The following is a 57397-nucleotide window of genomic DNA, read 5'->3' on the forward strand; positions in this document are numbered from 1 at the left end:
AAGGATATACACAAATTTATGGATTTAACTGTTGTGATACTTTTTTCTAATGTGGCCAAGATCACCACAACTAGGCTTTTTTTGGGTACTATTCGCCCATTGGCCATTTCATTAGCTTCCCTGTTAAAATGTTTTCCTTCATGGTAATTTTGAGGAAGAAATTTAGATGAACCAACCTCTTGGATTTGTTGCTCAAGAGGAGTCCAGTATAGTGTGTAAGTCTCTCAATGGTCTTAAGCAATCACCTTGAGTATGATTTGGTAATTTTAGTCATACTGTGTAGGTTTCTGGGTTGAAATGAAGTGAGACAGATCATTTAGTTTTCTATTGTTGTACTTCTTTTGGAAAGTGTGTTTATCTAATAGTCTATCTATTTTGATGATATGGTTATCATAGGGATTGATACCACTAAGATCTCTAAACTAAAGGACCACTTACTCAACCATTTTCAAATTAAAGATCTTTGTTATTTGAAGTATATTCTTGGCATAGAAGTGGCTCAATCAGAGCAAGGTATTTTTATTTCACAAAGAAAATATACTCTTGACATAAAGGAGATGGGGGTGGAAAATTGCAAGCGTATTAATATTTCTATGAATCCAAATCGGAAGTTGAAGGTAGACCTAGGTGTCAAATCAAGATGGTTATATGAGGTTGGTGGAAAAACTCATTTATCTCAATATTATAAGACCTAATATTTCTTATGTAGTTGGAGTTGTTAGTCAATTCATCCAGAATCCTCACACTGATTACTGGAGTGATGTTGTTTGCATTCTGACTCAAGGTCAAAGATTGTTATGAGAACTATTGAATATAGTAAAATTAGGTATAAGATTAATCTCCCTTGTGTTTAAAACACACATGGTAATATATTTATAACGAAGAATGATACAAGTATATATGACAACCAAACATAAATATGGTAAATAGAATATATTGTTATATTGTTAAAAAGCCATATCAACAATATTTACCAATATCAAAAGTTTGCGTTTCCCCAATTAACATAAAACACAATATGTAGATTAGGTTGGTTGTCCTATTGATAGAAGATTCACCATAAGATATTGTATATTCATTGGAGGGAATATTGTCTCCTAGAAGAGCAAGAAACAAAATCGTGTTGCTTGATCAATTGTAGAAGCTAAATATTCTGAGTTTCAAATAAGGACCAAGCACATAGAGATCTATAGTCATTTTATCATGGGAGAAGTTGTTGTTCAAGGAACTTTAACTGGATTTATCAACTCCAAGACCAACTTACAAAAATTACTAAGTTCTTGAGAGAGTCTAGAATTCAGTTTACATGTTATAAACATGGTGCATATAATTTATGTGCTCGAGTTTGAGGGCATTGTTAACATTATGGTTGTTATTGTATTGTAAAACTTTCATAAAGCTGCTTTTTGGGTATGTGTGCGTAGTCTAAGGGTGAGTTTTATATGATATACTTTTTCTTTGTAATGCACTTTTCCTTTTTCTCATAATTAAAATTTACATCACTGAGATTTGTACTCATTGGTTTTTCGTCATATCTAGTTTCGAGTAACTCATTCCTTTGAATTTGTCTTTGTTAAAATAGTGAATATACATTAGACTGTATACCGTGTGTAGGAACATACAGCGTATATGACTTTATATAGACTTATTACATCAGTTATGCATGAAGAGAGAGGATATATTTTTCCCTCTAAAATAAATAAGACATAGCTTTAGCAAACAAAATATGCTGTTCTGATTCTCAACAGTCTCATTAAATGTGTTCTGAATAGTGAGTATACAAAAGTTCTTGAAACCGTGGTTGAATCAACTTGCAATTGAAATGCTCAAGACATCTAATCTGTAAAATACCAATAACACAATATCTTACCTTAATCCATTTTTATGAATAAAAAACCCGTTTTAGTTTTCAGGTTCTATAAATATATTTACATTTATTCACATTCTAAGCTGAACTTCGATAAATTTGGAGGGGCTGGGGCCAGTGTCTGTAGAAGAAATGTCTGTTAAGAAGTGATATCTTAGTGCTTAATTATTGTGAAATTATTGTTGCAGGGGTTCATGATTCATTTTGGACCCACCCTTGCGACGTTGAGAAAATGAATCAAATTCTGAGAGAAAAATTTGTGGAGCTTTATAACATGCCCATACTTGAAAATGTAAGTACTTTCTCTGGCTCAAGAATTGTATGCTTATTTTCTTGAAGTACTTGGAATAAAACTTATTGTGGGTGAAACGATGTTTTTTTTCTCTCACTATCAAGCATATACAAATTTCAGTTGACCTTAATTGTGGGTGAAACGATGTTTTTCTATATTTAAAATATAATTATGTAAAATGAAAGCAAAACTGCAAAGGAAAAGAAACTTGCTATGTGGTTAATTTTTCTGAAACATGCCAATAGACAGATGTAACATCCCAAAATACAGTAATCACTATAATTCAGAATTAATTACAATTAACAGTAATCACAAACAGTCTTTGCATTAAAACAGGATTAAAAGCCTAACGGCATCAGTACAGAGGACGCGTATAAACGCATACAATGAAACCAAGAGTGAACGCTCTTAAATACATAAACTAACGAGCACCAAAATACATCTGAGATGAATAAGGCGAACGGCCTTACAAAAATAGGTGGCCGAACGTTATAACTATGCTAACACATACAGCCTAAATCAAACGAGCACTCTAAGGCTCGGCCTTTACTTCAACTTCAACCAGATTGGAGTCGTCCAAATTTTCTTCTTCCAGCATTGCTTCAAGGGATGCTCCACCATCTGCTCACATCCACAACGGATGATCATTGCATTTGACAAGACGGACGTACATATACAAGAGACAACACAATGGAAATGCAAGGGTAAGCTTATAATATTTAATTTATACAATCAACACATACAGTTACAATTCTAAACACACATACAGCATGTGATTCATCAAATAATAATCATAGAAAGACATATAATAAGACAGACCGTCCGGACTGTATGAACCATGTAGTTACAGGCGTCCTTGCACCCGAGTGGTGTATTAACTGATCAATCCCCAGCTGCCACTCGAGGTTAACCCTATCTGTCCGGAGTACTCAATGGACTAGAGCCTCCTGCCATTCCCACGCATGACTACCCCCTTCTACTTGAAGAGGTGTATCACGGAAAATCAGGATGGACCAAGCCAGCATTAACTAACCACAGTCATACCTTACCAATTCAATATTCAATCATATAAGAGACGTTCCTCCCTGGAACGCTCGTAAAAATCCAATTCCAATAATTCGTTCAACATATCATTCGTCCATATTAAACATTTCTCATTTTCACATTTTCATTCTATGTTCCACTCTCTTAAATTCACGAATGTTCACCATTTAATCAATAGGGACCAACATGTTACAGTACTCCTACCTTCTCGTTTCTGAACAAAAGAAACGAACCATTTATCCACTTAATACGTTTCGACACTTAATAATTTGAAGGTACTGATCTTAGAAAATATGGATGATACTTAGAAAGATTTTAAGTATAAAGACTCCAGGTAGAATCCAAAGGATACAACCAGTAAGAAAATATTTAGATAAACAACCAAATATGATTAAATTCAGAAGACAATTCTGCCAGTCCAAGAACGAACGTTAAATAACAATTTGGACGAACGCCAGTTACGTTCGCATCAGAATTCAATAATAAGGACGAGCGTTCAGTTATAAAACCGAACCCTCTTTGGACGAACGCTGGGTCAATGACCGAGCACAAATCAGAACGAACGCTTGGTATAAACCGAGCGCTATCTAGGACGAACGCTCAATCTAAGACTGAGAGCTCCTTTGGACGAACGTTCAATATAATAACGAACGCTCTGTAAAACGAACGTTCGACACTAGGTCGAACGACATTAAGGACGAACGCTCGACTTAAGGCCGAACGTCACGTATTTGTAAAGTTTCAAGTATTTATCTATACTGAGCTGAACCGAACGCTCATTCACAAAATTGGGGACGCTCGTTCTCGAGCAGAATTCCTTCCAAATGAAGGAATTCCAAATCTAAGTTATTTTGCTGAATCCCGAACGGTCTATGACCGTACAGGGACGAGCGTCACTTATCAGAGGGGAGATTAAAATTCCAGATTTCTCAAGTTTAACAGAAGTTTCCAGATTTCAAATTTATAACTTTATAACTTTCATTCCAGATTTAATTCATCACTAACATCATTCTCATACAGATTTCAACATTTTAATCATTCCAACTCTACCATAATCATACTCCATTCATTCGTAATCAAATCATCATGCATTTAAAACCACCAACAATATATACAATCCACACAAACAGTGATCGTTCATGACAGATAAATCAAGATCAGAAAACCAGATTCCATAACAGTGGTCAATCATACAGCTCAAACATCATGCAGTTCATACATGCATAATAACAGTGATCATCCATACAACTCAAACCTTACATTTTTCATTCATACAACTCAGATTACACAACATGCAGTATAAATTAAACACATAAGCTTCCCTTACCCGGATTGAAATTCAAGCTTGTTCTAGATGTATAAAATGGCTTCGTCCAACTACGTTTTGCTTAGGATTCTTGACTCTTCCAGAACCAAATCTAACCACAGATTACAGAACTCTTAGAATACCAGTTTGCATGCAACTAAAACTCTATTTTTCCAGAACCTAAGGACGAACTACGAAAGGGACTCACCAGTGTCAGTCTTTGAAGCTGTTCGGTCCAATGGATAGCTCTTAGTGCAGTGGTTGTTCCTACGGTGCTGAAAACGCGATTGGAGAAGAAACGTAAGGATTACAGCAGAGAGAAGTTTAGGGTTTTTAGAGAGAAGTTGGAGAAGATGAAAGGGTGAGTTCAGAGGTTGAAGATGAGTTCGTGCAAGTGAGAGAGAGTTTTCGAAAAGTCTGGTTTTGGTTAAACCAACGTTCAATTGGAAGAACGTGTCACAGGTTGCCACATGCACACCAAACTCTGATTTAGAAGATTCCAACGTGACAAGTGGCGTGTGTGCATGCAGAGTTTAGTGCGTTTTAATGTTTCAGAGAATGATGAGCGTGGTGCTTCGTGCACGTCAGACAGAATTGTGATCAGATTAGGAAGTGGGTTTTAAATGGCTGGGAATGAGGTGGCAAGCATTAAGGGTGAGGTGCCAGGATTAATTTAAGCTAATTATTAAGGATCTCACAACAGACATCATATGCACACGTTCATTAACAGCCATTTAAATACATGATTGGTCGTGGATTTGGCCTTATGCTATAATGGTATTTGGTTGAGGACACAAGCGCTAGAACTGGAAGGTTTCTACTGCCTGAAAATTTAAATTAAATTTATATTATGGTGGAATTGATGTCAAGTCTTGGGCGACTGTAAGTTTGCTGCCTAGGGACAAGGTCATGAATTTAAATCTTGGAAATAGACTGTTCTTATGGTTGCAAGCCTACCTGCATCGACCCTCTCCAAACCCCTCTTGGTGCGAGTCTTGTGCCTTTTATCTATCTCTTGCATTATTGTTGAATTGACTATTTATTTATTCGCTTTGTATGTATAAATTACTCTCCGTGTGAACTAGGAGCACTTAAAGCTCAGCTGATCCCACTACAAACTATTACAGATGTTGATTGAGAGAATGCTATGTTTATTATGAAAGTATCGTTGGCCAATATTAAACTAGATAACATCTAAGTTGAAAGTAAAAACTCACTCTAAAATATATTGTTCGTGTAATTCAAAACTTCTTTTCATTTTATACCAAACAAAACTCAGGCTATTTTCATGATGAAACTTTGATTTGTTGGCAGTTGCTCGAGGGCTTCGAGTCTACATATCCAGGATTGGCTTTCCCCTCATTGCCAAAGAGAGGTGAGTTTGACTTAGAGAAGGTTCTTGATTCTCCGTACTTCTTCAACTGAACAATTCTCCAGTCAACAATTATAAGTTGCAGTCAAAGTATTCGTACTTCCAATGCAAAATACGGATGAACGCATGGGTTGCAATTCATCCTTTCTGGAAATGGGAATAATGATCCAACATTTCTTCTAGAGAAGACCAGGAGGGAAAGAAAACAGGTTCTGAAAATATTTTGAAAAATTTCTTGTTCTAGAATGGCTATAGCTGGTGTCGAGATGTGTGAGACCCTTAATAATTAGCCCCATTTAATCCTGACACATCACTCTTAATGCTTTCCACCTCATTCCCAGCCATTTAAAAACCACTCCCTAGACTGATCCCATTCCCTCTGACGTGCACAAAACACCACGCCCATCATTCTCTGATTTCATTAAAACGCACTAAAGTCTGCATGCAAGCATGCCACTTGTCATGTTGGAAGTTTCTGAAATCAGAGTTGGTGTGCATGTGGCTACATGTGAGTAGTTCTCAAATTTTAACGTTGGTTTAACAAAATCAGACTTTTCGAAAACACACTTTCACTTACACGAACTCATCTTCAACCTCTGAAACTCACCCTTTCATATTCTCCAACTTCTCTCTTGAAACAGTGAACTTCCTTTTTACTGTAAAAACTTATATCTCTTCTCCAATCACGATTTCAGCACCATAGGAGAGTTCGTCCAGCCTTGATCTTCATTTTGGACCGAACAGAAATTAAATCCAACCTGGTAAGTCTCTTCGCGGTAGTTCATCCTTTAGGTTTCTGGAAAATAGGATTTTTAGTTGCATGCAAACTGGTATACTGAGTGTTCTGTAAAATTTGGTTAGATTTTAGTTCGGAAGAGTCAAGATCATAAGAAAAAAAGTGTTGGACAAAGCCATTTCTACACCTAGGACAAGTTTGAATTTCAATCCGGGTAAGGGAAGTTTATATGTTTAATTTATACTGTTTGATTTATGATCTGAGATGCATATATGGAAAGCATGATGTGTGAGTATTTAGAAACGTTTACTGATATGGAATATGATTTCTGGTTTGTTTTGCATGTGTGAAAAATATGAAGTTGAGTTGTTAGAAATGATCACTGATATCTGATATGCATTCTGGTTTGGATGAATCTGTCATAAACTGATACGGCTTGTATGAATTATATTTGATGTTGAATTTGATTTAAATGCATGTTGAGTTGATTATGGATGAATGGAGAATGGCTATTGTGTGGTTGGAATGATTTTAAATGTTGAAATCTGCATGATGATGATGTTTGAAGGGAATTAAACCTGAAATGGAAGTATAAAGTTGGAAAATGGAAATCTGGAAAAATTCTGCTAAGTGTGAAAAATCTAAATTTTCTGATCATTCTCTGTTGCTAAAAGGTCGTTCGTCACTGTACGGTCTTAGACCGTTCGGTTTTTGGTTAACATGACTTAGATTGGAATTCATTCATTTGGAATGAATTCTGCTCGAGAACGAGCGTCCCCCAATTGAGTGAATGAGCGTTCGTTCTGCTCAGTATAGATCAATATTTAAAACTTTATAAATAAGTGACGTTCGGTCTTAAGTCGAGCGTTCGTCCTCAATGACGTTCGGCCTCATGTCGAGCGTTCGTCCTTATTGTTGTTCGACCTTATGTCGAACGTTAGTTCTAGAGAGCGTTCGTCCTTATACTGAACGTTCGTCCAAAGTTGGCGTTCGGTCCTATACCGAAACGCTCGTCCTATAAAGCGCTTGGGTTATAACCAGCGTTAGTGCTGATTCGTGCTTGGTCATTGACCTAGCGTTCGTCCACAGCAGGGTTCGGGTTCTAACTGAACGCTCGTCCTTATTATTGAGTTCTGAGCGAACGTAATTGATGTTCGTCCAAATTGAAATTCTGAACGTTCGTTCTTTGACTGGCAGTGCTGTTTATCTGAAATTCAATTATATTGGTTGTTTATCTAAACATTTTCTTACTGGTTTTATCCTTTGGATTCTACCTGAACTCTGTACACTCAAAATCTTTCTAAGTATCATCCACCTCTTTTAAAGATCAGTATTTTCAAATTATTAAGTATTGAAACGTATTAAGTGAGTACACGGTTCGTTTCTTTTATTCAGAAACGCGTGGTCAAAAGTACTGTAATACTTTCGTTTTATTTGATCAAAGGATGAATGTTGTAAAATGTTAAGGGAATGAAACACAGAATGAGAAAGGGAATAAAGAGAACTGGTTATTATGAACGAATGATATATTTTGAAGAAATTATTGGAAGTGGATATTAAAGAGCGTTCCAAGGAGGAACGTCTCTGATGTGTTGAATGTGAAATATTGAATGGTAAAGTATGAACCTGGATAAGTTAGGACTCGCTGTCCGTCCTGATATTCCGTGATACTCATCTTCACGTAGAAGGGGGTAGTCATGCGTGGGAATGGCAGGAGGTTCTTCGTTCATCGCTTAGATATGGGCGAGGGGCTAACCTCGAGTGGTAGCTGATTAGGTATATCCCGGCTTGTACACCACTCGGGTGCATGGACGCTTGTAACTACATGGTTCATACAGTCCGGACAGTCTGTCTTTTATATTTATTTTATGATTGCGAATTGATAATTTATGTGCTGCACGCTTGAATTGATATGTGAACGTATGTGTTAATTGTATAAATTAAATATTATAAGCTTACCCTTGCGTTTTTCCATTGTGTTGTCTATTGTCCATGTACTTCCGTCTTGTCAAATGCAATGATCATCCGTTGTGGATGTGAGCAGATGGTGGTGCATCCCTTGAAACAATGCTGGAAGAAGAAAATTTGGAGGATGCCAACTTGGTAGAAGTGGAAGTTAAATCGGAGCAGTAGAGATTAGATCCATAGTAGCTGTTAGTTATTTCTGTACTGTATTTTAACAGTTCTGTGTACAGTACTGCAGACGCGTTTTATCCAGAACTGTTTTATATTTTGATTAGTTTATGAACACTGTAATTTGCTGTTTTATTTTGGAGCAGCTACTGTAAATATTAGCCAGTAGGCTTTTATTTCTGTTTTAATGCAAAGACTGTTTATGATTACTGTTAATTGTAATTAATTCTGAATTATAGTGATTACTGTATTTTGGGATGTTACAAGATGTATTTGACATAAGGCGGCATAAGAGATAAACTTTTATCTCCCATGAAATTTATAATCACACCTTGGAGAAGGGACACGCCATAGAATTTTAATGTTGGTGATGTTCAATACCTGAATTGAGTTGCTGCTGCTCAATAGACGTGGCTACTTCTAAACGCGTGCAGCAGAATCTTCTGTACAGTGCGGAACATAGGGCTAGAGCTAAGCTTAACAGTCTGCTTGTAAAATTTATTTTAATTTATTATATATTGTAGATCAGAAGAATTTCGTTACGGATACAATCATGCTCTTATTTTTTATTTCTAATAAAATTATTTATTTACTTGAAATTCAATTTAGAAGTTTCTTATTATATTTGGTTAAATATTCATGGAGACTTGTCTTAAATTAGTTTCTTATTTTTTTTAATTGGGTTCGAAAAATTAATGCAATTGAACTTTTATTATTAATTGTTTTCTAATTGGGTTCTTATTTACGAAAAATTAATGCAATTGAACCTTTATTATTAAATTGGTTGAACGATGTTAAATGTCAATGACATGGTTTAATTAAAAGACGTGACAAATTTAGGACATTGATGTAGGGTAATGATATGGATTTTGACATTTTAAACATTAAAAATTTAGTGAAATTTAATTAAAATCAATTGGGAATGTTTTGAGCAAATTTGTATTTTGTAAAATTAGGGTTCACTTATGCACTTTAGGGGTCTATCATCCACATTGAGGTTTGATAGAGTGAAATTGCGGATTAAATGAAGGAAATTATTATTCAGTGAAGAGATTTATGTGTTTAACTTCATCTTTCGGACGTTGTTGCTTGGAATCACGAGATGGTTGCAGGTCAATCACGAGGTGGTTTGAGGTGAATTGCGTCAGAGGTGAGTAAATGTTGTATTGGGTTTCAATTTATTCATCAATGATTTCTATAGTCGTATGACTTTTGTCTTTCCAAAGATGAATATTGCGTTTGTCCCACCATGTTGACATGCCTTTCTAAGTTTATTGTGTTGCGGTCCACTTTTAAAGTTCTTTTTGGTGTGTCATTTTCAGTGCATTCTGCGTTTAATAGGTGTTGTTTTTTGTTGGTATATTATTATTCTATAGGTGTAGAAATATTTATATTGTGTTGGGTGTGATGGAGGAGGATTTTGAGGTAGTTATCTATCATGGGGAAAAGTTCTTAAACAATGTCAGACTGAAGTATGAAAGGTAAATTGATACCTTAAGTTTTGACCCAAACCTTTGGAGTTACTTTGTTGTAGTAAAGTGTAGTGAAAATGTTGAGGTATGTTGGATTCAAAGAGTTGTAGTATTGTGTAGGAGGAGGTTTTGTGGTCGATGACAGGTTGAAGCCTTTGTGTGATGACACCGGAGCCATGTACATGGTCAACTTATATAGCTTAAATGGTTAGGTTCATTTATTCGTGGTTCACATAGTGTCTGAATCTTAAGTGATACACATGCTAGAATATGTTGGTGATGAAATAGCTAAAGAAGAAGTTTCACCTGTGTTACATGAGAGTGGTGAAGGTGTACGTGTAGGTGATGGTGAATGTGAAGAAGATGGTGGTATGACATAAGAAAGGGGTCAATGTCATGTTGATGTTGAAGGTCAAACTGAAATACAGGCTAAGGTGGCTTAGTGTGAACAAGATGTTGGTGCGTCACAAGGGATAGTTGAATGTGATGTGATGTTGAACGTGAGACTGAAACAGAGGTGGTTAATTGTGAGGTAGATGTTGATGTGTCAGAAGACAAGGGTGAATGTGATGAACGTCTTAAAGGTGATATTGAAACATAGGGTGAGGTCCCTCACTACGAAGGAGATGGTGTTGAACACAAGAGAGGGATGACATGAATATGAACCTACCTCAATTGTATAGGAAGAAGTTGATGTTCGCGGTTGGAGTACGTTAGGTGATGATGGTAATGTTGATGTAAATAATGATACTATGGAGAGGCTAGCTGACATAAATGTTGAGTGTGACTTAAGAGAATGATATTATTCTGGTAGTCTGCACATTAAAGTGGAAAGCCTTTCACATGAATATGAAGGGTCATCATGGAGTGATATGTCTGATAGCAATTTTGATGATGACGATATAAGTTGTGGTAATGAGAGAGGTTTGTTAGGTAATGAATGGCAATTTGAAGAATTAATTAGTGCAACACATAGTGATGAAGAAAATAATAAGGTAGAGGGTTATGGGAAGTTCATGACCTTTTCTATGTCGAAAAGTATGGTTAATTTTAAATGGGAATTGAGGACATATTTTTGGTGAAAAATAAGATTTTTTGGATGTAAAATAAAAACCTATTCATTAGAAAATGGTAGAAATTTAAAATTTGTTAAAAATTATAAGAGAAGAATGAGGTTGATATGTGTGGGTGCAAAAGGACAACGCCCCTGGATGGCATATTGGTCAATATAGACGAATATTCATGCACTTGTAGGAAATGGAGCATCATTAGAATACCATATTGTCATTCACTAACAACAATGAAGTTTCTAATATGGATGGAGAAGACTTGATACCTTTTTGTTTTCAGAAGTCAACTTATGAAGAAATTTACTCATCAATTATCTATCATATTAACAACAAAAACACGTGGGACATTACTCCATATTCAGATGTGTGGCCTCCATAAAAAAGAATGTTGTTAGGTAGACCTAAGAAGAAAATAAGGTGAATTATATAAATACAAAGTTGTTGTTAATTATTTGACAAACGTACTACTCTCATGTACATTAAAACTCATATCTTCTCCATTAATATACTAATTATGTAGAAATTACCAAAGTTCTTAAATTATATAAAAACAAAGTTGTGACATTCCAAATATTACATAAAAGTTCAAAACAATCAAATACATAATAAAAGATGTTGCTAGCCAGATGATAATGAACGTCTATCACAAACATTTCAACTTCCTCTATTGGTGGATGCATGTTCTTTACACGACACACAAATTATCTGTAATGTCTCATTAGTACAACCCCAAGGTATAATGTCCTCGTATACATCATGAAAATCAATCATTGTTTGTTCCAACAATCCTCTCCTCACATACACGAGCTCAACAAAGTGCAACCAACAATCATCAATGATTGTTATGACAGCCTCTAGAACAACATTTGACGAGCGCGAGAGGGACTGCTCATACTCAAATTGCCTTAACATGCGTTTGGGTAGATGCTAGTGTACAATCAGACTAACTTTAATCCAACCAAAAAACATATTGATTGCCATATGCGGACAACTAATTCGATGTGATTGATAATGACTCACATCACCCCATCATATGTGAAATCATCCAAATGTGCCATTGCCTCAAGTCGGTTGAAAATCTGCCTCATTGTCACCTAAACTGCTCGTACAAGTGGACTAATGCAACAACTCCTCAAACATATTTGCCATATGACTGCAAGTATCTTAAGAGAAACAAGTACGACACACGGATGAGGGTGTCACTTTTATCCGTAAAAATAGTGCATCCAACAAGATGTAACAAGTAGCCCATGCGACGTACTCTCACTACTGGTTCTCAACACAATTGCTATATATGTCTCTTAACCAGCTCAATCTAACTTGGGGACCATGACATTGTCTCAGCTCAGATGTAGCACTTGCACAATCCACGCCTAATAGGTTAAGGATCATACCCAAAGCCGCTTCAAAGTCTAAGACTTTCATTCGAATATAATTGTCCCACTATAGGCAGATGTAGCAACACATACACATAAACTAGTATATGATGATCATCTCACCGACAAGGACATGAAAAATGTTTAACGATTTATGTCATCTCTCAACAAATGCCAATATCAAGCTCTTATTGGTGTCATCGTAAGAAATATCGCATATAGGCATCAAACCATAATTTATCACAAAATTTTGAACATGTTCTAAATTTGTTTAATTTTTGTTTCCATGTTAGACCCAGTTGATCTTCTCTCTGTTTGGTACAAACAAAGTCCCACATCAGATAAAACAAGAGATGGACATGGGTTTATATACTCATAAGATACCTCCATTGGTAAGAGGCCTTTTGGAGTGGTATCAAAAGTAAATCCGTGAGGGCTTGGCCCAAAGCGGACAATATTTTACCAGTGTGGAGATCTATGTGTGTGTTGTCCCCATGGTTCAGGTCTGGTGATCGGGCTCAGACGAGTACATCTCTCCATGATCAGGTGAAGTCGTGGCAAGTGGCGAGTGACAGATAGCTAGATAAATCATGAGAGGTGGAGAACAAGAGATGCTCAGTATTGTGTGACCGTGGATCGTGAAAGATGGCAAAGAAATGCTCAGTGTTGACCATGGTGTACTCGAAGATAAGAAAGGACTTTCGTTATAGGGGAGACCTCCATTTTACAAACCGATGTTGGAGTTCTCATTTTGACTTCACATTGTAAAGAACTTTTAGCCTAGATGCACTTCACATTCTTACCATTTCTATAACAAACAAAGTCATAATATATTAAAATCAATACACATTAAAAAAATAACTAATTTAAAAAGAATAAATAAAGAAAACTATAAGACAAAAAATAAATAAAACTAAACAAAATATATATCAACGGATAGAGCCTGATCTAGTGTTTAATGTGAGTGTGCATGGGAGGGTGTGTGTGCTTGGTCTCAAGTTCAAACCCTCCTAAAACCAAAGAGACTCCTATTTGGTTCTTATTACCTTGTAAGAATTATATATACTTTAAAGAGCATTTATCTATACTCTTTAACCAAGAGTGTGGGTAAGAGAGTATTGAGAATTCTCTTTCATTGTTGGAAGAGGACCAAAGATCATGAAGGAAGAAGCTTGGCCTTTGAAAGCAAAGAAAAAAAAGAAAGAAAATGGGGGAGATATGATGGGCAATTTACGTTTCAATGGCCTTTCTTGAAAGTGGAATAGAAAAAGATAAGAAAGCATGAAGGTGGTTTTTGAGTTTTAGTTGAGAAAGAAAAAGTGAAAGTTTGAGAGGTGTGTGTATGTGATTGCCGTGTGATGAGTGGGAGAAGTGTGAGTGGTTACGTGATGGGTAGAAAAAAAGAAAAGAAAAGAGGATGGGAATGCATGGGGTGTGTGTTACGTAGAATGAAGAGAGAAAGAGTGATTTAGGTGAGAAATGAGTGACTTAAAGTGGGACCTACTTTGGAAGTGAGAGAAAATGTAAATTTAATGGTTTTGGGGTCCATTTGAAAATATAGATATAGAAGGGAGTGTGTTTAGAGTAAGAAGGGGGTGTATTAGAATTAAGTGTTTTATTTGATGTTGGATATTAATTAAAAAGTGGAGGTGCACTAGAAATGACAATAGATATTAATCATTTAAATTATTGTATATTTTAATTTTTTTATTATATATAAAACTTGATTTTTCTTAATTATTTTTATTTTAAATTTTGATATGCAAATATTTATTCTACATTTTATTTTTTTATTTTTTATTTTAAGTTAGATAATACTTTGTTATTTATCATATAAATATTATTATATTTATTAAACAAATTTAAGTTTCATTTAAAAAAGAATAAGCATTTAAAACTACTATATTATTAGTCTATATTTTTTATAGGATTAAAATAATTCATTTAAATAAAATTCAATAATATCAATAGAGTTTATTTAAAAACAATTCTATAAATATTTAATAAAAAAATTAATTTTACTATAAATATCAATATGATATTTATACAAATAATAAATTTAGTCTAGTTTTAAAGAAAATAATATTGTTTAATTTAAAAAAAATCAGAAAAACGAATATAAAATTTAAATTAAATATAAAAAAGGACACATGATCAGTAATATGTTGCACCCTAAGTGTCAGGTGACACACCACATAATAACATATGGATGACAAAAAAGTTTTAAACAAATTAAAAATAAATAAAAATTATAAATTGATACGTGATATATAATCTAACACTGTTAGTAAAATAATAACACAAAATAATTTAATTGAATTAATTTTTCAAAATTGAAACCTCATTGAAAAAAAAGGTTTTTTCCTTAAGTTGAAGAAAATAGTTTTAAAATTGTTAGTTGATGGTGGTGAGTGGTTAACTCTGAAATGAAGACTTTGAAATTGGAATATTGCATAACAACCGACAAAGGCATGAGTTTAACTTTTACTTTAATAGGTAAATTGAAAAAAGAATAACTAATAATAATTAATTGGCGTAATTAGATGTTAATGATGATGATTGAGATTTGTTTAATAATTAGTGTAAGAGCATATGCCAAAACAATGCATTTCTGACTGACTAAGAACTTTCCACCTATCTCGGTCAACCCACTAACGAAAATTAACAATAAATTCATCAAAATTATTTATTTACTTTCTTAACAACATTTCTCTATTATTCTTATAAATTATACCAACTTTTTTTATATTTAAAATAAGGTAAATAGTCAATTTTTTATATGACTATTACATAAAAAAGTCACAACATTGTTTTGTAAAAATCTTCAATTCAGATAATTTCGTTTCAAATTTATTAATATTTAAGGTAATTAAATACGTATTTAACTTTCAGTATTGGTGTCATAAACTTCTTAAGAACAAATTAAAATTAATATACAGTTAATTTTGAAAGAACAATCAATTATTATAATCTTACAAAACAAAAATAAAAAACAAAAGATTCTAATAACATATTAATTTAATTTTAAACACATGTAACATTATTATTTTTATTATACTAAAAATGACAATATTTATTTAATTTTTAAAAGAAATAGGCACATTTTGTACAACCCCGAAAAGAAAATTTCATATACTTTCACTAATATTCTTTTAAAAGCAAAAAAGAAGAAGAAAGGTTGTATCCTTGGGTTCAAAATATATATTTTCCTTATTATGGTTGATTATTTTAAGATATTTTTATTATTAAGGAATTTAATTTGTTGTTGTGAATTTAAATACGATATATTATATTTATTTACTTTTATAACTATTTACTTTTGATATATGTTATGGTTTTTATGAGGTTTTCAAATAAAATTCAAACTTTATAAATTCATGTTTATAATTTTATTTTTCTATTAATATCGATCAATATACTATATTACATAGTATGAAAGATAAAGTGAAAAATGTTTTATTAAAACCAGGTTAATCCTGAATAAATTTGAATTCATGTATTCAGTGATCAATAACCTATTTTAATAAAACCATGGATTTGCTTTTGGTATTGCTCCAAAAGGATGTATGTTATGTGTATATAAACCCATGTGTATTTCATACTTTATCCGATGTGGGACTTTGTTTGTACTCAACAAGAAAAGACCAAAAATATTTCATTTTTTACCTTATCTCAATATGTCTCGGTTATGAAACCGTTGCTATAATGTGAAAATAATCGTTGTCGTATGTCTTCGTTGCACTAGTGAACGTTGTTAATTTATATCATCTTTTCAAATATGCGGACCTAATCAAAACAAAAAAAATTATTGAACCAATTTGAGATTTTCATACCAAAATAGGGACTAAAAACATAATTAAACTTTTTTTTTATGAGCAAAGAAAACCATATATTTATAAATGGAGTACTTGGGGTACAATTACCCTTACATGATAATTACAACATGGATTGTGATAATATATCTCTTAATTACTTTTTCCTGCCAAACTTGTACATCAGCTTAGAAATATACCTACCCAACCCAACATATTGCGGAAAAAAATTACAAAATATTAGCCAATCTAAGTCCTATAAACAATAGTGCACTAACACATCAAAACACTGCATCAAACACTTATTAGAGTATTGCTTCATTCTTTACAAGGTTTTTCACACCAGTTCAACTCTCTTTCTGTAATCAGCTTTCAAAATCATTTTGTACGCCTTTACAGTGGGTATAAAACTTTGTTTTCCTTAGTGGTAGCTTCAAAATACCTACACAAAATTTGGATACAAACACAAGCATTTCCAGTATCTTATATACTATTCCCTTTCTTTCTCTATTACAAGTTATTTTATCTCTCCCTTTCTTAGCTACCCCTATGTTTAAGTTATACCTCTCTATACTACCTATGAGACATATCCAATGCACTCAATTGGGCATTGAAACCATTCTACGTATGAAAACTTCACAATAGAAATTTTGTGTTTCATCCATGTCCACACTCTTAATTTTCTCATAGAGAAATTTTTCTCTGCATCAACTTTTCCTTGCCTAAAAACAACTTTATTCCTATGACTCCAGATGTTCCATTTGACAAAAATCCATAATCCTTTCCATAGATATTTCCCTTTGTTGTTAAAAGGAAACATGGATATTTTTTTTGGAAATGAACATGTAATTGATTATGGTGTGTAGTGCTTATACCTATCCATCTATTGCACATTTTCCACACCTTGTTGGCTATGTCATAGGTAAAAATATAAACTAGTTATAGTCTCCTCTGGTAACCCACACAATGTGTAAAAGGTGTCTTGTAACATTGTTCCTCACCTCTTAATGAATCATTTACATATTAACATATTTTTCATCAGATAACAGACAAGTGTAGTACTATAGATTTGTAACTTCTTTAAATAGGAAAAATTTTATGTAAAATTATGATAATTATGCTTTATGGTTTAAGGTCGATGGTGTCCGCAAGTTTATATTTTTATGTGCTTCAAAAAAAAAGGAAAAAAGAAATCATTTACATATTAACATATTTTTCATGAGATAACGGACAAGTGTAATTACCATAGATTTGTAACTTCTTTAAATAAGAAAACTTTTATGTAAAATTATGAGAATTATGCGTTATAGTTTGAGGTCGATGGTGTCCACAAATTTATGTTTTTATGTGTTTCAAAAAATAGAAAAAAGAAATCATTTACATATTAACATATTTTTCATCATATAACAAACAAGTGTAATTATTATAGATTTATAACTTTTTTAAATAGAAAAACTTTTATGTAAAATTGTGAGAATAATGCATTATAGTTTGAGATCGATGGTGTCCATAAATTTATGTTTGTATGTACTTCAAAAAATAGAAAAAAAAAATCATTTATATATTAACATATTTTTATCATATAACAAACCATGGTAAAGATTTACAATTTCTTTAAATAGAAAACTTTTAGTAAAATTATGAGAATTATATATTATAGTATCGTGCCAAATTTATATGTCTGAATAATGAATTATAATTTAATGTTGGATTTTTAAGTGAATTAAGTTGGATGAAAGTTGGTAAATGTTGACTAAACCTTTTTCTTTGTATATTTTTAGTGTGTATTGATATCGTTTACTACATACGTTTCTTTAATTTAATATAACCTATAATTGATTTTAAAGTGTAATGTTGTGGACGTTGAATTTGAATAAGTATTATTAGAGTTTAATTTTGATTTTATTTTAGTGTGTGTATGTATTTGTTCTTTTGTGAACTCAATTTATTCTTAAGATTTTTTAGAATTAAATTACTTGTTAAATGTAGTTATGAATTAATATAAATGATTCTTGATTTTAAGAATTTCCAAGCACGTCCTTAAATTCATAAACATAAATAATGAAACAATTTGTTCATTCAGAAGAAAATTAATTTTAATAATTCTAATATCAAGTAACAAATATTTTTCTTAATAAATCTTCTTTGTTTACCTATTTTCTGACCAATACTAATATTCACCAAAAAATGAAGTATAAACTTGCAATTTGCTGAGAAAGTGATTTGAGTGAGATTCAAGATTAGGAAAATAACATTCAATTTATATTTAGCTTATGTCCTGAAACAAAATTCAACAATAGGGATATTCATCCTTCAACAACTCTCATGCAGAAAAAAAGTTGCTTAAAAAAAGAAAATCATCAACTTAGTATGAAAAGAAATTGTTCAAAAGAACCAAAAGCATCAACTTGAACCTCTCTTGGTCATACAGAGTTATTAGCCAACCCTCCGTTCTTTTCCACCCGGTAGATTAGCTCGCTGCCCGCAGGATCAACATCAATGTAAACGGTTGAGTTCTCAACAATTTCTTCCTTCACAAGCATTCTAGAGAGCTCCGTCAGAACCTTTCTCTCAAGCCTCCTCTTAATTGGTCTAGCACCATAAACCTGAAACATAACAAACCTTATTAAGTACTCACAGCCTCTGTTGTGCAGTAAACAATGTTTACAATATCATCATGATAATGATACCAACCGGATCACAGCTCTCACTAAGGATATAGTCAAGAACTGCATCAGTCACTGTCATTGCAATTCCCCTCTCAGCAAGACGAGAAGCAACCTCCTTCATGTGTAACCTTGCAACCTTCCTTACTTGCTCTTGGAAAAGAGGATCAAATACAACAATTTCATCAAGCCGTTTCAACAGTTCTGGCCTAAAATTTTTTCTTACCTGTTGAAAACATATTCAGAAGACACGAGTCACAACAAAGAAAACACACAAAAAACTCAGTCATTTGTAATAAAAATTGTGCCAAGAAATATACCTCCTGCATTGCTTTATCACGAGCTGCTTGCATGGAATATTTTCCTGAAAGTCCAGTAATGAGGTGCTCTGCCCCAATATTAGAGGTTATGATAATGACTGTGTTTCTAAAGTCCACAGTGCGGCCTTGGCCATCAGTTAACCTTCCATCATCCAAGACTTGAAGAAGAGTGTTAAACACAGATATGTGTGCCTTTTCTACTTCATCAAACAGTATCACACTTACTGCTTCAGTTAGCTGACCACCTTCTTTGTGTCCAACATACCTGAAAGTTTAAAATGTGGGTTAGTCATCCGTACTTCACACCCAAAAATCACAGTAAGCTGAAAAGGGAAAAGAGTCAATCCACTTACCCAGGTGATGCACCAATCAAGCTTGAAATAAAATGTTGCTCCATATATTCAGACATGTCAATTCTAACCAACTGATTTTCATTATCAAAAAGTTGCTCAGCGAGGGCCTTTGCAAGCTCGGTCTTTCCAACACCAGTTGGACCTAAGAACATGAAGGAGCACATTGGTTGTTGAGGTCTCCCAAGCCTGGCTCTTGATCTCAGCACAGCGTCTGCTACAGAATTAACGGCTTGTTCTTGCCCTACAACTCTCTGCTGTAATCTGTCAGCAAGACCAATCAACCTTTCTTTATCGTTTTGCCCGAGTCTTGTCACTGGTATGCCAGTCCAGTGGCTAACAACCTCAGCAATGTGTTCAGGTCCAACAGTTTCTGTCAACATTACATTTTCCTGAGTGCTCCCTTCAAGCTCTTGAATTGCAGATTCCACCTCCTGAATTGCGCCATGCCGCAAATTTGCAGCTCTAGCAAGATCATATCGCCTTTCAGCCTCTAGAGGAGCAAAGTTCAGCTCTTCTCTTTTTTGCTTTAGTCTTCGAATCTCATCTATCCTCTCCTTCTCCTTTTTGTACTTCATCATCAAAGGTTGCAGCTCATCAACACTTACTTCTCCTAAACGAGCTTTGCTGGCTTTGTCTTTCTCTTTCTCCAGAGCACGAAGTTCCACTTCTAATTGCATTCTCTTCCTTTCAAGGTTGCCAATTTCCTCTGGCTGACTATCAAGTAGGACTCTCAAATTCGCACAGGCCTCATCAACTAAATCAATTGCCTTGTCAGGAAGATGACGACCTACACAACCGAAATTATTCATTTAAATAACTTATTTAAACCTATAACCTATAACTTATTTAAATAACTTACAATTTCAATCAAAACTAATATACTGTATTGCCAATTAAAGAATACACTAAAACAGAGCAGCACATACCAGTGATGTAGCGACTAGACAATTGAACCGCAACAACCAAAGCATGATCAAGAATCCTTACACCATGGTGACCTTCGTATCTTTCTTTCAAACCACGAAGTATACTTACAGTATCAACAACACTTGGTTCTGCCACGTACACATGCTGAAACCTTCTTTCAAAGGTTGCATCCTTCTCTAAATACTTCCTATACTCCTCATGCGTAGTGGCACCAATGCACCTCAACTGACCACGCTCAAGCATAGGCTTAAACAAATTAGCAGCATCCATGAAACCCTCAGCACCAAGAAACAAATGAATCTCATCAATGAATAGAATAACTTTCCCCTCAGCCTCTTCCACCTCCTTCAAAACTGCCTTCAACCGCTCCTCAAACTCCCCTATATACTTTGCGCCCGCAACCAACGCACCCATGTCCAATGCAATGAGCCTAACATCAGCACGATTCCTAAGAACATTCTCTTTAACGATCCTCTGAGCCAACCCTTCAACCACAGCAGTTTTTCCCACACCCGGTTCACCAATCAAAACCGGGTTGTTTTTGGTACTTCTAGATAAAATTCTCATAACCCTTCGTATTTCCTCATCCCTTCCAATAACCGGGTTGAGCTTCCCTGCTTGTTCCACAAGGTCTCTTCCATAGGTATTCAAAGCCTGAAAACAGAGATATATACGATGTGAGTTATATGAACTTGTTAAATGCTTCACTCGTTTTATTAAACAAATGTTTTATATCAAACTAGTACAACTCATATTTCAAAGTTAACTAAATCATATTATTTCTTTTCAGGAATTATCATCCTACCGATATGAAATTATCAAATTATCATAGTAATCTTAAATCGTACAAAATATACTAAATTAAATTCATTGCGTTTATTCAATCGGAAAAACTAAACCGAAAATCTTATTAGCTCTTCGATAAATTATTTAAGCTAAATTTAGTACCTGAAAGGTTGTGTTACCCGTGGCGCTTTCCACTTTCCTTCCCTCCTTGCCGCGAAGCTTCTCGACTTCTGATTTCACCTTCGGTGCCGCAACACCGGCTTTCCTGAGCAACTCTATGATCTGAGAATCTTCCAGGAGGAGGAGATTGCGAGGACAACTTCTTCAGCGCTTGGCTGAACACTCTCTCCGCCGCCCGCGCTGATTCCTCTCCCGCCGCGTTGGATAGCGCCTGGGAGAAGATTCCCCCTGTCGGAGAGTAGAGAGGACGCCAGATGGAGAGGAGTGAACTGCGCGTGGCCACTGCTCGCCGCCATCTCGTGAGCACTCACGAGAGCCTCATTAGTCTTCTGCGTAAATTTCTCGGGATTCATCACTTCGCCTAGGTTTGATTCCTGAAAATTGAGAGAATAAAAGCGGAAGAACGAACGAAGAGAATTTGAATCAAGTTTGATTTGTTAGAACGAAGAGACAAAATTGAAGAATGAACAAACAGAGAATTTGAATCGATTTGAGTTTTGATGTATGGAGTTTTCGGTGATCGATGTGTGAAGTGAGAGAGAAAGGAAACGTGGCCAGTATAAGAAGTTAGACGATTATTTTCTTTATTATTTTTTCTAAATATCATTTTCAAGAAAATTATTTATGATAATTAGAATATTAGTAAATTATGCAAGCATTTATTTAAATAAATGATAGCAAATTCATGAAAAGGTGTTAATGGAAATTTTGAATAATTACATTATTATTTATCTTGTATTTAAGAGTTAAACACTCACTCATACTTTTCAAAAATCTTAATTAAATCATCAAATTAGTTTTTTTCTCTTTTAAAAAATAATTTTTTTTAAAATTATCACATATCAAATAAAAAATTTGTCACTTAAGACACAACAATACCATGTATTAAGATTGAAAAAAAATATCATATAAGTTCTTTTCTAATATAGTAGAAGTTGGTATTTAAACATATAATATGGAAAACCATTGTTTTTTAATCTCCTTGAGTGTGTATTTTCTTTAATGCATATTTTTATCAAAGGAAAACGATATTTTAATAATTTTTATTTGATAATTTTTGTTAGGTTTAATCTTTTAATAATTTTTAGGCTTAATAGATTACTTCGTCCCCAAGTTAAGAGGTGAATTTTTATTTAGTACCCGGTTTCAAAATGAAGATATTTGGTCCCCATTTTAAGAAAATTGTATAACAACCAACCAAAATAAAACCCACTCATGTTATCTACCCATTGACCACATAACTTAGATAACAAATTCTGACCTATCTTAATACAACTTGGCAAGTATAACAACCAACCAAAAACACTCTTCTCAATGTAACCCTTCTGCTCAATAGTCAACCGTTCGTTCAAAACACCTATCATCTTGGTTCTGCAGTAGTGTCTGAACACTAACTGCATACGAAGTCATGCTTACTAATTAAATACAGTCAAACAACAAATGTTTGGAAATCAAATACAATCCTACGTACCTTCTTCCTTCTATCACTTCCTTTGTCACTTTGTTCACCAAGTTCTTCCTCCATCACACTACACCAACACAAAAACTGAAATTACATTACACTAACACAATCAACTAAAACAACAAATTGGAAATCATAACAAACATTGTCAGCATTTGTTAAAACACAACAAAAAAAAAACAAAAATATAATAGTCATTTATTAATTCATATAATTCGTGCCACATAAAACAACATTTTCAAACACTCATGCTACAGGAACAGTACTGGTACCTTAGGCAAAATAAGTGGGTACCTGGGTTCCAGTTTTTGCACACCAAGGCCAACTACGTCCATCACTCTCATTTTGGGGTGGCTTGTTTGTTTTCCCTCATTTCACCTACTTCTAAGTCATCTGGGAACACTCATGTTAACATTTTTTTAACATATTCGTGCCACATAAAACAACATTTTCAAACACTCATGCTACAGGAACAGAACTGGTACCTTAGGCAAAATAAGTGGGTACCTGGGTTCCAGTTTTTGCACACCAAGGCCACCTACGTCCATCACTCTCATTTTGGGGTGGCTTGTTTGTTTTCCCTCATTTTATCTACTTCTAAGTAATCTGGGAACACTCATGTTAACATTTTTTTAACATATTCGTGCCACATAAAACAACATTTTCAAACACTCATGCTACAGGAACAGAACTGGTACCTTAGGCAAAATAAGTGGGTACCTGGGTTCCAGTTTTTGCACACCAAGGCCACCTACGTCCATCACTCTCATTTTGGGGTGGCTTGTTTGTTTTCCCTCATTTTATCTACTTCTAAGTAATCTGGGAACACTCATGTTAACATTTTTTTAACATATTCGTGCCACATAAAACAACATTTTCAAACACTCATGCTACAGGAAAAGAACTGGTACCTTAGGCAATAAAAGTGGGTACCTGGGTGCCAGTTTTTGCTCACCATGGCCAACTATGTCCACCACTCTGATTTTGGGGTGTCTTGTTTGTTTTCCCTCATTTGATCTACTTCTAAGTAATCTGGGAACACTCATGTTAACATTTTTTCAACATATTCGTGCCACATAAAACAACATTTTCAAACACTCATGCTACAGGAACAGTACTGGTACCTTAGGCAAAATAAGTGGGTACCTGGGTTCCAGTTTTTGCACACCAAGGCCAACTACGTCCACCACTCTCATTTTGGGGTGGCTTGTTTGTTTTCCCTCATTTCACCTACTTCTAAGTAATCTGGGAACACTCATGTTGACATTTTTTTAACATATTCGTGCCACATAAAACAACATTTTCAAACACTCATGCTACAGGAACATAACTGGTACCTTAGGCAAAATAAGTGGGTACCTGGGTTCCAGTTTTTGCACACTAAGGCCAACTACGTCCATCACTCTCATTTTGGGGTGGCTTGTTTGTTTTCCCTCATTTCACCTACTTCTAAGTAATTTGGGAACAATTTCTTAACATTTTATTAACAAATTCGTCTCCCATAAAAATACATTCTCTAGGACCCTTGGTTCACCAACATTACTGCTACCAAACCCGAATGAAGTGGGTTATTAGGTTGAAGTTTTTTGACAGCAAGGCCAACTAGGTCCATGACTACCAATCCAACAGAATTACAGCAACAATGCAAGATTAACCAAAGAACATGTATAAAAATGAGTAGCAGAACAACATCCACTTGGGAGACGTTTCATACATAACCAAATGAAATCCAAAAACAACATCATCCATGTATTAAACATTCATTCCACTGAAAAATCAAAAAATAAACCAACCTTGGGTGAAGACGACGTGTGGCGGTTGGAACAGAGACGATTGCCTAAGGTGTGCGTGGGACGGACAACCCGGAAAACCCCTCTTTTTGGTCCACCTCACAGCCCACACTCCGGCGAAGCTCCCGCGGCACTCCGGGACAGGCACGGAAGCACCTGGGGTGAAGCGACACCTTCAACGCCTCCCTAAGTCGCTGGGCCGGAACGGAGGAAACACGATGCCGTGTTCGCGTCGAGCGCTCCACGTCGGAGCTGCGGCGCCGTGAAACGGACCCACCTGGAGGGGTTCGATCTTTTTGAACACGGCCTTCAACAATGAACGGCGGCACTCCGGCAAGGACTCCGTCTCTCTCTCTCGCTCGTGAACCCTTTCTCCAACTCTCTCGTCTCTCTGTCTAGGTCACACCATCCGTCCCCAATGTTCGCGCCGCTTCTCTCTCTACGAAGTTCGAAAATCAATTTCAAATTTGAAACGCACCTTCTAAACTGCCCGTGCCCGTCCCTCGCCACGTCACAGTTGAAGCAGGTTTTCTCAGAATGCAGCAGCTTTTTCCCATCAAAACGTGGACCGCTCAAACGCTGACACGTGTGCCGTGTTCAAATGTTGTCAAATTAAGTTGTTCGAGTATCATTTTCCTTTGCGAAAATGTTGCACAAGATTTGGCATACATATGTATTTAGAGATTAACAGCTTAGATCACGATAATGTATTTCTATTTAGGATGCTTTTTGCTTTTCTCTTCTCTGATTGTGTTGTGATTCTCCTTGCTCTGCCCAAAGGTGGTTCTCTCACAAACTACTGCTTGTCTTCTCCACAAAACACAATATTTCTGAATTTCCATTTGAAGAAGGAAGAAAGAAAAGTTCGTCATGCATTTTCATACAGCTGGCCGTTGTAAGTTCTTTATTTGTTGTTTCCACCTTCAATTTAAAAAAATATTTTATTCTTTCGAGGTGAAAATTGTGTACAATACTTGTCATTATTGAAGTTTATTCTTGGTTTGATTGTTTATTTCTGGTCATCTTAACATCATAACAAGTGTGATTGATGTAATTGGTTTTGGGTTGAAGAGGTGCCAGACACCACAGAAATTATAAGGACAAAGGGATTTGCTTACATAGTTGGTGTTGCATAATTTCATCTTAGACAAGCTCACTTACATTATTTGGAACTTCCTTTCCATATATTTTATAATTTTATATTGAAGAATAGAATTGGGTTTTGAGATTAGGAAGCATAACAAAAAATATATATACCCCAATTGCTTTAGGGCTACTAATATTTTATTTCAACTAAATAACTGACAAGTTATGAATAACTTTTAAATATTTAGAATGTTTATGAACTTGTATTTCACTCAATAAGTAATTAATTGTGAATTTAAATTTTAGAAAAGATAAATAATAAATAAATGTGTGATTATATATTATATATTTTTGTTTTCAAATATTTTTAAATATTTATATCCGTGTAATATAGTAAAGTTTTTAAAACTAAAATATATTCATAGTATAAATTTAAGTTTATAAAATATAATTATAATTTAATATAAATACTTTATTTTACAAAATTAAATAATGATATTTTTATTTGATTTATCATTTCTCGAATTTAATTTCATCTAATGTAATGAAATGCATAAAATCACCATTCATGTAAAAGGTAAGATATAGATAAAGGAAAATAAATAGCATATAGTTATTGTTTTATTGTTTAACTTATGAGTAAGAATTCTTCTTTCTTATTCTTGCATAATTAACTTAATAAACAGGCTTAATACCTTATTTTGTCCCCAGTTTCGTTCGAAAATGTTAAATTAGTTCATCTTTAAAAAGTGCGTCAATTACGTCCTCACTTAATAAAATTTGCATCAATGAAATCCCTTCCGTTAAATCCGTATAGTTAACGTCGTTTGTACGGATTTAACGGAAGAGATTTCATTGATGCAAATTTTATTAAGTGAGGACGTAATTAACGCACTTTTTAAAGAATGGACTAATTTGACATTTTGGAGTGAAACTGGGGACAAAATAAGGTATTAAGCCTAATAAATATATAAATACAACAAATAATTAGATAATAGTAAATGTTTTTTCTATGTGGTATGGATTTGTTTAACTTATTCTATCACTACAAGAAATAATGGATTTATATACAGAAGTTTATATACGGATTTAAATCCGTATATAAGATAGATATTATATACGAAATTGATATACGAAATTTAGAAAAAATGTTATATACGGATATTATATACGGTTTTTATATACGGATGTTTCGTATATAAATTCCGTATATACGGTTGGCGCGTGATAGTGGGAAAATTACTCAAGGATGGAATCCGTATATAAGTGGTATTATCTGTTTGTAATTAGAGTCAGATGTTATATGCGAATATTATATACGGATCAGGGAAATAATTATTTTAAAAAAATATATTTCTGATTAAGGGGAAGCTGGGTGTCATTTCTCAACCTCGAGCTTTCCTCTCTTTGTTGAACCCTGGACATTTCTTCTCTGTCGAACCATCACGCTTTACTTTCTCTTTCGAACCATCTTCGGTCTCAGTTCAGTGTCCTTCTGTGGAGCCATCTTCGGTGTAGGTGTTGGTCTTTGGAGTCGTCTTCGGTGTGGGTGTAGATCGTGCTTTGGTTCTTCGTCGCCTCTCTCTGTCTATTATTGTGACCTTCATCAAGCACTGTGGTTGGGGCTCATTGTTGGGTACGGTGTCGTAGTTCGGCGTTGAGTAGCTTGATCGGGTAAGTAAATCAAACCCTAATGCTTAGTAAATTTGGTTCTTCTCTGGCCATTCTTGTCATCAAGCGATTGTCATCAATCATAGGCTTAATCTCGCACTCTTCTAGTTGCAGAGGAACCCTAGGACTGTTGTTCTCGCACTCCGATTTTGGGTCGCCGTCATTCAGTCTCAGTGACTCTGGTAAGTCTAGAATGTTGTTCCTTTAATATATATCTTTATTTCTTTGGTGTGTAGTGGTTTAATGTTGTGATTATTCACAGAGAAGAAGAAGTTCGAATGTCTAAGCATCTTTTAGTGTTCGATGTTGTAGATATGTTGAATTGCTGATTGTTGTGGTAAGTAAATTTTGTTCATTCCTAAGTGATTTCATTTGTAAAAGGAGAAAATCATAAACCCTTTGTTCTTTGGTTTTTCGGGCACAAAATGGGGTTTGGTTTGGTTGGTGTGCTGTGGAATACTTTGGTGCATTGTTAGGACATTGAGTGAACATTAAGAGGCGTGTTAAGGTATGTTTACGCAATCTTTAAGGACTATAACATATAATTTATATTATTAATTATATATATGTTTTATATGGTTTTCTCTGGTTGAATTTGTGTGATATAGGACTGCAAAGGATTCGAAGGGTAAGATAAGTGGAGGAAGCTTTTGGGATTCAAAAAGGAAAGTACCACAAAAGGGTAAGTAGTTATTACGTTTTGTTTAATGAGTAAATAGCTATTCTATTCAGTTTAATGGTTTTGATGTGATTACAATATACATTGTTAATTGAGAAGCCATAAGTTAAAATACTCTAGCTTTACATACCTAATCTACATCAGGTGACTGCTACACAAAAAATTGTCCTCTGCTAATTTTATAAACAAATAAAAACCAAGGAAGGAAAAAAAAATTAAAATTAAAAGCCATTGGCAATTCTCACTACTTGAATGCCCCTTTGCAATAAATCAAACACAATTTGAAGGGTCAAAGAATATATGTTTAGAACCATTTACATTTCACAACTCCCTTTGCTTCAATCTCTGTCTGAGGTGTATTAGTTTTCCTTGGACCTGTTTAGGTATATCATCATCAGATAAGCCAATTTCAATCCCTTCTACTTGTTTTCTCTGTATAATATCATGGTACATTGGAAGAAACCGAGTTTGGAAAGACCTATAGGAGAAATAGGGTAGCAACACACACACAACAACCAAAAGGGTTAACAACTCCTTTTGTTTGCAGTCACAAGAGCTTGGTCGGTCTGTGCATGTTGATGAAATATTTCAGCAGACACATATTTGTCAATCAACAGGGGAATTTGTGGACGAAAGGTCTAGGCGGACCCATGTAAGTTTGTACTAACTCTATCACATTATAAATTTTTGGTTTTTAAACTTCATGTGTAATGATAATATTTATTCATTTAACAGGAACGATTTGTTGCAAAATTTTCTCAAATAAGATCTGGACTGCATCTGTTGGTGTCTCAACATCTTCTCCTCTAGACCCTGCGGAGGAGGAAAGATTGAGAAACCGATGTTGGTTAGAGGCTGCTGGTGGAAAATAAAAGGGACGCGTATACGGTATTGGAAATGTCACTTCCCAAGATGATTGTGTTGATAGTTACATCCAACAGACACAGGCATCTTCTATTGCTCAACCACAAAATTCAGAAGAAATTGTTAACCTGAAATCGCAGTTACAACAATATGGTCAGCAGCTTCAAAAGTTTGAAGGCTTTATTGGCGTCCTCCTGCCATTCCTTCCGCCTTCAGCAGCCGCAACTGCACAAGACTTTTTAAACCTTCAAAATCCTCAAGTTCAAAATGAAGTACCCAATAATGTCCAACCAGAACAGCAACCTCCAGAACAGCAACCACCACACCAGCAACCTCCCGATGAACAACCACAAGATGGAAATGATTACATGCATTATTAGGCATTTTATAGAACTTACTTCCATTACTGTTGAACTTATTTAGAACCACAACTACAATTTGTTTATGAACTTACCTAATGTTTATTCTTGTAGTTATATTGATGTAAACAATATTTATGTATTCATATACAATGTTTCCTTTGTGGATTAAATGTATCTGAAAACCTTATTGAATTTATATGTCAATGTGCAATGTATAATGTCCAGGTTTGCTTATAACAATGGTGAATGTTCACTATAATGTCCAGGTCTGCTTATATATTGTGCATGGGAAACTGCTATATACAGGGTATTTATTTAGATCTTCTTAAACCATTATATACGGAAATATCTGTATATAACTTATATACGGATAAATCCGTATATAATTTCCGTATATAAGTTATATACGGAAATTATATACGAATTTATCCGTATATAAGTTATATATGGATATTTTCGTATATAATTTCCGTATATAAGTTATATACGGATATATCCGTATATAACTTATATACGGATAAATCCGTATATAATTTCTGTATATAACTTATATACGGATTTATCCGTACATAAATCTAGCTACGACGGTATTATATACGGATTTTTGTCCGTATATAAACACGTATTATATACGGATTTTGGGTCTTATATACGGATTTTTGCTGTATGTAATACGCTTTTTTCTTGTAGTGTATTTTGCATCATATTTTAACTTATTCTATTTTGCATCATATTTCAGCCAGAAGCCAAAGAGTTACCCTTTTTAATTCTTTTTTCTTTTAAACCACCAATAATACGTCGAATTCTGTAGGGGTTTCGACATATTATTTGTCAGCCAAAAGTTTCCCCTTTTTAATTTGAGCGGGAAATTGAAAATTCATTCACTTTATCTTAGTGCGCGAGACCCTATTCTCTTCTCAAACTTTTCTTGAACGAAGTTTGACGACCATCACATGTAATCTTTCTTTCATTTGATATAAATGCAAGTTAATTAACTACTTTATGTATAATTTTCGTTTGTTTTGACCAATTATTTTCATGTTCTTTTCCTTCATAGGCGCATTCTGCTTTTTCTCACTAGTGGAAATACTTTATTCCGACGAACCCACCTTTTGAAGGTTAGTTTTCGTTTTCGTTTTGAAGAACTTATTTGTGTTTTTTGTTGAACTTGTTTGTTGTTGTTATTTGGTTCAACTTGTTTGTTGTTGTTCTTGTTTGTTGTTGTTATTTGGTTCAACTTGTTGTTGTTCTTGTTTGATTGAACTTGTTTGTTGTTTGTTACTGTTGTTTGTTGTTGATACTATACTACACGTTCATAGTTCATCCTTTATAAAATACTAAAAATTGAAATTTGTTGCTTTTTTGCTTTTCAGGTCTTGTAGAATTGTAAAAAAAGTTCACAATTAATTAAAAAAAACAAAAAAATTGTTTAACGTCGAATATTGACAAAGTTCGACGTCAATTTGATTAAGGTCGAATTTTTAAATTCGACGTCAATTTAACGTCTCCCGATATGACGTCTACCTTGAAAGACCAAAAAACAACGACGTTATATGGTATTTTTGTGCTAGTGACGTGTGCCTTGAGGACTTGCTCCCCGATCTCTTCCTTCTTCTTTTTCTTTTCTTCATAAGCTTGCAATGAACCAACGAGTTGCTCTATTGACATGGCCTCCAAGTCTTTGGTTTCTTTGGTAATGGTGATAATATGTTCGAACTTTGGATCTAATGATCTAAGAATTTTCTCCAAAATTCTTACATTATCTAACTTCTCACCATTTCTTTTTAATTGATTAGTAACCGTTAAAACTCTTGAAAAGTAATCAGAGACTAGCTCTCTTTCTTTCATATGCAACGCTTCAAACTCTCTTATCAAAGTATGGAGACGTACCTTTTTTACTTGATTTGCTCTCATGTAAGAGATCTTAAGCTTCTCCCATGCTTCCTTGGCTGACTTGACTCCGAAAATCTTCTCAAAAGTATCTTCATGTAATCCTTGATAGATTAGATAGAGAGCTTTCTTGTCTCTCTTCCTTGAGTCTCTCAAACCCTTTTGAGCTTGAGAAAGACTCTTTACATTCTCTGGATTGGTGTGGCCCTTCTTGACTACCTCCTAGACATCATGTGCACCAAGGAGAGAAATCATCTTAAACTCCAATTATCATAGTTTCTTTTAGTGAGCATCGAGGCTTGAAAGGGAACTCCGATATTTGCCATTTCTATGAAGATCTTATGGCTCTTCATACCACTTTGTTGGGAGGAAATTTTAGAGGCTTAAAGGAAGTGTTTAAAAATTTGGGGAGGTTGGAAGATTTTGAGAGAAGGAAAGGCTTGTTGTATTGTATTGAATGCTTCTAAACTTTTTGGCTTGCTTACAAATGATACAACCATCTCCTATTTATACTAGTGGCACCTCCTCAACCAATGGTTAGGATCTTATCACCACAACATTAATCTAAAGGTTATTATTCATTCTTTAGGAATTTCTAAAACACTTCTAAAATTCTAAATTTATTTAGAAATATTTTATGGATAAACATCCTTAGATATTTTTGTAAATCATTCTAGAATCCTTTTAGATAGGATTTTTTAGAATTATATTTGCGTCTTTTATAATCTTGGACTTTTACCAAACATACAAAATCAATTTATTTTTCAAGAAAACAGTTGCAGTGGCAAACCACAAGCGCCGCAACAACTCCCAGACCTTGCCCATGACAGCAGTGGAACAAGCCGAATGCCGCAAAGTTCGAAACTTTGTCCTCTGAAGAAGAATGAAGCCCAGATTAGATTTTAGTGGGGATGAGAGAGATCTTTGTTATCAGTGCAGGAAAGGGAGTGACCTTATGGGGTAGGGAAAGAGAGGAGAAATGAAGTAAGACAAAAACATCAACATGCTTTACTTTGTTGCTCTTTAATAAAAGCTAGTAAGCTTGTTGACAGACTCTTTCTTTACTTATCTAGATCTAGTATAATAATTTGATATATATTTTTAGATCTCATAAATTTGATATTATTTTATTAAAAATATTTTATTGATATATAATATGTGGTGATTTTTAATATATATTTTATGCACAACTATATAAAGATAGTATGAAAAACTCATCAATATTTAGCTCGGACATAATGATGTTCTTTGGAGCACAATCATAATGAACTTTCTTTTTTTCCTCTCTCTCTAGAGACTCGAAAGCTTGTCTACTTGCTTGTTATTAACAATGTGGTTTAGAATAAATGGTTAACAACAGCTTCCCAAAGTTTCTTGGTCAATAGATTCAATAAAGATTTTTATTCTTATTTTCCAATTTGATAATAACATCACTAAACATAAGAGGTCTATGACAAAAAGAAGTTTGTTCTCGACCATGGTTTTGAAAGATTAAAAGGTTTAAGGCCAAGACGGAGAGGGAGTGGGGTGTTGAATTGAACTTAATTACACCTGTTATTTGTTGAAAACTTTCATTAAATCTAATTGATCAATGGAATTTCAAAACCTTTGTTATTGGATATGAACATTTTAACCGATTACAATAAATTGAAGCCCTAACAATAAAACTGGTTTTTGGTAATTCAAATTACGACACTCAAAGCAGTATTATACAATGCAAATCAAACTGAAACACTAACAATAAACTGATTTTTTTATTTGTGTTTAAACAACTGCGTTAATCATATTTGGATGTGGTAAACCAAAGATCTTGGTTTAAATCAAATGAAAATCAAGAATTTGATCAAAATGTGAAATGTATGTGTAAAACTCGAAAGAAGCAAACAAAAGTCTACCGACCCCATAAATAGTAACAAAGCCTTTTTTTTTATCCTCGATTGTTTTCTCTGATTTAAATATGACATTAGAAGAGTTTGCAGTGGTTTATTTAATGTTAACTTTGCGTATGCGAGTTATTGTGAGACAGTATGTAACATCCCAAAATACAGTAATTACCATAATTTAGAATTAATTACAATTAACAGTAAACAGCAAACAGTCTTTACATTAAATCCAGGTCTAAATAACCGAACTGCATCAGCACAAAATAAACGCGCGTAAAACGCATACAGACGAGGTCTAGAACGAACGTTCTGTGATATAAAATAACGTACATCAAAACAGAAACAGAGATATATAGGACGAACGACTTTACAAAAATACTTAGCCGAACGTACAAGCTACACTAACATTTACAGTACTATTCTAACGAGCGTTCTAAGGCTCGGCCTTTACTTCCACTTCCACCAGATTTGCATCTTCCAAATTTTCTTCTTCCAGCATTTCTTCAAGAGATGCACCACCATCTGCTCACATCCACACGGATGATCATTGCATTTTGACAAGACGAACGTACATAGATAGGAGACAACACAATGGAAATGCAAGGGTAAGCTTATATCATTTAATTCATACAACACACATACGTTGAACGTTTCAGTTTACACATACAACATGTAACTTATCATATAATTTAACATAGAATTTAAGTATATAAAGACAGACCGTCCGGACTGTATGAACCATGTAGTTACAAGCGTCCTTGCACCCAAGTGGTGTAGTAGCCGGGATATACCTAATCAGCTGCCACTTGAGGTTAATCCTTCGCCCCTGCTAAGTGAGGAACTAAGGACCTCCTGCCATTCCCACACATGACTACCCCCTTCTACGTGAAGATGAGTATCACGGAATATCAGGATGGACCGCGAGTCCTAACTTGTCCATGTTCATACTTTACCAAATTTAATATTTATCACATCTGAGACGTTCCTCCTTGGAACGCTCGTCCAATATCCATAATCATATAATCACTCCATATAGTGTTCACACTGTAATTCAATATGATTTAACATAAATTTCATCTTTAACTTTATTAGTATAAAAGGACGAACGTTCAGTCCTTTGAAGAATTGGGACGAACGTCCAAATAAGGTATTGGATGAACGGACGTGGCCATCTGATTGGTAAGTTAAAGGAACCGACTCTTATTGAAGGTATAAGGATACTTAGAAAAATTTCAGGATAGAGATCTTGAACTAGATTTAATATAAGAAGGATAATCAATAAGACTTAGAAATTTTCTTTGAAGAAGTTTGCATACAGAAACCTATGCCAGAAATTTAACGAACGTAAAGAAGATGAATATTCTAGAAATTTAACGAACGTAAGAGGATGAATATATCAATAATGGAACGAACGCTAATTTATCCAAATGTTTATTCAATAGGACGAACGCTTCGGTATAAGACCGAGCGATATTTAGGACGGACGCCCGACATAAGGCCGAACGCTATTAAGAACTAACGCTCGACATAAGGCCGAACGCTATCAAAGACGAACGTTCGACATAAGGCCGAACGCTATTAAGAACTAACGCTCGACATAAGGCCGAACGCTATCAAAGACGAACGTTCGACATAAGGCCGAACGCTATTAAGGACTAACGCTCGACAAAAGGCCGAACGCTATCACAGACGAACGTTCGACATAAGGCCGAACGCTATCAAGGACGAACGCTCGGTTAAAGAACGAACGTTACATATTTATAAAGTTTCAAATATTTAAATACCGCTGAGCTAAACCGAACGCTCAGACATCCAAATGGGGACGCTCGTTCTCGAGCAGAATTCTTTCCAAATGAAAGAATTCCAATCTAAGTTATTTTCAATGAAAACCGAACGGTCTAAGACCGAACAGTGACGAGCGTCATTTATCATAGGGACTGATATAAATTTCAGGTTTTTCAACCTTAACAGAATTTTCCAGATTTCAACATTTAAACTTTATACTATATAATTCATAGGATTCTCAAATTTATGAACTTTAAAATTTCATTCCAGTAACTTCATATTAAACATCAACATACAGATTCAATCAATTCAATCATTCCAACTATGTAACATTCATACACCTTTCATACGTATCCAAATCAACATGCAAAACAGACCAGAAATCATATCCCATATCAGTAAACGTTCATAAAGACTCAAACATCATACTTTTCATACATGCAACTCAGATCATAAAATCACGTAGTATAAATTAAACATATAAGCTTCCCTTACCTGGATAGCAGTGTTCGTTCTAATGCAACTGTTGAGTTGGTCTCTTATACGTTCTACCCTCAGTTTCACTATATACTTTCACTTGATCTAAACACCAACATCAGAGATTTCTCAGATACAGTCCATGTATGAACCGAGAACATGGTTTCGTATGAAACCCTAATGAACGAACCACTTAGAGAAGAAGACTTACCAACTTAGAATCTAGTTCTGTTCGGTTCAAACTAACGTCCGCGTCTCCAGGAACGTTCCTATGGTGCTGAAATGAGATCGGAGAAGAGAGGTGAGATTTACAGTAGAGAGAAGTTTCAGGATTTCTAGAGAGAAGTTGGAGAAGATGAAGAGGTGAGTTCAGAGGTTGAAGATGAGTGCGTGCAAGTGAGAGAGAGTTTTCGAAATTTCTGGTTTTGTTAAACTAACGTTCGTTTGGACGAACGTGTCCCAGGCTGCCACCTGCACACCAAACTCTGATTTGGAAGTCTCTCTCGTGACACGTGGTGTGCTTGCATGCAAAGATTGGTGCGTTTTTAATGTTGCAGAGAAATGATTGTGGTTCGGTTTCAGTGCAGAGCAGAGGGGTTTATCAGATTTGGAAATGGGTTTTAAATGAGATAAACATGGATTGTGGTGTGCATTAATGGTGATATGACAGAATTAATTTATGCTAATTATTAAGGGTCTCACACAGTAATATTAAAGTACCCCATGAGTTACACTTAAAATCTGTCACGATTAAGTCCCTGAAGTTCATGTGAATTCAAAATGAAAAAAAAAAAGAGTAATCGAATGTATCGTGTAAGGAGAGACCATAAGAATATGGTCTCACCTTGTTAATTTTTAAACGAGTAGATTTTACAATAAACAATACTATATCTTGAGAAGAGAGAAGAATTGTGCCTATTCAAGGGGAATTTGAATGCAGTGCTGCTTCTGCTTCTATTGTGCCTCTCCCTGGTTAGATGGTAGCAAATCATACTTCCACATTCCACATTCAATAAAGGCTTCAATTCTTCACTTTGATGCTAACCGTTTTCTTCAAATAAGGAAAACTTGCGCTTCCGAGATGTCAAATCTGAATCAAAGTCAATTAGGTCTTGTTCATTTACCCAGCGATACTTACATTTCTTCACATCCGCCTGAACAACATTCTCATAACCCAACATTCTCATAACCCAACATTTCGAAATTCCACCTCCATTCGTCATGGAGCTGAAAACCATTTATACGAAATCCGGGCTGCACAGAACATTCAATATAGTGTATCAACATGTGATCTGACTGGTCAATGACTAGATCTCTTCTAAAATCCGTTGGAATTTGTTTGTTTCGAAATTTTTTTGTTCTTGAATATTTCACTTTGGTTTCATTGTCTAGACGAAATATTACACAATACAAAACACCAAGCAAATTATCGTCGTGCGGATCGGGAGATGGACCAATGGTTAGAACATCTTTCTCCACCTTCACACCCTCATTGTTGAACCAACTCGGTATTTGACTTCCAGGCATAATACTTCCAAAGAATGGCATGGAGTAGGTCGCCTGGTACTAGCAGAGTTATTCGTTAGTAGTTGTTCTCTAGACAAAAATAAATAAATCAAAAATTCAAAGGCAAGAGGAAGGAAAGAGCATCCACACCTTAAGAATTTGTATTGTCCATGAAAAACTCTTTCTCATGCACTGTTCAATCTCAACTAATCCTGGGCAGCTGAAAATGATTAATCCTGCACTTTGATAATCACTTACCTCATCGTCATTCCAAAAATCAAGTGAATCAAATTTTGAAGATGGTAATCTCGGCAGTATGAAAGGTTCTGAGGGCAGGACAGTTTGTAAAGGGAGATCAGGCAAGTATTTCAATCGCTTGCAATGCCCTAAGTTTAAAAAATACAGTCTGAAAAGGTCCTTGAGGTTAGGCAATTCAACAAAATTGTTTCCCTCTAAACTTAGTCTTTCTAAGCAATGTAACTTTCCAATGTCCTCAGGAATTTTAACTAAGTTACAGAAGCTTAGATCGAGTTCACGCAAACAAGGGAAAAGAGAGGAGGGCGACAAACAGCTGATCAAGTGCTCTGCGTTCCTTGCCTCATCTAGTAAGCATTTACTATCTATTGAACAATCACGGACATCCAGACATTTAAGAGAATTCAGGCCCAATATAGTATTGGGTAAGATTACTAGTTTTATGCAGTTTCTCAAATTCAAAAGAACAAGCTTTCTCAGACTCTGAATCGATGGATTGAGTTTTTCGAGCTGTATGCATCCTTCAAGATTTATCCTTTCAAGATTTAGGGCCTCTGCTACATCGGGCATCTCAACTAAACTTTTGCAAAAAGAGAGATCCAGACGCTTCAAATTGGGTAACGGCTACAGAGATTGGCAAAAAAAAAACAAAATTAATAGTGACACTTGGGTTTTCTTTAATTTCTTTTTTTCCATAAATTAATCAAAGAATAAAGGAATTAAAAATAAAAAGTTTGTCATTTATTTTGTTTATTTTTAAAAGAAGTACAAATAAAAAAATTAATTTACACTACCTTTGTGCCTTCCCACAGTCGTTGAATACTGTCCCCACTCAGGATTAACTCAACCAGTTTGTGTGGCTGAAAACTTTGAGGCAAACACTCAAACGGATATCTCTTCCAAATAAGATACCCTAGTTCATTCGAAAGATGACTGAGACTTCCCGAAAACTCCACGTCCCCAACATAAAGCAATTTCAGGTGTTTAATTTTTGATAGACCATCTGCCTTGATGGTTTCATCTGTAAATCAGTTGCATGATTCCGTAAATTTAGGAGCAGTTTTGTAATTGTTGAATAGTCTATGATAATATTAGGAAGTTGCAGGTTACATGCGTGGACAGTTTTTTCTTTTCAGTTCTTTAACCTTAGGTGAGGCTATATATTAGCCAGTTTCTCATTCAATAAAACAGAGGAATTTCTTGTCACAATACAACGTTTACATACCTGGGATTTCAGCATTATCCCACTCCCAGTTAGAATTACAAACTATTGCTTCAAGGTTTCGAGTTGCCTATAACATCGCACATTGTTAGATGTATGTTTTGAAGTATTTAAATTCTAAAATAATTGCAATCTAAAATTTATAATCAAACATTTAACTTTACCTCGTTCTCTGACATAGCATCATGGAGATCTTTGAGTGCCCACAACCTACTCCACTTTATAGGCTCTTTGGGTGATTCTTCCCTAACAATACACCTGCCCAAATCCACTAGCAAGCTATGCATATGTATGAATCCATAGGGATCTTCGGTAATGAGTGATTTATCTTTGAGCACTTCTATGCTATCTTCAGGATGAAATCCACGGAAATCTAGAATTTCCTTCGCATCTTCATCATAATAAGAATTGAAGAAGCAAGCAATATCCAAAAATGTTTGTTGGTCTTTTTCATCCAGTTGAATATAACTTATGCGCAAAATATCCATAATATTTTTACTTTTATTTTCTTTTAGCGCAGCCAATACACTTTTCCATTGTGACAAACTTCGGCCAACCAAAGATGATCCAATTACTTCAATTGCCAAGGGATGGCCTTCAACATGTGATAGTATCTTAGGTGCCAACTTTTCATAATCGCTCAAAATATAATTACCTTTGATGAAAGCATTTCTATAAAATAGTTGGATAGCATCTTCCCAATTCAACGGTTGAACTTGATAAATATCATCCACTCCATGGATCTTCAATATTTGTTGATCCCTAGAAACTATGATGATTCTGCTTCCTCCACCTAAGCATTCTCGCAACAAATTGACTCTGTTTCCACTAAATATCCTCAGTTGTTGAACTTGATCAACGTTGTCAAGAACTATAAGTGCCCTTGCATTGTTCAGTCTGGACCTCACCAAACATGTTCCCTCAATAACATTGCAAATCTCTAGATTTTTCTCATTCAGACACTGAGAAATTAAATGCTTTTGTATGCCTAACGAATTAGAATCTCGATATATTTGGCTTACATCATCAATAAAACAACGATAATTATATTGACGACAAATTCTTTCATATAAAGCCCGAACAAGAGTTGTCTTTCCTATGCCACCCATTCCACTTATTCCGACAACTCGAACATCATTAAGGAGATCAAAACGCAAAATATTTCTTAAGTTTTGAACTCGAGACTCTATTCCAACTAGTTCATCCCTTGGAAGATTTAAAATATTTGGTCCCAAAATATTTATTATGGTTTGAACAATTTCTTTAATCTGTTCATCTTGTGGCCTGAAAATTTAAATGAAATGAATGCAAAACATCACGCAACACAACATGAAAAGAGTATATACATTTTTAGGATAAAATAATGACGTAAAAAATTTTAACCGTCAAACTATTATTATTATTAAACTAGTATATATTTGTACTCAATGTGCAGGTTTCCTCCTGAACCTCTGTTTTTAGATAATGACATAAGACAAATCATAATTAGCATAAAGAAAGTCGTAGAAAGCTATAAGATATTGTGATTAGCCTATGAGCAAAACTAGTTAAAAAGATGCAGAATACCGTATATATAGGCAACCGCAGTTTAATTTTTGTGAAGCACTTCCAAATATCAATAAAGCTAGATTTGTCATCAAATCAATTGATACTTCTATCATGTCCAGGTTACTAATTATTGAATTGAGAGAGAAGAGTACTCACTTATTTCGGATATCCCAACCGGAGAGATTGGCCACTTGTGTGAGAGCTTCTCTCCATCTTTGAGCTTCCTCCGTCTTCACCTTATCCTCTCTGAATCTATTTTTGTGTTCTGCAAATGCTTTCTCATAACATCCACTCTGTTTGCGCACCACCGAAGGATCAACATCGTAAAATATAGGTAAAACACGTCTTGTTGAAGTATTAACGCAGTTAAGTATCTCTGACAGTTCACGTAAGCACCAAGTGGAGAAAGCATAGTTCTTTGAGAAGACAACAACGAAAACTCGAGAGCCTTGAATGGCTTGCAGCAGCTCGGGTGCTATGGATTCACCTTTTTTGAGATATTCGTCATCTTTGAAGGCATCAATGCCTTCTCGACGGAGAGCTCCAAAGAAAGAACTAGTGAAGTTGTTGCGCGTGTCTTCACCACGAAAGCTCACAAATACATCGTATGTGTTAATTGCATGAGATGAAGAAGGGGTGTGATGGATGATGGCGTCGGACGCGGTCATACACTCGGACATGCCGGAGATGATAAGGTCCAGTTCTTTGGCACACCGGAGGATACGCCGGAGAATGTTCAAGACACGCGACTCAAATTTATTAAGGAAATCGGAAACCAAATGGAGTCGCACTCAATACCTCGAACTCTTTTCAGTATGACCACCAGCGGCGCCGCGCCGCAGACAACGGCAGGACACACTGCGACCTTGCCCTTGAGAGCAGTGGAACAAGCCGAATCCCACAAAGTCCGAAACTTTGTTCACTGAAGAATGAAGCCCGGATCGTAGATTTTAGTGGGAAAGTGAGAGATAGTTGTTATTAGAGCAGGAAAGTGAGTGGCGTGACCTTAAGGAGAAAAGAAAGAGAGGTAAAATGAAGTAAGACAAACATCAAATAGTATTAAACACAGTATTTTCGTATTATTGTCCCTGCTTACTGAAAGCAGAAATTGTTGATAGAAAAGGGTACTATTGGAATTGCTGCAGATATAGAAAGCAAATAGTCAAGAAATATAGATCCAGTCCTGCGCCTGGTGGTAGAATTCTAAAGCTAACGCGTTTTATTTTTGCCGTCTCTTTCTGTGATTTTTTCGTTGAAGCTTCTTGCAAGACAAACAGTCAAGAAATATAGATCCGAGTCCTGCGCGTGGTGGTGGAACTCTAAAGTTAATGCGTTTCACTTTTGCGTTTTTTCGTAGAAGGCAGAAAAATATTTTCTAAGAATTGATTATAATAATCACGAAATTGTATTTTACAACTTATCATTAAAGAAAATAACGAATTATAGATTTTTTTAAACTATTATTTATTATATTACTATTATGATTCCTTTTTATTATTACTCTGAATTCCTGGAGAAGTATAATTCTCAATAAAGAAAGGTTATTTGTCAACAGGCTTCACTTATGTTTCTCGTTAACAAAAGCTACTTATGTTCCTCACTAATAATTAAAAACTAGTAAAGTTTTTCTTGGTACAGAGTTTCTTTACTTATTTATCTTGATATTCTAAATCAATATTGATTTGACATATATTTTTAATCTAGTAAACTGATTTTATTTTATTTCATTAAAATATTGATATATAAAATGTGGAGATTTATAATATATATAATTAAATTTTAACCAAGTTGGATTAGATTGTTTCAATTTATTGATTATTAAATAGTTAAACTAATATTTTATATTGTATGACATCATATATGAAAACGGTTATTTTAAAATAGAACTAAATATTATTTTATTCTCTAAATTTGAAATCTGAAATTAATTATATTTTAGTTTCAAATTTATTATATAATATAATTAGGTTATTGATTTTATGAGTATAGTAAAATTATTAATACTAACATTATCATATTTTAAAATAAAATTATAATTAAAATACTTGTTATAAAATTAACATGACATAATTAGGAAATAATCTTATTTGAAACTTGAGTTTGAACTTTTCGGACAGTCGATAAAATTATAATGGTGCTATGATTGTTCCATTTATTTGGAGAAGGCCTCTTATTGATGAGAAAGGAAAAAGCAAGATCTGTTTGTAAAAACTCTCTGACGCTTAAGTCAATAAGAGATGTTGAGACAAGATTGTTTAGAAACACAAGATGGTCCAGCAACTCATATTTTGAAGTTTAACAAACAACATTCAACGAGATAAACATAAAGAATATAATGATTGTGGTAAGATTTTATGGGTTTGATATTATGGAAACATAATCTAACCGAATGCTGAGCTAAACGCTAATGCTTAAAAGTTCAACATACAAACGTGGTGAGCCACCAAGCGTTTGACAAAACATGCTATAAGTCATTAAGAGATACACAATTATTTGGTATCTCAAACATGTTCAAGGCTTAAGTCATAAAGAGCGCCAAACACTATAAAACTCTTGATGAAGTGTCTAATCATCATTGCACTTAATCAAAATGTTAAGGCATTTGAACATTAAGTTATGCTAAGAACTGTTAGACGATATATTTATGCCTAGACGGGGTTATGAAACAAAATAAATCCAATATACTTGTCCAATTTCATTATTTAAAATAATGGAAATACTGAAGGAAATAAAACAACTCTAATTATATTGTCTTGAAATTTTAAATGCAATAACTTTAAATAAAAATCTAAAGTTTGTCCCTTATCATCTCTCGAATCTACCATGCCTCAACACCATCTACAACAGCATCTGTTCACATATAACACATTATACGATCATCACCGATAATATCATTCACAACACACAATACAAACACATATGGGGTAAGCTACCATTGAAACAATCATAATAAAAACAAGATATAACACATGGAATATATCAACCACAAACAACCACCCTATACCTAAAGGTAATAACAATAGAATTCCTAATGTTCTAACATAACAAATCAATCATATTTGATTACTTGATTCTTAACCCTTTGTCTATGCACTCATTAGCACCTTTGCTAACTACACACTATAACTATTATAGTAACATTGCTACCAACATAACATTCCCTGGAGCACTCCATACTATGATCATCATCATATATACACAACCACCATGGCCATCTTAGTCATGAACAAAGCATGAGCATCATTAAACCATAAACACCATAGTGGAAAGAGTCAGTCCCACTCCTGTACGCTACCTCATCGATTGTAGTCACTCCTACAGCCTAATCTGTAGATTTCCCATATAGATACGCTCGAGTAGTCCTGCAATCCAACTAAGGAAAATGAAATCCCACCACACAAGGACAAGGAAGACACCATCACCTCCACACAAGGAAGGTTTAATACCCGAACAACCCTTCCTATGCACACAAGGCAAATGAAGCACCTATCTACAGATAACACCATGATGTACTAGGTAGAGCAAGTAAATAAATCCTCCACTCTCATGCTAATCAATCACATGCTCAAGTACATCCCAACACTCACTTATGCTCTGATATAAACCACAAGTCAAATTTAACCCTGAACATAACCACCAATGTCATTCTTTGATCATCATCACATTCCACAACTCCTCAAGCTTGGTCCACGTATATTCTTCCTTAAATTTGTAATTTTTAACCAAAATGCACTTGGATAATCGATTATCATAAGTGATAATTGATTATTCTTGAAAAGATTGACGTTTTCACAAAAAAATACTATGATAATTGATTATCTTAGTGAAAAATTCTCAGAAATGTCACACATGAAGGATAATCGATTATCATCCCAAATAATTGACTATTACCGAAACCATACTCAGCATCAATGCGTAGATAATTGATTGTTGCCGAATCAAAACACATCCTGGACATAATTCAAGCATTCAAAACATTCATACTACAACCCTAGGTCACGAGAAATCATACCCAAAACATCATGCATGTATTTAAGCCTCACATACCATTATGAACCGATTCTAATACATATATTACATCATTTGAATCATCCAAATGCAATCATTAACATGTCATACACCAATAAAACGCAATTATATTGTATATGATTATCACCACACCCTCACAACATATATTTGCATGAAAACCCTCAAGCATTATAACTTTGTTATCTCTTAGCATCAAACCCTCTGTTGGGATAACCTAACACAACATATATAATACATTCATAAGGAAAACCCATCACAAATATGATAAAAAAACATATTCCCATGCATACACAAACCCTTAACCAACCATAACCACAAATGATCATAACCATAATCATGTATGTTGATAAGGGGAACCTAGCTTCTATACATATTGGTTTTTGATGATAAATAAGTTTAAATGATTAGAAATGGTTTTAATCATTCTTGCACAACAAAATGACATAAAAAATGTTTAAATCTTCAACATGTTAGCGCTAGATGTTTTAATCCATTCACAAGTGGTGAAGTAAGCCTATAATAGATTGAAAAGCTAGTTTTTGGTAATAATAATCGAGTACATAAGTGGTATAATTCATTAGATTAAGCAAGAAAACTTAGAAAGCTAAACATGAGCAAACCACTCTATTATAATTGATTATATAAGTTAAATAACCGATTAAAACAGAGAGAAAGGCATAATTTGTTCTATAAATAACATAATCTATTAAGAAAGGCAAATGGATGACTAACTAGGCTAAGTGGCAAAATAATTGATTATATAAGTTCTATAATCGATTAAAATAAAAACTAAGGTCTAATCCATTATATAGATAACTTAATCTGTTAAGTCTATTAGAAGAAGCAATTATATGCATAAATATTGAAATAATCGATTATATATGTGCAATAATCTGTTAAAACAAAGGCAAAAACATCATAGATTGTGCTAATAACGTAATTGATTAAACTAAGTCAGGATTTGAATTTTCTATATAAACCAGACTTGAGACCTTTTTCATTAAAGTTTTAATTTTCAAATACTAACATACTTTCTAAGTTTTGAGTACAGAGTCTCTCAAGAATAGTTCTTGGATGATTTCAAGCTTCATTGGTGATCATACATTCAAATATTCATTTAAGATCAAGTGGACTTCACTGTTGCTGATATACATGCACTATAAGAGTGTGTTCTGATTATTATATCATTCTTTCTACATTGTGTAGCACATGTGCGAGTGGGCTAGGTTAGAGATTAAGGGTTTTAATCTCTTGTATGAGGTGAAAGTGAGTGTTTTCCTCTCTTATTTGTGTTGTAATTTGATTTGAGTGTGGTGAGGATAACAATTGAGAGTTTCATTATATTCTCAACTCATATTTGATTCAGTGAAAAGCCTCTCAACTCAGGTTGTTGGGAGAAGACTGGATGTAGGCTTGTGATAAGCTTAACCAATATAAATTACTTAGTTGATTCATTTATCTTTGATTATTGATTTCAAGATTCAAGAATTGATAAAGATTTGAAAAAGATTTCAAAAAAGGTTAAATCCAATTCACCCCCTCTTGCCCCCCTCTTGGTTTGAGATATAAGGTCTACTATTTTTAACAATTGGCACTAGAGCTGGGTTGTCGAATTTTGATCGATTAAACATATCCACAAATAGGCCACCTCTATTTGCAGGTGCGAATTATCCTTTTTGGAAAATTAGAATGAAGATCTTCTTGGAATAAATAAACAAAGGTGTATGGGATGTCGTGATCAATGGACCCTATGAACCAACCAAGATAGAAAATGGGAAGACTAACCTAAATATTTTTATAAGTGGACAACAAAAGAAAGCAAAAGAGCTCACTATGATGTAAGGGCCAAGAACATAATCTCCTCTACACTTATAATTGATGAATTCTATAGAATCTCAGTTTTTGAATCAGTCATAGAAATGTGGGATGTTCTAGAGGTTACAGATGAGGGGACAAATGAAGTGAGAAAAGTTAGGAAGAACTCTTTGATTCAAGAATATGAGATGTTTAGGATGAAGAATGGTGAAACTATATATGATATGCAAAAAGGATTTACTTATATAGTGAATCACCTTCATTCTCTTGGAAAGACTTTTGACAAGGAATAACTAAACATCAAGATTCTAAAGAGTCTAAATAAAAATTGGCAACCAAAGGTCATAGCTATATTAGAATCAAGGGATCTAACTACCATGAATATGGTAAATTGTTTGGGAAACTAAGGGAACATGAGCTTGAGTTAGGAAGGTTGAAAGAAGAGGAAGAATGCGAGAAAAGGCACACAATTGCTCTCAAAACTGCTGCAAAAATATCAAGCCAAACAAGCTCCAAAAAGCATGATGCTGAAGATGAACTAGAAGCTGGAAATTCTGATGCTAAAGCAATGAGTTTCGTGGTAAAAATGTTCTCTAAATTCTTGAAATTCAAAACTAAGACTAACTCTGATTTTGCAGGAAACACAAAGTTAAATAGAAGAAAAGGAAAACCAATTGTTGCACTAACTTGCTATGAATATGACAAGGTTAGACACATTAAGCCAGAATGTCCAATGATCAAAATGAAACAAAAGTTGGAAGAGAAGAACAATCAAGACAATAGAAACCAGAGCAAGAAAAAGGCCTACATGGCTTGGGAAGATAGTGCCTCAAGCTCATTCTCGAGAGAATATGATGAGAGCATTGAAGAAGTAACTCATCTTTGATTGATGGCTGGATCAATGTCTTCACAAAGCAGCATGAGTATCTTTTAAGATGAAAGCATATAAGACAAGTATTATCAACTCCTTGATACATTCCAAGAATTACATGAAGAAGCTATAAAAATGAAATATGCAAACAATAGGCTCAAGAGTGAAAATAGGTGTCTAGAAAGTAGATTAGACAACCTAGACAAAGAAAATGAAAGGCTGAAAACTAAACTGGCAGGTTTAAAAAATGCACATAGAAAAGAGCAAAGTGAATGCTCAAGAGTGTGAAAACTTTCCAAGACAATTGGAAATAATTAAGTATCTCATGAACACTTTATCTAAGTTCACTCTAGGTAGTTCAAATCTTGAAGCCTTACTAGGAACACAAAGAAGTGTACTAAACAAGCAAGGAATTGGCTATACCAGTAAAAGTAGTAAATTGAAGTCTAGAAAATTCATTAACATTAGTAAACCTTCATCGATAACATGTTTTTACTACAATCACATTGGTTATGTATCAAAGGCTTGCTACTATAAAAATGTTGGTGTGCCTAAGGGCAAGTTTAAATGGATTCCTAAGGAATCACCACAAACACCTAACATTAAAGAACCCAAATTCATCTAGGTACCTGCATCCAAACCTTTTAACTGTTTTACAGAAGATGAATTGAAAATGTCTGTGCTTAAGGTGAAATGCAAAACTGAAACATATCTCACACTTCAAAGTGATCATGACACCTTGAGGACATCAAAATTGGTAATAGACTCTATCATTGGTAAAACATGCATATTTTCCATTCTACATTAACACTTTGACATGTATGATGTGTGCTTGATGCTAGATGCAAATAGGATGAATGAAAATATTCAAAATGACCAAATCTGCGAGTTTTAATCAATTGCATTAAGACCATAATCGATTAAACATTCTTCTCTCTTTTGTTGGAATAAAGGTCTATTACTAAAATAATCGATTAAATTAAAAATCTAATCGGTTAAAATAACTTCAGAAAGGGCTTTTCAAATTCAATTAGGTTTCCCACTTCACTTAATCAATTAAGATCGAAACTCTAATCAATTAAAATGTTTTTTCTATTCTCATTTTTAGAATCTTGAGATCAAAACTCCTCCATTGTAAAAAATCCATTCAAAACCAAACCTTCATCTTTGCTCCCAAACCTATAATCTTCATGGCCTCCTCTTCCAAACGCGCCAAAAGGGCTACTCAGAAAACCATATCAGCAAGCCCCGCTAGGTGGAGTGATGAAGAAGCCCAAACAAATTTTGAATGCTTTTGGCGCATTAGAAAAATCGTCTCGCACAAATACATGAGGATAAACTTCTATCGAAGAGAGGGGTTCATCTTCTAAGATTGGTTGGAGTATCAAGGGTTGGAAAATTTCGTAGAGATGTATGCACTAGTAAAAAATCGGGTTTTTACAGCGCACATTATGCCACGGTTCAACGAAAACCGCAGCATAATGGTGCGCGGTGGCAGTTTTGTAAATAAAACGAACATATATGCCGCGGTTCCCGGTAGAACCGCGGCATATACCCCAGTCAACCATTGCCTTTGACGCCACGTATGAATAAAAAATTAAATAACAGAGTATATGCCGCGGTTCTCTGCACAACCGCGGCATATACCCTGCCAATTTATTGCAGGTGCTGACTGGGTCAGAGAATTTGAAAAGTTGCAGGGGTTATATGCCGCGGTTCTCTGGGGAACCGCGGCATATACCCCTGTAACGTCTTAACTTCTCTGCCAGTCAGAGAATTTCAGAAGTTACAGGGGGTATATGCCGCGGTTCCCCAGAGAACCGCGACATATAACCCCTGTAACTTTTCAAATTCTGTGAAAGGCAGTTGGGGAGACAGTTGTGTTGAACACGTTTCAGGGGTATATGCCGCGGTTCTCCAGAGAACCGCGGCATATTCTCCTATATGAAATTAATTTAATATTTATTTGAAATATTTGGAGGTATATGCCGCGGTTCAGCGGGCAACCGCGGCATATAGTTTGAAAATAATTTCAAAAATGCCATTTCTGATAATTTTTTAAATTAGTATATGCCGCGGTTGGGGGTTAAACCGCGGCATATAACCCCTTTATACCGCGGTTAAGTAGTGAACCGCGGTAGATTCCCCTGTTCAGAGTTAAAAAACAAAACTTGGAACAGTGCATCGTCTTCCTCGCGCGTTCTCTCTGTTTCGCGTTTCTTCTTCCTCCCAGCACCCTTCATCTCAGATTTTGCGTTTTTAACCGTTTAAACTCAAAATTGTTCGGTCATTATTCGTTTTTGACGATAAAAACGAGTTTTAGCCGATCAAAATCGTGATTTCCTTGCGTTTTTCACCCTCTCCGCCGCCGCCGCCGTTGTGTTGCGTTTTTCACCCTCTCCGCCGCCGTTCCTCTTCCAGGTATTTATGTCCATTTGCATTTATAACGTGATTTCTTCATTAATTTTTGCATAATGCTATAGTTTTGGTAATGTATGAAGTTTCTATAGTTTTGGTAATGTATTATGGTATAATTTTTGCTTTAATTTTGATAGTGCATGAAATTGTTATAGTTTATTAATTGTTTGATTGTATGATTGAATTGATTGTATGTTGAATATATTGTATAATTGTATGATTGTAATTTTGTAGAATATTTACGTATGGATCGAAATTGGATTAATTTACCACGCATTAGTGTTGAGTACGAGAGAGGGGTAGAGGAATTTATACAATTTGCGCAACGTAATGAGGGGAGAACTGATAATGAAGTGAAGTTTAGATGTCCTTGTGTGAACTGTTTGAATGGGAGAAAGTTGAACGCAACTCAAATTAGAGAACATCTTATATGTGATGGTTTTCTAAGATGCTATACAACATGGATCTGGCACGGCGAAGAAATGGATTTTCCCACTGACTCTCAAAGTGTAAATGTTACTGATTCCACCATGGAAGAAGATCGACCGGATGAAGACAAATTGGAGGACATGATCCGCGATGTTGGAGCAGAAAATTTTGCCAAAGCTCATGTGTATGAGACGATGTCGACTGATGCAGAAACACCTTTGTATGTCGGTTCAACTAAGTTCACACGTTTGTCAGCGGTGTTAAGGCTCATGAATTTGAAGGCGAGCAATGGATGGACTGATAAGAGTTTTACAGAACTGTTGACGTTGTTGAATGAAATGTTGCCAGATGGAAATACACTTCCCACTCGTAATTATGATGCGAAGAAAATTCTTTGTCCAATGGGTATGGAGTATAAAAGGATACATGCTTGTCCCAATGACTGCATTTTGTATAGGAAAGAGTTTGAATTTTTGACAAAGTGTCCAAAATGTGGCTTATCACGATACAAGTCAAAAAACAATAGTGAAGATAATGGTCAGATAGAAAAAAATGGATCTGCTTTGAAAGTAGTTTGGTACCTTCCAATAGTGCCCAGACTTAAGCGTTTGTTTGCGAATCCCAAAGATGCTAAAAATCTTAGATGGCATGCAGATGAGAGAAAAATTGACGGGCTGCTTCGTCATCCAGCTGATTCAAAGCAATGGAAAAATATTGATCGACAATTCCCCGAATTTGGTCAAGAGTGTAGAAATCTTAGGCTTGGTTTAGCCACTGATGGAATGAACCCATTTGGTAATCTGAGTACCAATCACAGTTGTTGGCCAGTTATATTGATAATTTACAACTTATCTCCTGCATTGTGCATGAAGAGGAAGTACATGATGTTGTCTATGATGATATCTGGTCCAAAGCAGCCTGGAAATGACATAGATGTTTATCTAAGCCCACTAGTTGAAGACTTGAAGGTTTTGTGGGTTGATGGGGTTGAAATATTTGATGCATTCGCTTCAGAGACTTTTACGATGCGTGCAATGTTATTTTGCACCATTAATGACTTTCCTGCTTATGGTAATTTGTCAGGATACAGTGTCAAGGGTCATAAAGCGTGTCCTATATGTGAAGAAAACACTGCAGCTCATCAATTGAAACATGGAAGAAAGACGGTGTATCTGCGTCATCGGAGATTTCTAAAACGTAATCATCCATATAGAAGGTTAAAAAAAGCATTCAATGGAGATCAAGAGAGGGACGAAGCACCAAATCCACTTACTGGCCTTCAAGTTCTTCAAAAAGTTAATAAAATACATCATGTATTTGGGAAAACATCGAAGAAGTCATCTGTAACGACCCCTTGGAAGAAGAAATCAATATTCTTTGATCTTCCATATTGGTCAAAGTTAGATGTTCGACATTGCATAGATGTGATGCATGTAGAAAAGAATGTGTGTGATAGCTTGATTGGTACATTACTCAACATTCAGGGAAAGACAAAAGATGGAGTGAATGCTCGTTTGGATTTGGTTGACATGAATATCCGAGAAGAGTTGGCACCCAAGGAGATTGGTAAACGTACTTATTTGCCCCCTGCATGTTACACAATGTCTAGACAAGAGAAGATAAGTTTTTGTGTATGTTTAAAGAGTATCAAAGTACCACAAGGATACTCTTCAAATATTAAGAGTTTAGTGTCAATGCAGGACTTAAAGCTTGTTGGCATGAAGTCTCACGATTGTCACGTCTTAATGCAACAGTTGTTACCGGTGGCTATTCGTGGAATTTTGCCCAAAAATGTTAGGCACACCATAAACAGGTTGTGTTCATTTTTCTCGTCAATATGTAGTAAAGCCATCGATCCTACAAAGTTAGATGAACTTCAAGGCGAGATTGTTATCATCTTGTGTCAACTAGAGATGTTTTTCCCTCCATCTTTTTTTGACATCATGGTACATTTACTTGTTCATTTGGTTAGAGAAATCAAGTTGTGCGGACCGATATACTTAAGATGGATGTATCCTATTGAGCGTTATATGAAGATTTTGAAAGGGTACGTTAAAAATCCATATCGTCCTGAAGGTTCGATGATTGAAAGGTATATTGCTGAAGAAAGTATCGAGTTTTGTTCAGATTACATGACATCAACGAATCCAATAGGAGTTCCTCGCACAGCATGGTTGAATAAATTTTCTACAAGTAAAAGCATCCGAGGTGTCAATGTGGTGACAAAAGATCGCGAAGAATTGTTGCAAGCGCATCTTTATATATTGAACAACACAGATGAGGTGATCCCTTTTTTGGAGGCACACAAAGCCATTGTTAAGAATAAAAATCCAAGACAATCAGAGAAATGGCAATTGATGGAGCATAACAAAACATTTATGTCTTGGTTCAAATCTGAAATTGACAAAGAGCCACATTCTTCTGAAACTTTATTGTGGCTTGCAAATGGTTTGAAGTTTGATGTCGTGTGTTGTACAGGTTATGAAGTCAATAATTGCACATTCTATACGAAGACTTTGGATGATAAAAGCACAGTACAAAATAGTGGAGTCAGTTTAGAAGCTGAGTCACTTCAATTTTCCACATCAAAAGATCAATCTCCTGTACTTGGATCAATGAGATATTATGGTATAATAGAAGAGATATGGGAGGTTGATTACACCAAGTTTTCTGTTCCATTGTTCAAGTGTAAGTGGTTTGACAATAAGAGTGGTGTGAAAGTAGATGACTCGGGTATGACACTGGTTGATTTTCGCAAGGTGGGTTATCGAGACGAACCGTTTATCATGGTACATCAAGCATCTCAAGTTTTTTATGTCAAAGATCCTGCGTCTGACCATTGGTATGTTGCTCTTCAAGGCAAAAAACAAATTGAAGTTAACGAAGACAATCTGATTAATATTGATATTGCTGACAACCATTCATTTCAAACTACAACAAATTTGGATGACCAATCCGTAGTTGACGATGATGTACATGCAATTCGGTCAGATCATGATGAGGGAATATACATATAATGAATCCATATCTTTATGTATGAATTTTCAATTTCTGTACTATTACATGTTTTGTTAATTTATATGATATTACATAAGTCTTGAAAGAAAATTTAATGTTGTTATTTATTTTGACAGATATATGGCTGATCATCCACATTCTTCAGGGGATGAGGCTCCCCCAACCAGATCCACTAGAGGACCCACTAGGATGAAACAATTATTAATCAGGAAAAATAGTGGTGAAAGAACTCCGGTGAATGTGAATGTCACCACGGGTGTGGCAACTGGCCCCCATGCAGATGACTTCCGATCATACCTTGGAGTAGTGGCACGTGATAGGATTAGCATTCTCATTCCATCTTTTGATCATGTGTCCGAGGGTGATCGGAACATTATTTGGCAAGATATATTGGTAAGTTAGTTAATAGCATTTGAATTAAAATTTGTTTATATTGATAATTTTGTACTAATACAACTTTATTATGTTTTTTTCAGATGACATTTGACATTCCAAATGTCCCAACACTTAGAAATAAGTGTTTGTCAACTGTTGCAGAAAATTTCAGAAACTTTAAAAGCAAGTTGACATCAAGGTACATCTTTGGACACCTTAAACATAAAAGTCCATGCAGTTCATATAAGTCCATTGATGAGGAGACTTGGCGGCTTTTTAAAGAGAGTCGGATGTCAGAGGAATGGCAGGTTAGTGTAGTTCATATTATTCAATTCCTCATTAACAAATATATATCATATGAACTGATTAATTAATGTGTATGTGACAGGCAATTAGAAGCAAAGCACAAGGAACAAGTGCTAAGAACAAAAACCCCCACCTATTATCTCGTGGTGGGTATAGGAAGCTTGAGGAGAAAATCCTCAAGCAAAAGGCAGATGCTATACCACCATCTTAGAGTGGTAGCCCTCCTCAGCCTCCTTCTCCACCGTCTAGACATGAGAAATGGAAGTTGGCCCGTATGCGACCATCGGGCACCTACTCTTCCGACACAGCACGAGAGATTTCTGAAAAAATTGTAAGTTATCACTGTTCCTAAAATAATAAATATTGTCATTATACATACTACATTAAACTATTTAACTGATAATGGTGTTTTGTAATGTTACAGGACGCCTTGGTTGAGCAGAGCTCCCAAGGCCAATTCACTCCAGAGGGTCGCCAGGATATTCTTGCTGCTGCAATTGGACGACCTGAGCACCCTGGACGTGTACGTGCTGCAGGTCCTGGAGTAGGAATTACGGATTATTTTGGGAGCTCTTCTCGTCAGCCTTCATATTCGTACAGCGATACACAAAGGATGACAGAAGAGATCACAAAAAAGGTCCGACAAGACCTTATGCAGGAGATCAGGGCCGAGGTGAGGGCTGAATTCCAGATGCTATACCAGGAGCAGTTTCAGAGCATGCGCCCGGTGCAGTCTCCTATAGAGGAACATGTGGTCCCTCCCCCTCCCACAGGTAAACTTAATAAACATTTATGTGCAATTATTTCTATCTCTTGTATAATCTAACATTTACTCTGACAGGGAGAAGCGGCAAAGGAAGTTGTTCCGCATCAGCCATCCCAGAGGATGACATGGACGATGGTAGTCCATGTCTGCTATACATTTTAGAAGAAGATGAGATGGTGCTGGTAGCTCGTGGAACAGAGTTTAGGTCAGCGACTGTATGTCATGGTATGCAACTATTAGAGGATGAGGTGAAGGTCTCAGTGGATGAAATGATCATGCCAGATGCCTCGGTTCCACTGTCCACGGAAGAGATTTTCACTGTGGAACAAGCATATAAGTCGTTTATCACTTGGCCTAAATTTTTGGTTAAACCAGTTTCTGACCCCTCGGTATGAAATTCTTCTTTACACTTCTCAATTTTAAAGGTTTTTGATGTCAAAACTTATCTTATCTTTTCATGTAACAACAGACGCAGGAACAACAGAAGATTCCTCTATCTGAGGATGACCCTCTTTCTTCATTGCATCTACTTGCTGACATCCTTGATGATAAGCCTTTGGAGGTTGAGTATGATGCTGATGTATTTGGGCATGGCTCTGAGGTCCCAATATACCTTAATAGCCAAGATGTCCGTGAGCTTGCGTCGGGAACACAAGAGTTGAATATTTCAATTATTCAACTATGGACGATGTAAGTCTATGACCAATTATTTATATATAAAATTGATTTATATATCAAGTATCCTTATATCAAAGTTAATTTTTGATTTCAGGTATATGTCTGGGGTCACTAATAAGTTGGGGCGTTCTGATGATTATGGATTCATTGATCCCCAAGACATTCATGAATCAAATGATTTTGATCATATCAACATGAGTCTGATAAGCAGTTTTCGAAGGGGCAAGAAAATATACTTTTTGCCTTATATATCCGGGTAAGTGAACTTTGTTAACATAATAATGTTCCATATGTGATTTTAATATTTAATAGTTACGTTATTATGAATTTCAGGCGCCATTGGCAACTTCTTGTTATGTCTGTGCAAGACAACTATGCTTTGTGGTTCTGCTCATTGCACAGGCCTCCTCCCACACAACTCAGACAAGCAATTGATTGGTAAGAACCTCAATGTTTGGACTTTCTTTGTTATATAACTGAATGCTAAAACATTTTTTTATATACAGTTCTATTCCAGCAAGTATGATGATGGACGGGAGATCAATTGTTAAGAGTAGAAAGATTGCTTGGATTTCTCTCAAGGTTTGACATATGCTAAAGTCATACTTTGTTATAATTGTTTTATAACAAATGTTATTCACTAACTATTATCAACTGTGATGATATATTGTAGTGTAACAGACAAAATGGGTCATATGAGTGTGGATACTATGTAATGTATTGGATGACCCATATTGTTCGTTCTCACATCACAAGAAGCTGGGAAACGGTAATATTTAACTTTAACAAATTTTGATTTTTTAACAAATGTTGAATTCATATACACTAATTAAAATGAATTGTCTTTTGCAGAGATTCAAGACTACTACACCAGTTCCTGAGAAGTCACTACTATTCATTAGGAACGCTGCTGCGAAGTATATAGTTAGATTATACAATAGTTCTTAGATTTAGATTTAAACAATGCATTTGATTAGATAGAATTTTCTTAGACTCTCTACTTTATTTGATGTTGAAATACATTTGAACATGTGTTTGTTATGTTGAGATTGAATTTCTGTAAATGTTTTTATATGCAGGTCTGTTTTTGTGGTAGTGGATATCACAAAAACAGACCTGCAATTTTAAAAAACTGCAGGGGAATATGCCGCGGTTCTAACCACAACCGCGGCATATAAGGGGAATATGCCGCGGTTCTAACCACAACCGCGGCATATTGTGCTTCGTTTTTTTTTAAAAAACGAGACATATGGCCGCGGTTTTGACACTAACCGCGGCATATTCTTCGGCCTATATGCCGCGGTTCCCGGTTGAACCGCGGCATATAGTCCATTTTTTAATTTTTTTTTAAATTTTTTTTTTAAAAAAAAATGACTTTAGTCAGCGGTTCCCTAGACAACCGCGGCATATTCCGCAGCCTATATACCACGGTTAGAACCGCGGCATAAAGTGTCTGACTTACTACCGCGGCTGAATATGCCGCGGTTCGAGAACCGCGACGTATAGTGAAAATGAACCGCGGTAAAAGCCCCTCGCTGCACTAGTGATGGAGTGTGGTACCCCGATTTGGTAAGGGTGTTTTATGTAAATATAAAAGTTATTAATGGTAATAGAGTAAAAGGGGTAGATATTAGACTAGATGAAGATGTCTGGACATATATTGCTAGTATACGTCCAGGAGGCTATAAATCACATATAGGAATGCCTGGAGTAAATAAGCTTGCCATATATAAAGCATGCTTGAAAACCCTGAGGTGCCTAGAGATTACACATTATACAGGGCAGGAGGTTAAAAAGAGATGATTGATTGTGTGCTTTTGTCATTGCATGGATCCTATTGCCCAGGGGGAGAAATCATGCTCAACTAACTATAAAGGACATTTATCTGATTCATGCTTTGAAAGAAGACTCCAAACTGACTGTACTGCAACCATTTGTGATCACATGATCAAGGTCACAAAACAGAATATGGCATGTATTCCCTATGTAGTCTTTCTATCCAAAGTCATGTGACATTACAATGTTGATCTCACTGATGAGATAACAAGAGGATATAACAAAACTAATCTGATCTCCAACCTTGCCCTACACCACATGGGACTAAGAAAAAGTGAAATAGGGTAGCTTTCAAGGACAAACATCAGCCCATGGAAGGAGAAGATGTGGAGCCACTCAATGTGAATACTTCAAATGTTGGACCTGCCTTCAAACCCAGGACTGATTTTGAAAGGTTCTTCGTTAAGCAAATGAAGATTCAGTCGGCTAGGTTTGACAAACTTGAAAAATCTCTTGCTGAACTTCAGAAAAAGTTAGATAAGCAAAACCTGGATAATAAATTTGATGAAGACATCTTTGGAAGTGACAATGAGGAGAATATGGAAGAAGAAGGGTGCATAAACGTTTCATATTAGAATAGAAATTTAATCTATACATCATCTTCTATTTTGAGAAAATATGTAATATTCAATCATTAAGCTTTATTCTCCAGTACTTTAGTTTT

At 35.0% G+C, this 57397-nt stretch overlaps 1 protein-coding gene and 1 pseudogene across 3 annotated transcripts; both read right to left on the reverse strand.

Annotated features, from left to right (window-relative positions):
- Positions 1-18720: 18720 nt before the first annotated feature.
- LOC148195318 (chaperone protein ClpB1-like) lies at positions 18721-22256 on the reverse strand (annotated as a pseudogene). The gene is made up of 6 exons (XR_015780874.1): positions 21695-22256; positions 20746-21400; positions 19820-20606; positions 19467-19731; positions 19175-19372; positions 18721-19086 (listed from the first exon to the last, which is right to left on the reverse strand). The product of XR_015780874.1 is annotated as a chaperone protein ClpB1-like (transcript).
- Positions 22257-36389: 14133 nt separating this feature from the next.
- LOC148195319 (disease resistance protein Roq1-like) lies at positions 36390-41444 on the reverse strand. 2 transcript variants are annotated; one of them, XM_088094679.1, is made up of 7 exons: positions 40349-41443; positions 38809-39928; positions 38648-38714; positions 38217-38443; positions 37318-38046; positions 36906-37221; positions 36390-36871 (listed from the first exon to the last, which is right to left on the reverse strand). In XM_088094679.1, the coding sequence occupies exons 1-7, from the start codon at positions 40870-40872 to the stop codon at positions 36702-36704; spliced, it is 3153 nt and encodes a 1050-aa protein (XP_087950805.1). In that variant the 5' UTR covers positions 40873-41443; the 3' UTR covers positions 36390-36701. The 2 variants fall into 2 exon arrangements, with proteins under 2 accessions (XP_087950805.1, XP_087950804.1); XM_088094678.1 differs by having other exon boundaries at positions 36390-37227; positions 40349-41444.
- Positions 41445-57397: the final 15953 nt, after the last annotated feature.

Source organism: Vigna umbellata, chromosome 7 (assembly GCF_029865625.1).
Source record: "Vigna umbellata cultivar VRB3 chromosome 7, Vumbellata_1.0, whole genome shotgun sequence".
Taxonomy (NCBI): domain Eukaryota; kingdom Viridiplantae; phylum Streptophyta; class Magnoliopsida; order Fabales; family Fabaceae; genus Vigna; species Vigna umbellata.

What these genes read in the sequence shown, in the direction of transcription:
- LOC148195319 (XM_088094679.1), bottom strand. Translation starts at nt 40,872, where the DNA reads ATGTCCGAGTGTATGACCGCGTCCGACGCCATCATCCATCACACCCCT. An exon ending in GGTTGGGATATCCGAAATAA is followed by an intron (nt 39,929 to 40,348) that starts GTGAGTACTCTT and finishes TTAAATTTTCAG; the next exon opens with GCCACAAGATGAACAGATTA. An exon ending in GGATAATGCTGAAATCCCAG is followed by an intron (nt 38,444 to 38,647) that starts GTATGTAAACGT and finishes ACTGATTTACAG; the next exon opens with ATGAAACCATCAAGGCAGAT.